General features: G+C 49.1%; 3 protein-coding genes across 4 annotated transcripts in view; all 3 read left to right on the top strand.

Moving 5' to 3' along the window:
- The window catches only part of TIPRL (TOR signaling pathway regulator), a 12,942-nt gene extending 10,026 nt beyond the window's left edge, over positions 1-2,916 (top strand). Inside the window, exon 7 of the mRNA XM_066371444.1 lies at positions 783-2,916. Within this exon, the coding sequence (XP_066227541.1) occupies positions 783-926 (144 nt within the window). The 3' untranslated portion in view covers positions 927-2,916. The remainder of the gene's footprint in view (positions 1-782) is intronic.
- A 6,781-nt stretch (positions 2,917-9,697) lies between these two features.
- Positions 9,698-29,906, top strand: SFT2D2 (SFT2 domain containing 2). 2 transcript variants are annotated; one of them, XM_066371446.1, is made up of 9 exons: positions 9,698-9,852; positions 14,690-14,776; positions 15,002-15,087; positions 18,396-18,477; positions 19,854-19,889; positions 19,975-20,033; positions 22,628-22,732; positions 22,926-22,955; positions 24,660-29,906. In XM_066371446.1, exons 1-9 carry the CDS (start codon positions 9,790-9,792, stop codon positions 24,697-24,699), a joined length of 588 nt encoding a protein of 195 aa, XP_066227543.1. In that variant the 5' UTR covers positions 9,698-9,789; the 3' UTR covers positions 24,700-29,906. The 2 variants fall into 2 exon arrangements, with proteins under 2 accessions (XP_066227543.1, XP_066227542.1); XM_066371445.1 differs by lacking the exon at positions 22,628-22,732 and having other exon boundaries at positions 9,701-9,852.
- A 9,687-nt stretch (positions 29,907-39,593) lies between these two features.
- TBX19 (T-box transcription factor 19) lies at positions 39,594-68,796 on the top strand. The gene is made up of 8 exons (XM_066366022.1): positions 39,594-39,790; positions 49,321-49,585; positions 50,960-51,094; positions 52,817-52,878; positions 54,253-54,314; positions 64,867-65,055; positions 65,614-65,749; positions 68,511-68,796. Exons 1-8 carry the CDS (start codon positions 39,594-39,596, stop codon positions 68,794-68,796), a joined length of 1,332 nt encoding a protein of 443 aa, XP_066222119.1.
- The last annotated feature ends 874 nt before the right edge of the window (positions 68,797-69,670 follow it).

Raw genomic sequence — 69,670 nt, 5'->3', positions numbered from 1 at the left:
TGGACCAGCCCACAGACTGGCAGTTGAAAAACACTGACCTAAAGGGCTCAATAGGATAAGTCTTTCTTGACAAAACTTTGAGCTTACCTCAAATACAGAACAGTTGGAGGGCTGGGTCCTGTAGCCATCAGCCAAACGTATTTCCACACTTTATTCTGGGAAAGCTGAGACCTCAGCTGTGAGCTGCAGAGTCACCACTGGCTGCTGTTCGGCACCAACTGGATGTTCTTTTCACCCTCTGGTTTCTTCCTACCCAGCCTCCCCTTTACCCTCCAGTGTGGTAATTCTGTGCTGTGACATTGATTTTGGCATAATTTCTCTGTTTTTTGCTCCCCCGGGACTTGTATAAGGCTTTTTTTGGATTTACGATTCTATAATCAGTGGCTCAAACAGTGATGGCCTGCTGCGCACCTGGTGCTGTTTCCGTGCCCTCGGCCCCTTCCTGTCTGGCACGGGGCGAGTGGGTGAGCAGTCACCGCACACTGGGCCCAGCAGAGGCGTGTGCTTTCACAGTGCGGAAATAAAAAAGATTTCAGTAAAAAAAGTGGTATTCAGTTCTTAGGCCCTTTCGGGGAGCTTGGTAAGGACCATGTCCCTGTGGTCTCTGAGGAAGTCATTCAGTCGCAAAGCTGGAGTCAGGAACAGAGACCTGCTGCTATAGGAGTCCTTGTGTTGCCCCTGTATACATATGTGGCCCTTCCCTTTAAACTTGATGTCCCTGCATTGCTGGGGTGTCAGTGCAGTCACCGAGCCTGTGCTGACGTGCTCTGTGTATTCCCCAGCACGTTCCACCTTCCCTCTTCACGGAGCCGAATGAGATATCGCAGTATTTGCCGATCAAGGAGGCGGTCTGTGAGAAGCTGCTATTTCCCGAAAGAGTGGATCACAGCCCTGCGGACTCACAAGCAGACGCACCCACGGAATAGAGCGCTACACACCAGGGACTCGCCCTGGAGTCTGATGGAGACCTGGGCTGTGTGGCCGGGGTATTTTATTATGAGAATTAATTGCCTTGTCTGTGTGCAGATTTTCTGTAGCCTTAAAGGAAACAAAAAATAAAAGATGGTTGCAGGCAGGTTCCACTCAACTGCCGTTTGTACTACTGTCTGTCTTCAAAGCATATTTCAGATTTATGTTTCCTGGAGTTAAATTCAGACTTCTAACTTGCCACAACTTGGGACGTCACCAGTAGTGATGTGTCTGTCTCTTGAGCAGTGGGAATCATCTGTGTCCATCGTGAAACAGGCTTCTCCCATGAGGAGGTCAGTTTAAATCCCTGGGTCACAACAACCATGACTCATGGGATTGCTGATCGTGCCTGTCGATGTACTGACCCTTCACCCTGGCCGGTGGTGTTTCTTCTTATTTCTGGAGAGTTGTGTCTTGCCTTCTAGGAAATTGACCTCCTATTTTAATAATCTTCACCCACGATTCAAAGAAATATATATTTCTCTATATTTAAATTGGCTGTTGAAGTTTAAAGAAAATTTCAGACATAAACCCAAATAACCTAGGTTTTTGGAGAACTTAGGCTTTTGTGCCCAAGGGAACACGTGGCCCTTGTGTGGCACCGATGACTGGGACATCAGCGCTGCCCTTTCTCCACCTTCAGGTGCTATTTCCTATGTGCTTCTTCTTGTCCTGACAGTTTTTACTCCATCTTCAGGGCAGCCTCAGAGTGAGTAAATCCACCAAACACAGACACTGGTGTCAGTCCTACAAAGTTTGAAGTGTTAAAAGGGACTGTTTTTAGCACATACTACATCAACCTTAAATAACCAGATTAATTTTCTGCTTAAAATATTTGAGAGGAAACTGTGGATGAGGATGGAGGGCTTATTTTTAAATACAGAAGCCAGTTTTTCTATTTTAAGATTCCTGTTGTTGACATTACAGGAAACCCAGTAAAATGTAATTAGTACAAGACCGGCCAGTACAGAAAGTATACAAAAGTAACTTTAAATATGCATTTTGTCATTTTGATGGTGACCCTTTAAACGTTTTATATTCTTTTCTGCCTTTCTAAATGGTCTTCATAAAGTGGAAAGTGGTTATGAAGCACCAAGTAAGAAATTACTTGAAATTGATTTTTAAAACTGATTTTTTATAGGGCAGGGGAAAAATATCATTCCCTTTTTTCCTGGCTTGAAATAATTATTGTGCATGTTTCCACTTGATGGATAAATCATTGACTAAGAATAGTTAAGTAAAAGTATTGGCAAAGCTCTTCAGATATTTGCCTGATGATGTTTTAGTGGAATGAGACGATGGATACTCTTTGCTTGGACTGGTGCACTGTTGTGTGTATTGTCGTTCAGCTGATTCTGTTAGCTAAATTTGCTTACCATTGGATTTGGTATTTGTTTGCTGTCTGTTGCATCACCTGCAAGCGACAGGAAATCAGGATTTTGTTGACTTTACAAAAACACTTGGCATGTTCACTGTATATAAAGATACCTGTATTTAATTAGTTTTCTCTTAGGACAGGAACGTATATATATTGTACTCAGCTTTCTGTCTTATTTGCAGTGCAGATTTGAACAGAACAGACTCTATTCATACAAATTATAAAAATGAAAGACTTGTAAGAATATTCATTAGTCAAAGTTTCTGGGCAACATTTTATATATATATATTTAAACTTGATTCAGATGTCTTAGTACTTGAGCCAGTCTTAGTTTGCTTATTTTACTCCATTGTTAAAACTCTACGGAATTAAAAGAATTGACCTTTTTTTAATAGAAGGTGGGTGGTGCATAGGAGAATGTACTTCTCAAAATCTCATGAGTTTGTCCCTGCAGAGAATACCAAGAAAACGTGTATTTGCTCATTGCTACATAATATCTGTATTGTTTTATATTTATTTGTCCCAATTGTCTTTTTGTAAGTGGAGAATAAACAATAAGGAATTATTGATCTGTTTTGCTATTTCATTTACTTCAGTTTTTCTTGAAGTTTAATTAAAGACTGGTTTGGTATATCCTTCTTGTTTGCGCTTTATATTTTGAATTGGGTCAACATTTTGGCCAGAATCTCCGGACAGATTGTAATGGAAAATCTAACAGATAGTTCTGAATGTAACCCCACCTGAGCCGTTGGACTCTTCTTCCTTTCCTCCTCCTGTCCCCAGTAGGTCTACAGGTGTTGCCGTTGGCCAGTGTCTTCTGTCCTTGAGAATAGAAATACCTGGTGTGTGTGTTATTCCGTTGCGTTTGGAGTGCTGTGTGCTCTGCTTGGTGCTAGCAGGGACTGCAGTCATGAAGAGAGAGGGTTTATGTCTTCATGGGGTGAAAGTCTAACAGGAGACAGTAAAAGTAATTACACATTTTAATAAGCACAGTGATGAAAATGCCACTGATTTAAGAGAATAGTAAAATCCCCTTTAGTAGGGCGTCTGCTTCCGAAGAGAACGTGGAAAGCCTTGAGAGCACGCCACTCCCAATCTAACAAGGAGGAAAGTCTGGGTCGCCAACAGAATGAAGCTGGTTTGAGTATATCAGAGAGCTGCAGTTGCACAGCAGAGTAAACTGAATCCCAAAGATGAATCCCGAAGAATGACGAGCCCTCTGACAGACGACATATACAAGTGCTTGCTTCATCTCAGAGAGACGGGTAAGAAAACTAAAAATTTAACAGATTTTTTAAAAAGGTAAGCGTGGGCTAGCACATCCATTTGGGAGAGCTGAGAGTCTCAAACAGGACTTGAAACACAAGTTCTTCTCAAGGGTCTACACTAAGTGCTTAAAAGACATGCTGGGGCGGGGTGGGGGCGGAGGCCCTGTCAGTGGCACTGGCAGGCAGGCAGGACGTGTGACGTAGAGGTGTGAAACCTGCCCACTCCCCCAGACCCTTCCCTGGGAGGATGCCAAAGTCTCAGGTTGTTGGGGGAAGAGCAAGCCATCACATCCCCTCCAGCCCAGGCGAAAATTCCTGACTTCCCAGGGAGGAATCAAGGCAAAACCCTTCTGCCTCTGGGGGAGAAGCTGGAAATGCTGTATCTCAGGACCCAGGCAAGCAACCCTGCTAGAGGAGTACAAGCAAATAACTCTGACCCAGGAGGAAGGACAGTGATCCTGGACCCCAGGTCCTACAGGGATAACAAAATAGATGTGCTACCCCTGAGGGACGGGCTCGATACCGGCAAAATATCAAAAAACGATATTCAATCACTTAAATTCAATTATCACAAAATTAAAATACAAAAATATAAATTCAATTTCAAAATCAATAGTGTTATTGCTTATGTTTTCAAGAGTTATTTTTTTAAAAATATTCAAAATCATCTACAAAGGTGAAAGGGATGATATAATTTATAACTAACCAATGTTTATACTTTTTTTTTTTTTTTTTGTATTTTTCTGAAGTCAGACAGACTCCCGCATGCGCCCGACCGGGATCCACCCGGCATGCCCACCAGGGGGCGATGCTCTGCTCATCCAGGGCGTTGCTCTGTTGCAACCAGAGCCATTCTAGCACCTGAGGCAGAGGCCATGGAACCATCCCCAGCGCTGGGGCCAACTTTGCTCCAATGGAGCCCTGGCTGCAGGAGGGGAAGAGAGAGAGAGGAAGGAGAGGGGGAGGGGTGGGGAAGCAGATGGGCACTTCTCTTGTGTGCCCTGGCCGGGAATCAAACCCGGGACTCCTACACGCCAGGCCGACACTCTACCACTGAGCCAACCGGCCAGGGCCTAACTAACCAATGTTTAAAAATTAAATTTAAAGTTGAAATATTTGGTTATTTTTTACTACATGGTTTAAGCTGAAACTTTTTTACTTGATTCTGAAAATGTTACGAACTGTTATTAAATATTTTTATAAAAAGGTATTTGGTGATTCTAGTGTTCAATATCTTAGAATCAGCATCATGTTTTGTGTATGTTATGCCTAGGCCTGCATAGCTACATACTTAAGAGGAATATGAGTTAACACTGCAGAATATTCCTCAGCCTCCATGTGAAGTGTTGCAAATACTAGTAGCATCAAATTGTGAGAAACGAGAAAGTATTGATAGATGCTTGGAACTACTGGGAAATGGTACATGGTCCTATGAGATCCTGCTGCCTCCACAGTGTCTCTGTGGAAGGCTCTGACAAGTGGCCTATCTCTCCTGTGACCTAGGTGCTTTGCACTGTCCTGTTGCACTGGCATTCCGAGCAGTGTCTGTCTCCTCAGCCCATAGCCTTCCCAGCATGCAGATGTCACTGCTGTTTGTTTCAAGGACGTAGAGCAGATGTGAAGGAGCAGGTGCCTGGGGTGTCCCAGAGCTGAGTTTGAGACCCATAATCACAGAGGAGCCACTTGTGCTGTTTGTGATGTGCAGGCCACTTGACCCCACTCTTAAGAGAAAGCTCTTGGGCATGAGGTGGTATGTGGATAGAGTTAACTCCATTTTGAAGCTAATCTGCCAGCTAAACTTCTGAACGAAGAGCCTAACTCTCGGCCCCCCCCCCCCTTTCCCAAAAGAGGTTTGGGGCTAGTCGGTTCCATTACTCCTCTGGGGCAATGAACCCTTTATCTATTGAATACTTCTGAGCTCATCCTGGTGCCAGGGCCTGCTGATAGTTGGCTTCCTTGTTCCCCCTGACCACCCACAAACTCCTTAGGGAGCATATAGGTCCATCTCTGAGGGTGGATTAAAGAGGGTGGTCTAGGAGGGAAAATGTTAGGTTTAAACTGGCTCCTTTAAATCCAGAGCCCCTTTAAAACTCAAATTCCCCTTGCCTAGCTTCCCACTAGGGCAACTTCTTCAGTAAGCATCTCCCTCACTCAAATTCCTCCTCTCCTTAAGCAACTCCCCCCCCCCCCCCCCCCCCCAGCTTGGGAAGGTTCTGAGAAATGTCCTTAGGACAAAGCCATCCAGAGGGACCTGAGGGTTGGGAAATGGAGACAGTGGGTAACCAAGGCCACAGGCAAAGGATATGCTAGCCTGGGCATGTCCAGGTGTAGGCAACCCCAAGCCAGCAAATGCCTGCAGTAATCGCTACAGCTAATGCTCCCTTCCACAGCTCCAGGCTGATACCCTTTGCTGGTTTCAGCCCGCTTGCATCCAGGTGCTAAACCCCAGGCTTGCCTGGTCAAGGCACATATGGGAGTTGATGCTTCCTGCTCCTCCCTCTGTTCTTTCTATCTCTTTCCTCTCTCTGTCTCTTTCTCTCTCTCTGTCTCCTCTCTCTAAAAAAATGAATAAATAAAATAAACTTTCCTTTTGGAATACATGAGCCTTAAGTTTTTAGTTCGTCCCCGGTTTCTGCCTTTCAGGAAATGCTTGTATATCTGATTGTCCTATGGCTGCCAGGCCCCTTTCTATAGTAAGTTCCCTGTTACACTCTAAACTGCCAAACTGGACCCATCTGCCTCATTCTTCAGCTGATGGCTCCTGCAGCATCTGGGGCTGCTTTGCGTATATACGGCCTTTTCATGGAGCAGGTGAGATTACAGGTATGTCCTTTCTAATCAAAACCTCATTCACTGGGGTGAATGTAGCTGGTGGAGGTGGAGGGCAGAACACTTTTCCTCCTTTGCTGACAAAAGTGAGCTTTACCTGCTGACTTGTGTAGCACAGTCATTTTAAGCATTGCCCTATCAGCCCGTCCAGCTGTTACCATTCACATGATGGCAAAGGACGGACACCGAGTTTCTCATTCACTCACTCAATGTGGACTCACTGAGCACCTGTTTCAAGGGTGCATCTCAGGGCAGGGAGAATCAAGAACTGAATGACACTGTGAGGGCCTCACAAGGGAGAGGGGGGAGACCTGAGCATGAATAAAGGCGATACAGTCAAGTGGGTGCTTCGAGGTGTGCCTGATGTGCGGAGGGAGCACAGAGGAAAGAGCACCTGCCATGTCGTGTGAGTGGGCCCAGAGAAGCCGTCAGAGGAGTCAGCAAGGTGATGCCAGCTTCCATGAGATGCTAACCGAATGCCTGCCGCATCCCAAGCTCTCCAGACACTATTGTGATAAGGTGCCAAAGAACTGTAAAACTCAGTCTTGGCAACGCCATTTTAAAGAGGAAAAGTCAGGAGGCTTCTTGCCCCCTCCTTTCTTTCTTTTTTTCTTTTTTTTTTTTTTGTATTTTTCTGAAGCTGGAAACAGGGAGAGACAGTCAGACAGACTCCCGCATGTGCCAGACCGGGATCCACCCGGCACGCCCACCAGGGCAACGCTCTGCCCACCAGGGGGCGATGCTCTGCCCCTCCGACGGGTCGCTCTGCCGCAACCAGAGCCACTCTAGCGCCTGGGGCAAAGGCCAAGGAGCCATCCCCAGCACCGGGGCCATCTTTACTCCCATGGAGCCTTGGCTGCGGGAGGGGAAGAGAGAGACAGAGAGGAAGGAGGGGGTGGGGGTGGAGAAGCAAGTGGGCGCTTCTCCTATGTGCCCTGGCTGGGAATCAAACCTGGGTCCCCCGCACGCCAGGCCGACGCTCTACCACTGAGCCAACCGGCCAGGGCCGCTCCCTCCTTTCTTTAGAGAATGGAGGGAGAAGAATATGGGAGCTTCCTGGCTTACAAGGACAACCGGGTTATCTAGTTTAACTATAGTTCTCTGAAAGAATAAAGATTATCTGAAGAACTTCCTTTCCCCTGCAATGGGATCCTTTGGGAGACAATGTTTGCATATCCTACACTGATTTTAACTCTTCTCCCCCCCCCCCAAAAGATTTATGAGTATCTTTGATATGTAAAACGACATCACTATTGTGTTACCTTGTAAGTTTTAATATGTAGGAATGTTTTTTATAGATCCTATAGACGAATGTTTTAAACTTGCAAATGATTGATTATTGTGTCATGCTCCCTCTCCTTTCCCCCCAACCTATACGTGATCAAGTCTATATAACTAGCCTCGGGGCTATTTTGCACACACGATTTGGGTTAGCTATACTCCGTGTAAGTCAGATGTAGCCGGCTTATTAATAAATCTCCTCCTAAAAATTCTTCTGTATCCTGCCTTGGTGTCTCTACGTAAACCCGTGGAATTAAGTTACGCTACTTTATAACACTATTACATTTACTCCCCACAATAGCTTACAGAGGCGGTCACGTGTCCCTTTTACAGATGAGAAAATTAAGGACCAGAAAGGTTAGGTAACTTGCTCAATGCCACACAGCTAGCAGTTAAGTGATGGGGCCAGAGTTACAACACTCCAATCTTCCTAACTCCCAGTGGGTGGCCTTGCCACTGTGTCCTCACATTGAAAAGACCTGTAGGAATTACCTGAGTGGGACAAAGGGGGGAGGGGCATCTAGGCAAAAGCGATAGCATTTGTTACTCAAGTTCCAAGGTATAAACTAAAATTAGGCAGCAAAGCATGTTTGCATATCCATAAAGATGAAACCACATGAGGGGTATAATTACAACAATTTGACTGACTTGAATAGGATCCTGTGCAAACCCCTTTGCCTGGTTGATTTATATATAATCATTTCCAACAGGCCCAAGTTCTTGGTGTGGACCTGGAGAAGGAATACAGCTGCCAAGAATGTACTCCTGGTGGTTAAGTGGGCACAAATTCATAACCAGGGTCTAGCAGTCATTGCCAACAGGGGCCTCACGCATCCTGCTTCTCAGGGAAAAACCAGACAGGGCTGCCAACCTCTGGCACTGTGATCCTGCCAGCCGAACTCACCTTTATAAGGAGTTCGTGGAATCCCCTCTCAACCTGCCCTAATAGGAACTGTGCAGCAACATCCTCATTTGCATCTTTACTGACCAATCAGAGCAGCTCGACAACCAAACAAATCAATGTTATCTGGACCAATCAGATCGCAAATTTCGGTCCCTTGTTTGCATAAAAATAGACTCATGAAGGATGAGGGAACTTGATAAAAGCTGGCCTCCTTTTTGTCTCAGAGGTTTCCCCCAAAGCCGGTGTCTTCTGGGGTGGCAACCTTTACTTGAACAACGCATCTCGGGTTGGAGACTTCTGTTGTCATTGGATTGGTGGCAGCGACCTTTTGTTGTCATTGGTAACATATAAATTCTGTCCATTCAGACAGGGTCCGTGTGACTGAGGCTGCAGGTGACTCTAGCGGACGCTCCAGGGAACCTGTCTGTGGGTTTGTTTTTCTGAAAAGCGATTCACCCTTGAAGCTTTACATACATTACCCAGCCAGCGGTTTGTGAGCGCCTGTTCTGGGGCTTAGGGGTGTTCCCAGACGGGCTTATTAGCGCTGCGATCCAGCTTGAGGTCAGTGAAAGGAACCAACAATCTGTCATTCCGTACCCAGGTCCTACCTGGTCCTCAATATTTTGCCCAATTCCCACGCCCGGTGCATTTATTTCCACTTGGAATTAGGGTCTTTCGTTTCAACGTTTCCACAAATCTCGCTATAGACTGAACTTATTCCAGGTGATCTCACGTGGTCGAGGACAGACTGTGGTAGAATCGGAAGGCGGACCGAGCTCAGTGTGGTCACCAGTCGGTACCCACCCCGCCCGGCGCAGGGGCCGGACTCCATGGTGGGTTCCCGCAGCCGCGCACGTCTGTGCGCTGCACCCGTGCGGCCGGGTGGGCGGCGGGAAGGCCAAGGACGCTGGGGACGCCGACTGACTTGCAGCAGGTTCGGTGGCCCTCGATTCCCGCTCTTCCAGCCGGTCCGGACGTCCTCGACCAAAACACTCTCGTAAAAGCGGGCGGGGCGAGGGTGGGCGGCGGGGCTCGCGGGGCGCCTGCGCCAGCCTCGGCCAGGTGGGCGGGCACCTGGGCGGGGCGCACCCGGAAGGGCCGCGGACCGAGCGGCGCAACAGGCGGCGGCCGGGGGCTGCGGCGGCGCGGACCGGCCCGGGATGGACAAGCTGAAGAAGGTGCTGAGCGGGCAGGACACCGAGGACCGGGGCGGCCTGGCCGAGGTGAGTGCGCCCCCGCCCGGCCCAGGCGCGGGCTCGCGGGACGCGGGGCGCCGGCTGCTGGCTGTGGAAAGGAGCAGGACTTCCAGGATTTCCTGGACAGCGGCTCTGCTCCCCCTTCCCCGTATCCCATCCCCGGCCGGGCTCCGCGCGGACCCCGACCTCCCCTCCGCGCCTCCAGGGCGGGCCCGGACTTCTGGCTCCGGCCGTCGGCGTCTGTTTACCTGTGTCCGGCGCCCCATCCCCCCGCGCGGAGAGGGAGGCACTGGAGCGATGCCCAGAACCAACTGCGAGGAAAGGCGGCACCTTGCGGACCCGGGTGGGGGGCTCGAGGGCCCGGCTCGGCCGGCGCCTCCTGAGTCAGGGGTTCTTCTGGCTCCGCGGGGCGGGTCCCGTGGCCGCGCCCGGGGGCTCCTTGACGCGTGCGTTCCCAAGGTGAGGCTGTGGATGTGACACTCCCACCCGGCACTGTGCACATCTCCGTGTTGTGGAAACTGTCTCCATCGCGATACCTCGGACTCCTGAGGGCGGGGAGCAGCCCCCTCTCGTGTCCCTGCCCACGCCGCCTGCGCGTGAACTCTGCTGACCTCCGCCCCCCACCTGTCCCCAAGACTACTCGTTTCTTTGTTAGAAAGGTTTCGGTCGAGCTGAAACCTAGGCACTCATGCCCTGTGTTCTAGCAACCCCGTGGAATGTGTATTTCCTCTATTACTTGCTTTTTGCTTTTGTTTTCCTTTCTGGATAACAGAATAACACCTCTCTACTCTTTATCGTGTGTTTCATGGGCCTCAGTTTTCCCATCTTTCCACTCAGAACCTATTTTTCCTCTCACTTGAATCAGTGTCTCCCCGTGGTTATCTCCCACGCTTCTTGCGTCAGCTTTTAGGGTGGCTGATGTTACTAAGTTTCGTGTGATGCTGGTACCTCCCCTCCAACGTGAAATCTCAGAACTGCGAACTTCACCTTGAAGGAACACAATAGGAATCCAGTGTTGGAGGAATTGAGATTTAACTTTTTTTTTTTTTTTTCATTTCAAAACAGCTCAGTGGGTTCTTTTCAGTTTATTGCGTTTATTAACTGGCCAAGGCTCAGGAATAATTTCATTGGTTCTTCTAGATTATTTTTGGCTTCTGTGGTGAACCCTCAACTGAAACCTCAGAGGGAGTTGAAGACAGCTTAGGGGGCTGACAGTCCCTGCTTATCCAGAGCTTTACGCCTGTAGACAGTCAGCCAGCTTTCATTAACAGCCCGGCTTCTAGAGGGACATGTTTCTCTTCCTGAAGTCTTGAGGGGTGCTGGGGAGGACTGTTGACAGTGGGATGATGCTGATGTTATTTATATATTTAGAAAATAATCATGAATCAGTAGACAGACCCTCCAGAGTGAATGATGTGGTACAGATTGAAGACTAAATGCTCAGTTTGGTTTTTACGTAAAGTGGCGACTGCTTGTGTTGGACACAGTGAAGGGCTTTGAAATGTTGGAAGCCCAGGCACATGTTAAATCTAGTTTAAAAAGAGTAGGTGCTCCTCTCTTGTTCTAAAACACGGTTGTCACTTGTCACTTTTCTCTTTCTGAGTGTACATTCCTGTGGATGTCATCATTGAATGGCCCTTCCCGGTCCGAACTCCTGGGAAACAGTTCAGAACCCACTGAATTCATTTTGCAGGGTTATTTTTGGCTTCGTTCTTACTTGTTAGGTCAGGCCTTTTTTAAAATGCCGGTCCTGACTTGATTGTCACATGTTTCCTGTGGATTTGAGGCTGGCGAAGCTGCCTGGTTCTGGGGTGGATTGTGTCTTATTCGGTTAAGTTGGACAGGTTACCTTGCAGCTTCTGCAAATTCACTATATAAGCTGTCAAGTCACCAGATGCTAATGCTTTTAAAAACTTTTCTTCTTTTAATGCAAACAATAAAAGGAGGGCTGGTTCTGTTTCTCTTAGGTGGGAAACTAGGTGATTATAAAAATTACATACTTGGCCATGTCTAATCACAGATTGTCTTACGATGAGTTTCCTGATATTTCTTCATAACTGCACCCTACATCTTGAGTGTCAGTGGACTTCTTTCTAAAAGTATACGTTTTGTGTTCTGACAAAGGACTCCAGGGACACGGCAGGTGTGAACGGCACCTGGTTGGGCAGCGCAGAAATGAGTCCTATCTTACCTGCTTCTCATTACCAGCCCTGTTTCCCGAACAGGTCTTAGCTTTAATTTTTTTGGCAAGAGCCCATCTTCTGTCCACATCCCAGAGTCAAAGGGATCTTTGTGTCTACCAGTCAGACAGTGTGTGAGCAGATCGCCTCCACATTCTATCCCAGGTCCTGCGTTAGCGTCTCTAATTTCCAAAAAGTGTGTTAGCACAGTTTTCCAGCTGCCCTGCACTGAGAGAGACATTTTACACCAGCTGTGTTTATTTTCACCAGTTGGCAGAAAGAAATGTGTAGTTTTCCCAGAGTCCAGTTAGGAGAAGTGGAACAACGGCTTCCTCCTGCCTCTGACCAAGAACGTGCCACCACATAGAGTGGAAAAACTGGTGAGAAATTATCTCCCCCCATCTTGGTAAACAAGGTGACATTTGGATGGAATTCAGCTTGAGAGACTGTAGGACCTATGTGTCACTTTCCCTCTGAAGGTAGAAAGCAGATTGATTCCTGGTCCTGGGGATTTGGAGTTTTACAGGGGCTAGAATCTCGCCGTCCTGTTGAGACTATTGGGTATTCCCAATGCCAGGATTAGTTCACCTTTGATACTTAACCGTATGGTTTATCCTCTTTTAAAAAAAAAATAAAATGGGAACAAACAAACAAAAGGTTGAATTGTTTAATTTTATTTATTTTTTACAGAGACAGAGTAAGTCAGAGAGAGGGATAGATAGGGACAGACAGACAGGAACGGAGAGAGATGAGAAGCATCAGTCATTAGTTTTTCATTGCGCGTTGCAACACCCTAGTTGTTCATTGATTGCTTTCTCATATGTGCCTTGACCGCGGGCCTTCAGCAGACCAAGTAACACCTTGCTGGAGCCAGCGACCTTGGGTTCAAGTTGGTGGGCTTTTTTGCTCAAACCAGATGAGCCCACGCTCAAGCTGGCGACCTCGGGGTCTCGAACCTGGGTCCTCTGCATCCCAGTCTGACGCTCTTATCCACTGTGCCATCGCCTGGTCAGGCGGTTGAATTGTTTAAAATATCCCTGTTGGTGCCAAGTAGCACTCAGGCAGCAGAGCCAGCCCAACCCTGTACCACACTTCTCTCCCTCCATGCAGCCCGGCGTTCTTTTCCACCTTGGCAAGGTAAGTTCTTCGGTTCTTGCATGAGAAGGAAGAGTCGTGGCTTTTGATTTTATTCTGTTCTAGGTGGGAGCTTGAACAGGTTAGTCCGAGGGGGTCTAACCTGGTTGGTGCTGCCAGATAACAGAGCATCACCTGGTTCATTTTGGAGGAGAGGTTTTCCTCTCATGGCACCAGGTGGCCCACATCTCTGGTCCTGACACCAAGCTCCCACTGCATGTTACCAGCCCCGAGCGTGCCTTTCCATGCAGGGTCATATGTTGTCACGTGTTCTTGCAGGTGCTGTGTGTGTGTGTGTGTGTGTGTGTGGGGTGTTGCAGTGTCATGAACCTACCTTTAGTACGTGTGAATATATGGGGAAGGAGGAGAACCCCCTTTGATAACCTATCCTAAATACCTTTCTCCTGGGTGGAGAAGAAGCCCTTCTGTGGAAATGCCTGCCACACCTGGGAGAGCCGCTGGTAGTCTTCGAACTTCTGGTTTGACAGGAAGTTTGGAGACAGGGTTGAGAATAGGTCCTGAGCTGGGAACCCTCAAGGCTGAGGGAGTTGCCAGTCTAGCGCCCCCTGCAGCCTCTACACATGCCTTCCTCCCTCAGCCGGTGGGACTGTAGTCAGCAGCTGCGGACGGTGCTGGCCACACAAGTAACCCTGTGTGATGGACCCTGGCCTGGCTGTCTGCCTTGGCTGTGCAGGGAAGCCTTCGGTCTCAGTGACAGCTGCCCGTGCTCAGTGTGGAGCAGCTGTGGCCACTTGCCTCAGGTGGACAGACCTGGAAGGTCTGGTGCAGACACTTGGTTGACGCCTATGACATGGGGAGAAAACACTGGGGAGCTACTGACAGGCTCCCCTGTTTTAGCAGTTTTTCTGGAAATCTTGGCCTCTTCTGAACTTTGCTCTTGGGAGGCATTAATACTGGAGGCAGAGAGGCAGGATGGGTAAGGTGGTGATTAATTAACTAGGATCTGTCTCACGCTGGCCTGGCTTGGCCGACGCCCGCCCTGAAGAACAGCATTTATGACAGTGGCTGCCTCGCTGGGCATCCGAGGAGGGGCAGCCCCAGCCCCAGCCACCCCAGCTCTCAGAGGTGCTGGCAGGAGCAGTAGTGGTCAAAGGGTGGCTGGGGGATGTAGGAGACGATGCCCCGTGGACACACCAGCCTGGGTGCTGTCCCCGGATTTTCCCCGTCTCCAGGGACCCTGCCTGGTGGAGCTCATACCTTTCCCATTATGGGCCTGGTCCTGCCTGGGCCACTTGAGGCTTGGGTGCTTGGGGGTCTGCTGTCTTGCCTTCTGGTTTGTAAAGGGGCTTGTGCCTTGGGCAGCGTCTCCACTTAGGGTGGGGTCCAGCCTCCTACTGGCTCAGGACAGCACTCCTGGGCGGAGGAGGAGCTGGGTGTCACCACTCGGGAGGGCTCTGTGGCTGTGAGCGTGTGGGAGGCTGTGTCCCTGCCTTCCTCAGTACAGATTCACCCGCCACTTCTATACTTAATCCTGTGCTTCCTTTGTCCTGGATGATGTCTGTAATCTGTGTTTTTTATTAAAACTTCAGGTGGTTGAGACATCTTCCTTAAGCTGGAATACCAGGATAAAAGGCTTCGCAGCGTGCTTTGTTACAGGAATTCTCTGTTCACTGCTGGTAAGGCCTCCCCGCTGTCCTGTGCCCTCCCCTGCCCCTGCCCTCTGTCTTTCCCCTGTCACCCCCCCCATTCCCTGCGGCTCTTCATCGAGTGCATGGGTGGGAGGAGCGGGGTGGAGAGGGCGGTCGGAGGGCGGGGAGGGGAACAGGCTTCTCTGTTGCTCCCAGTCCTGGGACTGTGGGAGGGGGCGCCTCACCAGCCCACACCTCTCCTTTACCTTCCAGGGCACGCTTCTGCTCTGGGTGCCCAGGAAGGGGCTGTACCTCTTCGCAGTGTTCTACACCTTTGGTAACATCGCATCGATCGGAAGGTAACAGTCTCTTTTTTTTTTTTTTTTTTTTAATTTTTTAATTTTTATTTTTATTTATTGATTTGAGAGAGGAGAGGGAGAGAGAGAGGGAGAGAGAGAGAGAGAGAGAGAGAGAAAGAGAAGGGAGAGGAGCAGGAAGCATCAACTCCCATATGTGCCTTGACCAGGCAAGTCAGGGTTTTGAACCGGCAACCTCAGTGTTTCCAGGTTGACGCTTTATCCACTGCGCCACCACAGGTCGGTAACAGTCTCTTAGTCTAACCGTAGCCAGTTATTAGATGGGAAAATGGCTGTGGATTGTGCTTGGAGTGGGAGGGGGGTAAAGGAGAGAGCCTCCGTAGTTTCAAGGATTTGGAGAGAAAAGAGGTAGTCGGAATATATCCCATCCATGTCCCGTGACTTCAAAAATATTTTTATATCTTAGTTGCCCTTTGAATATTTCATATCTTAGTTGTCTCCCTGGGAGAAAGCAGGAGATACATTAGTGTTGTGGTTTTACACACGAGGGAGCTGTGGCGCGGAGCAGCTGAGTGGCGTCTCTCGCGTCCCCAGCGCCCCCCTCTGCGTTGTTCTGGGGTTTACTGCAGCCGGAGGCCGAGTCTGTGATTTCAGAAAGGTGCCCTCGGCCGGCAGCTGTGGGTGAAACGTGTCATTATTCAGTGCAAGACCTGCTCGCAGGGCACAGGTCCTTTGCATGTGCTGTGGGCACACAGATAGTGTGGGTCAAGTGCATTCACTCTCATGCTTCAGCCACACTGTGTGCTGACACCTCCAATCCTGCCTCCAGCTGGGGGGGAGGTGTGGGTGGGGGTACTGGCCCGATCAGCCTGCTGGCCCTGAACTCAAGTCATCTTTCCTCCCTTCCCCTCCTATCCCAGTGAGTGGCCTCGGACTCCCAGGTGTCCACCCCCTTCCCTGTCATTCCTCATTGAGGCCTGGTGCCGACCTCTTCCTGGCTCCTTCCTCTTTGTCCTCATGGCTGTTGTCCCTCCCATGTGGAGCCTTGATCACACCCTGCTGGGCTCTGAGGATTGATTCAGAGGTCAGTGTGGTTCGGTTCCGGGAGCTCGCTGGTCAGCCGGTCAGACAGGCATAAACTAATAATAGAATAGAAGGTGGAAAGACGGAGGCTCAGGATAGGGCAGCTGACCTGGTGTGGCCCGACTTGGGGACCAGGGCGGGCTTGCTTAGAGCACAGGGTGTATGAGCTACTCTCGTCTAAGGCTGTGTCACTCATCTGAACATCTGAACGGCTGCAGGAGTCCACAGCCCCGTCCTCTACCTCATTCACCGCCCCCAACCGGCTGTTCATTTACTGCCCACTGAGATCCTTCGTGGCTCTGGGTTCCTCCCTGCAGGTGGAGTCCCAGCCCATCAGCATGCGTGCTGGTGAGGCCCTCGAGGTCCCCCGCACCCTCTCCCGCTGGCCCCCGGGGTACCCCAGCCAGGCCGAACCTCCTGCCTTTCCCAAACGTCTTTGTGCCTCTGCTCAGGCTGCGGCCTCTGCATGGAATGCCACCCCGTGTACATCTCCTCTCTGTGACACCCCTGCCCCCCCATTTGATGGATACTTGCCCATTTGTTGAGACCTGGCTCAAAAGTCGCCTCTTGTATGGACCGCCTCCTAATCGCCTCCTGCCCTGCAGAGTCGATGACTTTTTGCAGATGGAGCTCTGCATGGCCCGTGTATGTTTATGTGATAGCACATGCGGTGTTTTATGAACTGCCTTGTTACAAGTCTGTAAGCCACTTGGTTGTTCTTGTCTGAATTGTCTCTAGTTGTCCCCAGACCAGCTCTGTTTCTGGCTGTGAATATTAAATGATTGAGTGCCTGGCTTGGGCCACCGTTTTCAGGCGTTGTTTATTAAAGGTAATGACAGTATATCATCCTGGCCCTCACATGTCTGCTGTGCCGCTGAAGCTCTTACATACTGACTTTTGGGGTCCAGGGGTTTGCTTTGGGCAGACAGGACAGATTATAATGTCGAGTCTAGACTGAGCAAAATAAATCTATGGGCTTGTTGTTTAGTTCGGAAGAACTACTAGTGAATCCTCATAGGACTCACTTGGCAGCATTGCCCAGGGAAGTACCAGACGGAGCTCATTGTCATTTCCAGCGTGTGTCTGGGAGTTTGTGGCTTTCCCTTGAATCTTGTGCTTGTGCCTTTCTGCTGCATCTCACTTTTAAGACTGGCCTTGGCTATTGCTTTCTGTCCTGTTTTGGCTTTTAAATAGTGTGCACTCAGGGTCAAATATTTGACCCGAGAGCACAGCCTTGAATTCTATTTGAAACTAAATAGCATGTCAAAGAGAGGTTGACTTATTTTTTAAAATTTTTGTTTCTGTGGAACACTCAGTAGCTCACGGGATCTGCTGGTAGGTTGGCTCACAGAAAAGCCTGGTTATAACAGGCTCCCACCCAGGTGACGCCACACGGGCACCTCTGTGAGGAGTCAGGAACTGACGTAAGACTGGCCCTGGCCCTGGCATGGCAGGTGTGAGGCTCTGCCCGCTGTCCCCTGCCACCTCTCAGTTTCCATTCACACAGAACATGTGCAGGGGATGTCTTCCTGAGCTTCAGAACCTAACGGATGCGGGCTGGAATGCTGGCTCTGGAGGCTCCTTGCTGTGTGATCTCGGACCAGTCGGTTAACCTCTCTGAGCGTCACCTTCTCATCTCTGAAGAAGACGACTGGCAGAGTTGTTGAGGGGGTGACACATGAGAGGGGGGTGACGTGGGCAGGTAGCAAACATTCGGCAGTTTGGAGATGATGCCACTGTCATTGGAAGTAGTCTCCGCAGATTATGAAGAAAGATAAAAGAAATGCTTCCTTCTGAACATCAACAACCTAAGCCTGTAAGAGGTGGTTTTTCTTTCCTAAACTAGCTGAGTCTTTCTAGCTGGTTGGTTGGTTTCTGTGGGCAGACAGTGGAGGAGGCAAGGCGGCACCTCTCAGCAAGGGGCCCCTCACCCAGTGGTGATGAACGTGGCCCCAGAGTCAGAGACTGACATGCCCCTACAGCCTAGATCCGCCATTTGCTAGTTGGGTGGTCTTGGACGGTAACTAACACCGCTTCTGGGCTGCTGCAGTTCCTTCCTCTGTAAAATACATATAAATGTTCCTGTGGTCAACCCCGGAAGTGTTGACAGATTAAATGAGAATAACGCACACCAGGCCCTGCAGTGGGGTGCCTGGCACAGGGAGAGCTTCTCAGACATCAGCCGCATCACTGCCGTGACTGCCGCAGGTCACCCCGTGCCTAGCATCTCTGTTCTGGTCTGATGGGTCGTGTGTGTTTGCCCACAGCACCGTCTTCCTCATGGGACCGATGAAACAGCTAAAGAGGATGTTCGAGCCCACGCGTTTGATCGCCACCATCATGGTGCTGGTAAGATCTGCCTTTCAGCTAGGCTTTGGGATGGGGGTTTTATTTCTGCTCTGTGGCATTTTTTCCTCTTACACCTTTTTGCTTTCGTCTTGGCCTGTAACCACTATTGCAGAAGGGAGCATTCTCCATCCAATAATTATCCCCCACGTTGTGTTTTCATTGGTGTTAAGGTACTGCCAGTTTTATAAGGCACCTCCAGAGGGCACTGCTTGTCAAATGAACCAAGGTAATAGGGTAGGAAGTGAGAGCCCTAATGCCTTCCTACTGATGGGTGAAACCAATCACCAGCATAAGGGAATAACTCGGAAACACTAGGTTCATTCTCTCGAGGGGAATCCAATCTCGTGGGGGGGGGGGGGCTCTTTTTCCTCTTGTCCTGTGACTTTGGGATCCATCGGTCTTCCTCGTGGCCCATTGCCCTCGTTCTCTGCTCTGATGATAGTGCCTTCAGTCTTGTCCTCTCTCTCTATCCCATTAACCAAGAATGCCTGACCTTTCTTTGGGCTGTTCTCTTCCATGTGACCAATCAGAATCATTCTGGACCACGCGCTTTTACCCTTTTATTATAATCATCAGTATTGCAACATTGGGAGCGTGGTCAGCGTACTTTTCTGCTTAGTTTCATTGGTGTACCTCTTATTTGTTCAAATAGGTAAGTTTTTTGAGGCCGTGCCCATGTTTATTTTGTGTCCACTCAGAGCATTGGGCACAGTGCTGGACACAAAGAAAATACTTAGGACGTATTTCTTGTGAACTTACTGTAGCACGATGGGAGTTGGGGAATCTGTCATTCTTGGCCTGTGGCAGAGGCAGACGGTCTCATAGAAAGAACTTTCTAAGGAAGGACCTAGGGCAAATATCAGGTGACAAGGAAACAAGTAATCAACTCGCTGACTGTGAGCGTGGCATCTCAGATTAACCTTTGTCCTCGAGTGGCTCTTTCTACCCTCAAGACTGGTGTTTGGCAGGCGTTACAAGGCAGGGGGTGCGTGTGAAACCTACATTAGTACGTTTGAATGGAAAGGCGAATGGACACATGGGCGGACCAGAAAAATGTGATTTTTGTTTGCTCGGCAGAGATTCTGGGAGAACTGGGAAGTAGAAGAGTATCCTTCTCTGTTTAATCTACTTGACTTCTTATTGGCCAGTTTTAATTTCATCGCGGTTTTAACTCTTCCGTCAAATGTGGGCGCCCGGGCAGGTGGTGCGCTTTGATGCAGAGGGCGCGTCTGGTGGCCGCCGCCACCCCAGAGCCCGATGGCTGCGGCCTGATAAGTGTCAGTGTGAGTTTGCCAGGAACGATAGGTCTTGACCGGGTGTCCCCTGCATGTCCTGGTGTTAACGCAGCACTGTTTCCTTTCTCTCTCTCTCCCTAGCTGTGTTTTGCGCTCACCCTGTGTTCGGCCTTTTGGGTAAGTTGGTGTGTGCGTTCTCATCATTGTTCTGGGTCCTGCGCTCTGCACCCGTGCTCACGGCACCCTCTCGCTTTCCTTGCAGTGGCACAACAAGGGGCTCGCCCTCATCTTCTGCATTCTGCAGTCGTTGGCCCTGACGTGGTAAGTGGCCTTTTTACCAGTTCCTGCCCACAGTGGTCTCTGACAAAGCCCCCCCCCCCCCAAGGTGATGGAATCCAACAAGCTGCTGGCGGGGGCGGGGGTGGGGTGGGAGAGGGGGAGGGGTTAGGAAAGCACTGAAGCTGTTCCTTGGAAGAATCCTCAGGGATGCAGGTGACATCAGGCCCCAGACCAAAAGCCTGTCGCCCCGGCCCCCTGCCTGTAGATGGCACACGTGGGTTCCTGGGAGGCCGTTGGCTGGTGGCAGCAGCATTTGTGCAGGGCTCTGGGCTGATTTTGTGATGTTAGTCATGTTCCGGGGCCACTGGCGTCCAAGGAGAGTGAGGATAATAGTAAAGTCTTACAGGGGCCGGTTAAAAAGAGGCGGTGCGTCCAGACAGCGTTAAAGAGAAAGGGAAGTGGTAAGAACAATAAGGGAGCATGACATTTGGGATGGGATGACTCACTGAACAGAGGGACAAAGAGCGAATTGTCGGCAGGACGCGGAGGGCAGCGAGGGACCGGAAGCCACGTGGTGGGCTGCAGGGGCAGCGTATGTGCTGGAGGCCCGTTGGCAAGACCGGGAGCTGTGGCTCCAGGGCTCCTGGAGACGTGGTGGTTTGAAACCGCAGATGGGGCTGTGGGTTCACAGCCCTTTCACACTGGTCCAACATCAAAGACGGGGTGGGGTGGCACACGTGGAATCTGTAGACATTTCTGTAATACTTGCACAGTTGATCGAGGGGTGATGTTTGCCGGACACTTTCAGTGCAGATGTGACTGATCTACTTTGGCGGAAAAAAAAAAGTTTGCTCTGTTGCAATGAAAAGAGGACTGTGCAAGTTTTTAAGTGTCCAAGGATCAGTTCTTACTCCTGTGGGGCAGACTGGACCCTGAGTCTGCATGCGGAGTGGCCCAGCCCTCCCCTTCGCAGTTTGGGACTTTTCAATGTACTGTCACTGTGCCTTGGGGACTTGACTGTGTTCACAAGTGGAGGAGCCTGGTAGAGTGTAAGATAGGAGAAGAATGACATCCTGATTTTAATACGATGCACATTTTTTTAAACTTTTTTTTTTTTTTAAAGATGGTTCTAATTTCTTTTTTTATTTATTCATTTTAGAGAGGAGAGGGAGAGACAGAGAGAGAGAGGAGAGACAGAGAGAGAGAAGGGGGGGAGGAGCTGGAAGCATCAACTCCCATATGTGCCTTGACCAGGCAAGCCCAGGGTTTTGAACCGGCGACCTCAGCATTTCCAGGTCGACGCTTTATCCACTGCGCCACCACAGGCCAGGCACAATGCACATTTTTGCAGCAGGTGCTGAAAGGGCCTAGTGTGACTGCTTATGTTTACATTTTTGTTTTTTTTGGGCAGACCTTTGTACCCACATACACTTGGCTTCCTTTGCTTACATATTTGCCCCCCCCCCATCTGTGGGGGATATTTTCCAAGACCCCTGTGGATGCTTGAAACTATAGATGGTACTGAAGCCTGTATACACTATGCTTTTTCCTACACCTACACACCTATGATTGAGTGTAACTTATACATTAGGCACAGTAAGAGTAAGCAGTTAACAACAATAACTAATAGAGCTGGGAGTCCGGTCTCCATCTGGATGTTCCCTGCATGTATCTCACGGTGGCTCCAAACTCAGAACTGAACAGTTGAAGCAGTTTACTATAGAGTTATGTCGCTGTGGTCTGTAGCGCTCTCTCTGTCAAAGTATCTCACTGTCAGAGACTGAGATGATAAAATGCCCTCTTAATTTGAGAACTTTGCCCTCTTCACCTACTGGCAGCACTTTCTGGCTTCTCTTTGGCGTATAGGAATTGTAGCATCGTAACTCGTGCCCTTGGGGGCTGTTGTTAAGTGAAATAAGGGTGACTTGAATGCCAGCCCTGCGATGCCCTGGCAGTCGATCTGGTCACTAAGTGACCATCGGGCAGCAGCGTCTACAGCAGTGTTTCAGGTCCTGGGAGGGACAGGGCAGGATAGCATGAGATTTCATCGTGCAACTCAGAATGACACACCATTTAAAACTCAGTTTCTTCTGGAGTTTTCCATTTCGTATTTTCGAACCACAGTTGACCATGGGTAACTGCAACTGTGGAAAACGAAACTTTAGATAAGGAAGGGACTACTGTAGACCAATTTTAAAGCCAGTTTCCCAGGATTCAGAGTTCCTACAGGCTCAGGCAAATGGCTATATCCCCTCAGACACTGATGTATTCTGACCGTGTTTGATTTTTCTCAGGGTTGACCAGTTGACACCTCTCCTGACCCCCCAGGCCTAGTCCTCAGGGTCGTGGACGGCCTCCTCCCCGCTTGGTTCCTTGTGGGCAGAGGGTTGAGCTGGCTGGGGCCGCCAGGCTGTCTTTGGAACTTGGCTCCTTGAAGAATCACAGCTTGCTTATGTTTTCATCCATTGGAGTAGTTGGTACTAGGGTTTTATTATTTTTTTTCTGTTCTTCCTTTTTTTAAAAATTAATTGGAGCAGAGCAGAAAATGTATCCGAGCGGGTAGACGTGCTAGGCGGTTGAGGATTTGTAAGCTATTAGAGGACAGCCAGTCTCGGTTGTGTTTGGAATTCTTTCAGGATAGGCCTCTGTGCCATCGGGATTTCTGGAATCTGCCTGTGTCAGGGGATCCTGGTGGCTCAGCGGGTGAAGCCTCCTCCCCTCCCCCGCCTCGTGTGCCTGAGGTGACGCCCCTCTCTAGTATACTTGTGGCACAGTGTGTGTGTGTGTGTGTGTGTGTGTGTGTGTGTGTGTGTACCCTCCACCCCGAGGGACGGGGCCCCATAAGTCACTGCAGATACTCTTACAGCTCAGAAGCCCATCCTGCTGTGCTCATCCACACTCTTTATTTAATCTCATCTTTGTTTCTTGTTTTAGGTACAGCCTTTCCTTCATACCCTTTGCAAGGTAAGCCTGACTGTCCCAGACCGTAGTGTCCGTCATGTGGGGGCGTGGCTGGGCTAGCTAGGGGCTTGTTAGCTGCTGCGTGCTTTCCGCGGTTGCGTGCTCTTTTAACTTTGTGAAGATCCTTTGAGACAGATGGGCAGATGTTGTCTACCTGTTTTGTAGATTAGTAAGCTAAGGTGCCCCCACCCCCATTTACAACCGGGCATGGGCACAGACCCAGAGGCTCCTGCCACCCTGCCCATCCTGCTGTGGCCTGTAGTAGGCACTTGTGCACTACCGCTCCCGTCACCTGCGGCTTTGGGGAGGTTTTCTTGAAGGTGGACAGTAGCACTTTGGTATCGCTGAGCAGGAGGTGGCAGGATTGAAGTTGGTGCTTGTTTCCTTACAGCCCCTCACAGATGGGAACCGTTCAGGGAAGGGTTTATAAAGGGGAGGTAAGCCGGGCCCGCGTTTCGTAATGAGCACTGTGACCTGAGCAGCGCCCTGACCCCTCTGGCCTCAGAGACCCCTCGATGACTAGAGTGGGAAATCTTAAACCAGCACTTTCAGTGGTCTTTGCCTCTGACTCTGTTCTGATGTCACCATTTCATTTCCATTCCTCTCTTGTTAACTGCAAAAAAAAAAAAAAAAAGGGAAGAAGCTTTCTCCCAACCTGAGCCGAGAAAATGAGAGACGGGCGTGAGCTGAGGGGCAAGCTCACGTCTGACGCATCCAGGCCTGTTGCCAATGGAGACTTGGGGAATGTTGCCGAGTGAGCAGTTGGGTGACGATTTAAAAGCCCGTCACGTGGAAGGCAGCTCAGGGGGCTTTCCGAACAGGCTCTGGCTGTCCTGATCCCCTAATAAGGCCACATGTAGTGTGAGCTTCCAGGAGGGATCTCATCTGGCCATAAAACCCTTCCTTGCACAGAGCACCTCCTGGGAGGAACCGCAAGGCAGAGCATAGCTTAAGAAGCATTGTTCTAGAATGATCCTGATATTCAAGCACAGTGCCTGCTCACGTGGGTGCGTTCACTCACTGCTTGCTCCCTCGGGTGGGCACCAGAGCTGAGAATGGGGGTTGGGGTGAGCTGGTGTGACAGCCCGGGTCTGAATGCCTCTTGAGCGGCACAGCAGTTTATCGGGCGCCCAGCCTTGCCGTGCACGCTCCCCCCACTGCCTTCCAGGGCGGACACCTGGATTGGGCGGCCCAGCATGTCAGCACGCCCCGTGCTGCAGAGAGGTCCCCCATGCCAGGGAGCTGCTGGAAGAGGTCCTGCGCACACTTCTGCTGCTTGCCTAGAACAGAGAAATCCCTGCACGCCTGTTTCTCTTAAACGCATTGGCGTAGTGTGTTCTGCGGTTCTGGTTGCCAGAGAGTGTCCTGTCGGGATGCATCGCATGGTTTCTGACAGCCTCTGCTTCCTTCCGTCTTTTTCTTTGACTGTCGTGGTGGCTGTCATTTAGTGAGTACCGACCCCGTTCAGTGTGCTCATTTCCTCCACTGGTCTGTGGGGTGAGTGGGGAACTTCCCCTTTTACGGCTCAGACATTTACGACGCAGACAAGACAGGTGACCTGCCCAGGATGTTGGACCCCACGGCCTGAGTGCTTTCTGCTCTGCACAGTGCTCCTCTGGGTGCCAGGACATCTGCAAGAGGGTCTTTGCCCCTTCTGGACCTGGGGGGTGACGCTCTCCCATTGACCTGTTGTGTCTTTTCTCCTAGGGATGCCGTGAAGAAGTGCTTCTCTGCTTGTCTGGCATAACGCGCGGCCCGTTGCGCCAAGCTTTGGGAGGCTCTGTGGACGGAAGCTGGCGGACAGTTTTTGTAAATACCTTCTCACCCTCTCGCTCACAGATACGTGCCTTTCTATCTTGCCGTGGTGGGTTTGTGTGACCCAGACGTTTGCGGATGGCTTTTGGTGTCCCCGATCCCAAATGATTAGCAGCACTGTAGGAGGGATGGGTCCTGTATCTCCTGGAGAGGAATGGTCCTCGTCACCCCTTTCCTCTTTGGGTGTCATTTCCCTGAGCGCTCACGAATAAAAACCGCGTTAAGCAGCAGACACGCCTCGGGAGCCAGGAGGGCGCGGCGGCGACGGGCAGCCACATCAGAGACAGCAGGGGTGCGGCAGGAAGGGACAGCGTTTGGGGCCCCACACGGACTTTGTAGACTTGTCCCTCAGCTGGGAGACCATCACTCATGGGCCGTGCAGCGTGGACATGCTTGTTCTCTGGGTCTGGGGACCAGTGACTGCCCTCCTTCCTGACCACTGTGCGAGCTGTGCAGAGCCTGGCCGTGGGGCGGGGGGAGCACGTTTTGGTGACAGGTGTATTTGAACCTACACCTTGGCTCTTGCAGATTCCACCCTGGCTGTGGAGCGGCCTTGTGATGTCAGCACACCCTCTGATTCTCTTGGGTTGGTTTGTTTTCTGTCTCACTTTGCTCACGACCTCCCGGAACTTGATGGAGAGAGAACAAAGCAGGGAAAAGGCTGCTTTTCCTTCTGGATAAGAGCTGACAGGAGGCGGAACTGTGTGCTGCTCTCTGCTGCATTGTGTGTGTGTGGCGGGTCTTCATGGTTCAGACGTGGAGTGGGGCCAGGGAAGAGTGGGTAGGAAGGCAGAACCTCACCGTGAGGCCAGCAGGATGTAAGCACACCTGCCCCGTGACCCTCAGCAGTCCAGGCCTAGGCACCTGGGCCCGTGCTGGGAACGCTGGAAGAAGACAAGACACCACGGGCTGCAGGGCGGTCATGGCCCCGCCTGGTACCTGACCGCAGAGAGGGTTTGTGTCCTGGGTCTTGTCTGCCCCAGCCTCAGTCTCTTTCACGATCCCGTGTTTCCTCTGCGGCTCTGGGTGCGCCTCCTGTAACCGGGTTCCCTGTCGGCATCAGCCTGCGACTCCATTGGTCCCGGTCCCTTCATGCTACTGCAGAGCCTCCTGCCCCACCTCCCTTTGGGAAGCGCCCTGGATCTGCGGACTCTGCAGTGTTTCTTGAGTGTCCTCTCAGCTCCCGGCTGCCTGACCGCTGGAATGGCCTTCCTCGCCAGAGCTCTTGGCGTGGCAGGACCGCCACAGTTGCCCCATAGAGGAGGGAGTCTCTGCTTGCCCTGCTGCCCTGCAAGCTCCAGCTGCCCTCTTGGGCTCTTGCTCTGGGAGCCTCCACACCAGAGGCGGCGGCTGTCTCCTTGCGGGGGGCTCTCGTGGACACTTGCTCCCTCTGTGCTGAGCCCTCAGGCCGGCCAACCTTTCCCTGTGAGCTAGGAGGTCTGGACATGCCCCGTGGGGCCCGAGTGAGCAGCTAGTCTCTCCAGGTCTTTCCGAGGCATCCTGTCTGAGGCTGCGGTCCCCAACCTGCTTTTGGCCAGGAAGGAGATTAAACCCTACCCTCTGGCTTTTGTGGGTATTTTCACATCCCAGGTACCTCTCGGAGACGGTTCAGACCTCTGAAGGGCTCTGAGTTGCCTTTTAACACGGCAGCAGGCTGTGTAGTGTAGTGGTTGGTAGTGAACCTGGGCTTTGATGTCAGACATGATCTGGATGTGAGTTGTGTCACATTGAACAAGTTGTTTCCCCTGCCGGGTTGTTGCAAGACATCAGTGAGAGGCATGTCCAGTCTCAGCACAGGGCCCAGCATGGGTGAATGGTATCTCAGCGAATGGTAGGTCATACTATTTAATCCCAGAAATAACCGGTGACCGTTGAAGGTGACAAGGTGAATGTCTCTGGCTGTTAATTTATCAAAAAAAATTATCTAGTATATACTTCACACCTGGCACTGTAGGTATTGCCACACATGATCTCATTTAAATTCACAATAGCATCCCGTGCTAGTGGTCCTGTCTCTGTTATTAACGAGGAGGAACAGCTTCAGGGTAAGCGGTCTGTGCCCAGTCTCACCAGTAGGGGGCGTCGGCTGTTGTAGAAAAGCTTCTGCTTTGGTGAAACCTTCATGACCTGTGGCCAGGTGGCTCAGACTGCTCCAGTCAGGACGCTTGGGCAGCTTTTGGCTGATCCTGCCTTCCAGGATCTTCCAGAAACATGCATTTCTCCTGCTGCTTCCCATTCTGTGCTTGCTTCTGACTTGTTTTCATCTGCCAGACTGTGGGAGGAAGACATCCGTGTCAACTCTACCGAACGCGGTTCCCAAGCAACAGTGCTGGATCAAAGCAACCTGGGGGAGGAGACCATGGTGGAGAATTGGGGTTTCAGACCCTGGTGCTGGTGGTGGTCTCTTTTCTGACCCCCTGCCTGCCACACTCCCCCATTCCCTGCTGGGTGAAGGAGAGACCATTGCATTTTTGGAGTGAAGGGAGCCAGCCATTGAGGTGACTTGTAGACGGGAAATGTGCTCACCTGAGGTTACAGTGCCCGCTGTGTGGACACCAGCCCAGCCGGTCCTCCCTGGGCGTGCTGGCTCTGTGATCTCGGGGCTGGGAGGTTGGGAGCCACAGGGCTGTTCCCACGTGGAGCGCTCTTCCCCCCACGCCCCTCAGAGACTGCCTCTCATCTCTTGTCTCACTCTGCCTCTGGTTCTCCACGCCCTCACCTGGCGCTGGCTCCTGTCCTCCTCCCCTGGCGTAAGCTGCCTCCTCTCTGGGAGGGGCGACACTGCCTCTAGCTGAGCACTTTCACTGGGTGCTGATCTCGCCCGTGGGGCCTCTAGCCGCCACTGTGTCAGGTGACTTGGTGGAGTGTTGAGCGGACTGCTACCTTTCTGCCACCCCAATCACTGCACCCCAATCACTGCATGCTTGGGAGCAAGAAGCAAAATCCCGAAATGCATCTCAATAGAATGACTTTTGCCTAAGTCCATTGGAAAACAAGAAGTGGGTCTTTTGTTAAAAGGGGGGGTTCTAGTCTGGCCGCGGCTGGGTTCGGCAGCGCCACACACTGCTATGTGAGTGAGGAGACCTAGTGGATTGACCTGAGGTGCGGAGCCACAGCCCGGTGTCAGCTCCCTTTCTCTGCAGGCAGCCCGGGCCAGCCCGCCTGCGTCCCCTCGGAGAACTGCCTGGGGTTGGCTGCAGGATGACAGACACTTAAAAATTCACAACCAGCTTCCTTTTCAGCACATAAACCACAACAAAGAATCAGTGTTGGAGGTGTCTAAAGCCACTTTGATAATTTTGGTAGAGGTTTTTCATTTTAAAATCCAAGACTTTTTTTTTTTTTTTCATTTTTCTGAAGCTGGAAACAGGGAGAGACAGACAGACTCCCGCATGCGCCCGACCGGGATCCACCCGGCACACCCACCATGGGGCGATGCTCTGCCCACCAGGGGGCGATGCTCTGCCCATCCTGGGCGTCGCCATGTTGCAACCAGAGCCACTCTAGCGCCTGAGGCAGAGGCCACAGAGCCATCCCCAGCGCCCGGGCCATCTTTGCTCCAATGGAGCCTTGGCTGCGGGAGGGGAAGAGAGAGACAGAGAGGAAAGCGCGGTGGAGGGGTGGAGAAGCAAATGGGCGCTTCTCCTTTGTGCCCTGGCCGGGAATCAAACCCGGGTCCTCCGCATGCTAGGCCGACGCTCTACCGCTGAGCCAACTGGCCAGGGCTGACTTTTTTTTGTTGTTGATGGTTTATGCCGTAGTTTCTTTGCAGGTAGCATTTTTTAGAAAGCTAAGAGGACTTCAGCTGAAGTTAAATACAGATTTATATCTGTATATCTCTTTATAAAATAATTTAGAAGTCCAAATTTTTTGGGAAATTCTTATTTAAAAAGAATTGGTTGGGGAGGTTGAGTTCTGTGACTTTAAAGCACCATCTCACTTGTAGCTCGATGAAATTCTGAGGTCTTGAGAGTTTTAGGTCGAGTAAAAAGGGAAGGGGAGGGCTGTGTCATTTATTTGATCCTCAGTCGCTCGAGACATAGGGTGGTTAGTTCCCCTTTGAGACTCGTTCCAGTTCTGCCCTTGAATGCACAGTGACCCTCCCAGCATGCTGCCGCCCTGCCATTGAGCGCTCAGGTTGCCCCTGCACCCAGAGCACGGGCAGAGGTCTCATCCAGGGCTTATGAGACGGGCCTAGGGAAGCTGACAGGAGCCGCGGAGCCTTTGCTAACGTAAATTGACAGAATAAAATCACCTCCTTCCTAGCAGGAGCTCGTGAAACGATAATGGGCTCAGAAATGTACTGGGGGAAAAAAATCTGCAGTAGGCATGAGCTGAGCGTGGGAAGGAATGAGTTCACTGGACGGGAGAAGCATGGCCCTTGGAAGCGAACGGGCAGTCTGTGGCATTGTGGTAAGTAATGCCGTTGGATGCACTCACAGCAAAGCATGTCTTTGCTTCAAACTCACAGTACCAAAAAAACCCATCACGGACAAAAGTTCCCTGATATAGATAAACAGGCCGCCTAAACCAAACATACCTCCAGGCATCCTGTAAGACCAGGCTGAGATGGTGTCTGGATAGATGGTGCTTGCTGCTTGTCAAACTTCCATGCTAGAAGGAAGTCATGAGCCTTCCCCTGAGTGTGGACCTTGTACAGGACTTGGGTAACGTCCTAAAGGGGAACCATAGCTCACGTTCAATCTTGGTAGTTTTTCTGTGGTGAAAAAGTGTTTATTTTTGCCTTTGGTATATTTGCTTGACTTAGCCATTTTGAGCAAGGAAAAGAAACACAAAACCCCTCTGAACTCCCTCTTTGTCAACGCTGACTGTGAAGTTGGGGGTGAAAATGTTCAGAAGTCCAGAAGTCCAGGGGGGATTTCTATGCCTTCATAACATCCGTGCCTGTTCTAATGAGGAGCTTTTAAAACACTTTGTTAAAACATGAATCACTTTTTGAGCTTTTAAAACACTTTGTTAAAACATGAATCACTTTTTGTAATTGTATTGTAGATAGTAATTTTGAATGCTGCTGGCTGAATAACTGAATTTTTTGTATCCAAAAACATTCGTGTCTGCTACTTTTCCTACCTGGAGACAATTTCATACAATAAAGATTGTGCCCTTTTTACTAGCTCATGTCAAAGAGAAAGAATTTTGCTGATATTAAGCCCCACCCCTCCAAAATATCACAAAACAATTCTTTTTATGCTTTTCTTTTTCTCTTCTTTAATAAACAATAGCATTGTGATCTTTAATAAAGCTAGTGTTGTCTTTTATTTGTGTTTGTTTTTCCAGGAGTCAGTGCATACAAGTGAACTTATATGACTATAAGGAAGGACTGTGTCTTTAATATGAATCCTTAATGGGTAGGATGCACTGTAGGCACTTACAGGTAATTTTTTAGCTGAATTGTATGTAGTTCTCTCTTTCAGATGACTTAGGCATTAACATGGTTCTAAGGGCAGTTTTGAAGGTTTTTGAAAGGTAAGAAATTTTTCAAGTGTTTATTTTGGGATATTCCTGCCCACCTTAGCTTGTTTAGTCCCATTATGTAAACTAGGCTTATCAAATCAGTTAGCATAAAGTTGTTTGTGTATATATATATTTTTTTATGTCTGTCAGATTTTTAGTTGTGTCTTTTCTTTCATTGCAGATGATGGTACTTTGTGTCTCCTCTATTTACTTTGATTAGTCTAGCTTGAGGTGTACGATGTTTCTTGATTATTTCAAAGAAAACTCGGTTAAAAAGATCAGGACACTTAACAAAAGAAGATTTGTGAATGGTCAACAAACACATCAAATACTGGGTTATTGTATGATGCTTAGCAGCCAGGTAACACTCAATTCTAGACTTTCAAGGTGTATTCTTAGGTGGTAAAATTATAATGACAAGGAAGTTATTTGTATGAATGGTAGGATAGTGATGACTTTGAGAGGGATAGTGATTGGGAAGGGACACCATGCAGGGGGACACTGTATGCTGGTCATGTCCTGCTTCTTGATCAAGTGGGATTTACAAGGTGTTTACTTTTGTGACATGTTATATTTTGCAATAAAAACCCCTGCACTTTGCTCTCATTTATTTTCATTATTGGTTGTCTGTTTATTTTTTTATTTAATTGATTTATTTATCTTTATTATTTCTTATACTTCCTTTGGGTTTAACATATTCTTCTTTTTAAGATGGGAGCTTAAACAATTGATTTTAGATTTCCTGTATTTTCTAATGTAATACTATAATGTTCCCTCTAAGAACTGCTTTAGCTGCACCTCACATTCAGTTTAAAATATTTTCTTATTCCCCTGTGATTTCTTCTTTGACCCATTGATTACTTGGCAGTATATTTTATTTTATTTTTTATTTTTTTTAAATTTTATCTTTTTAAAAAATTTTAATGGGGTGACATTGATAAATCAGGGTACATATGTTCAGAGAAAACCTCTCCAGATTATTTGATTATGTTGCATACCCCTCACCCAAAGTCAAATTGTCTTTCAAACCTATGGGGATTTTCCAGGTATCTTATTGATTTGTAGTTTAATTCTATTGTAGTCAGAGAACATACTCTAAAGGATTTTAATCCTTTAAAACTTATTGGGCCTTGTCTTATGGCCCAGCATATAGTCCATCTTGGTGGGTATTCCATGTGTATTTGAAAAGAAGGTGAATTTGTTAGGTGGGGTGTTCTATAAATACCAGGTCAAATGATCTGATACATGTTGTTCAAGTTCTAACCTCACTGATTTCGTCTACTTGTATAACTCATAGAGATGTGTTCATTATAATTTGGATTTAACTATCATTTCCATTCACTCAGTTATTTACAATTTGTTTATGTTGAACATTTTGAAAAATAAAATGCATGCAGAAACAAAATGAATTACAAAACAATAGAGACTACACAGCTCAATGAATTAATGCAGAGTGATGGTGTAACCACCACCCTGGTCTGGAAAGAACGTTGTTAGCATCTCAGAGTTCCCTGGTGTTCCCGTGCGGTGACCACTTCCTGGGTGTCTCCTTCACAGAGATCCCCGCTACCCTGATTGCTCAGTGTCACTTCCTTGATTTTCTCCAGAATTCTCTCTGTTTTGTTGAGATTTAACTGACATAAAGCTCTGTGTAAGTTTAAGGTGTACAGTATAATGACATATGTATGTTGCAAATAACTGCCACAATACGTCTAGTTAACATTTCCCATTTCATATAGATTTAAAAAATGTTTTTGTGTCCCCTCTCCACCCCGTGATGAAGCTGGGGTTGGGCTGGAAATGGTTCACAAAATTGCGGGGTCGTCTGAGGAGGATGGGGATGAAAAGGTTTGAGGTCTTGAGGGTGGACAGGTGAAGCCAGCTAACGGGCTAAGAGCAAATACTGGGGTGACAGTGGGCGCGGGAGCCATGGAAACGCGCACTCCTGTCGGTGCCACCACATTGGTGAGTCCAAACATTGGGGCAACCCCTTGAAGAGGAAAGGAGGCCCCTTCAGCCTCAGATGATCGTTACAGAGCGGGGCAGTCAACTTGACGGTTCCAATTCTGAGATATCACACGGGCAGCCTGGGTGAGAACCATCACTTGCTGGGGAGATGACCGGCTCTACTAATTTCTCCCCATGTCTATTCTAGCACCTTCCAAGACAGTCTCTTCTGTGTAACCAGAGGGAACTTTTACATTACCTTGTAGGATGAGGCCGTGGTCCATAGCTGGACCTGTGTGCAAGACTCTGAGGTCTTGGATGGTCTGGCTTCTGCCTGCCATATTCTCATTCTGCCTCAGTTCTTCATTCTTCTTGTCACCTTCAGGTTTCAGAGTAAGCTTCACTTCCTCGGGGAACCCTTCCCTTCCCTCCTGGACTCTGGGGATCTGTGTTGTCCTCAGCAGACCGGAAATTCCTTGAGGGCTGTGTCTGTTTTTGCTAATAACCATGCCCCCCACCTCCCCTCGTATACCACCTAAAGGAGAATCAGTGGTATCTCAACAACATTTGCTGAATGAATGAAAGTATAAACAGGACAGGTCACAAACAGGCCAGCTGACTTTGGCCGGCAGGTGTATTTGTTTATCCCCGTACAATATTTCCAGTTCTTTGTTTTTTGATGCCTTTGGGTGGGCATGTGCCTTCTCATTTCTCCAGTCTCTGAGCGCCCTTGGTCAGCCTGTTTGTGTCTCCTGGCTTAGCGGCCTGAGGGTTGGTCAGTGGGGAGTGGGTCAAGCATCTTTTAGCTTGGTCAGCCTGGAGGACAGACCAGCTTCTCCTCCAGTACTGTCCCTTGTTACCGCTCTCAGAGACGTCATTGGAGATTTGGAATGGCATTCTCCCAGACACCTGGAAGCTTCGGGCAGAAGTCATCATTTGGGGTGACGTTTCTGGTGAAAAATTTCAGCTCTTTGGGGGTCGGACAAGTGGTGGGTTGCCTGTGGCTTTGTGCACTCTAACCTTTTGGACATGGGGCGGGCTGGGCTGTTGGCATGGGAGGGTGGCTGACAAGCCTCTTCTGACGGGGTGTTGACACTGACCCCCACCCGGACACTAATGAAAGTGTAATCCTCCCTGAATCACCCCAAAGCTAGTAATCCCCTGGCTGCAGGTTGGTGATTATAAACAGAAAGGCAGAGCAGCTGTCTTTTTGTTCAGTTTAATTATGACCAGGTACCTGGGCGAGTTAATTTCCTGGTGGCCCTGGAGGTGGGGGAGAAGGTGTCAGGTTTCTGCAGGGACTGTATGTGCAGACATGGGTGCTGCCCTATGTGTGTGTGTGTGCCCCCCGGGAGCCAGCCCTGGTCAGGGTTAGCCCGAGCTCCTGAGCTCAGGTTGCGTGGCTTTCCGTTTCTGCCCTTTGAGTCAAAAAGGCCGGCCGCTGTGTGCCAGGGGACAGGGCAGTGCTATCAGGTGTCCGCTAACCGCACACCTTAATTAATATACCCCCCCCCCCATCAAAAGCCGCAAGGCAGCTGCTGGACCTGTAAGATAAAACTTCACTGGGTCATCAGGCAGAGGAACATCGAGTCCCTTAATCCCCTCAGCAGTGTTCAGGGTCACAGGGGTCACAGCTAGGGGCATCAAGTCCTGGGCATTCACAGGTAGCCTGTGAGCTACAGACTCTTCCTGGGGATCAGTGCACCTGCTCGTGATGAACATGGAGGTTGTTCCTCCCAGTTCTTCTCTCATGTTCCCTGTCCTGGAAGAATGGTCCTGTCACCGCCTGGTCTTCCAGTCGGACTCTTGAGCATCACCTCATGAGCCTTCTCCCTTCCCAGCTAGATCCAGGGGTGACCGATTCCTGGGGACCCCACCTTCTGAATTGCTTTCAGGGCCACTGAGTCCCCTGCTGCACCCGCCCTCACCTGCCTTCCCCCCTCCTGAAATGCCAGTCTCCTCAGGCTGTCTGCTTGCTGAAGGTGATGTGGTTGTGACAGTCACCGTTGGCTGAATGTTGGTCATCTCTCTACTACCTTTGTGGTGTTCACACATCTCACGTTCACTATTGCTCTGTTAGTGTTTCTACTTAAATATTTCTTTTCTTTTTTTTTTGTATTTTTCTGAAGTTGAAAATGGGGAGGCAGTCAGACAGACTCCCGCATGTGCCTGACCGGGATCCACCCGGCACGCCCACCAGGGGGCGATGCTCTGCCTATCTGGGGCATTGCTCTGTTGCAACCAGAGCCATTCTAGCGCCTGAGGCAGAGGCCACAGAGCCGTCCTCAGCGCCCGGGCTATCTTTGCTCCAATGGAGCCTCAGTTATGAGAAGGAAAGAGAGAGACAGAGAGGAAGGAGAGGGGGAAGGATGGAGAAGCAGATGGGCGCTTCTCCTGTGTGCCCTGGCCGGGAATTGAACCCGGGACCCCTGCATGCCAGGCCGACGCTCTACCACTGAGCCAACTGGCCAGAACCTTAAATGTTTCTTTTATTTGGTTTTGCTTTTTTCCTTGTCCTAAGAAATTCTGTTCAGGAAGACAGAGGTGTCACGAGGGCCAGTTTCATTTCTCCTGTGTAACTGCTGTGTTGGTGCCATGTCCCCCTCACCCCCCCCCAGTGTTTGCTCATGGGGAATCCTGAGCCTCCAACCCCATTGCCATTCCCTCTCTGGTCTAACGCTCTGTGTGAGCTGAACTCCATGTTGGAACACTCAGCGATTTTATGCCTTTTGGCCTTTTCATGGGGTGCAGTTCATCCTGTGCCCAATGCAAATGTCGACCCCTTCAAAACTCAGGTGTCCCCTACTCTGCAGAGGTGCCTTGGCTCTCCTGTTTCTGGGCCTCCTTAGGTGACTTCCGAACTTCCACGGCAGCTGACGGTCCGTGTTCTCCCTCTGCAGGTCAGACAGGCCAGCCCGGAGCCGGCACACCATCATGTGGGTTAAATGAATGCTCAAATTGTTGCCAGGGAAGCACATGCATCTTTGCAATCATGAGTCCTGTTCCTAAAATCGGAGGATGTTCAGGAGAGCACAAAAGATTTCAGCTCCTCCTGGCGTGTGAAGCGAGAGGGACAAGGATATCAGTTGCCTGGGACACAGGGACATTCTTGGCCTTCCTGCTCCATGGCTCGATGCCCACGGACTAGTTACTGTAGCAACTTCCTGAGCCTCAGCTTTTTCACCTGAAAAATGGGTACAATCCTAGCACTTACCCTGTAGCATTGTCCTAAGGATGGAGTCAGAGAATGCATTAAAGTGCTCAGCCTAATTTGTTGTTGCCAATCAAGCACTCCTAAAAATACAGTGCAAGAAAACAATCATGGCTGTTCCCAGGGAGTTATGGTACAAAATTTTGGTTTAATTGTTAGAATGATAAAACACAGGGAAATCGTAAATAGGTAAGGATAGAAGACGGGGTAAATGAAACATGACCCGTTCCTAAGATGGAGTAATTTACAAACATGAACATAATAATGTAAAACATTATTTGATAACATGGGAAAATTGTATGTTGTTAAATTAAAAGGTGATACATTTAAAAATCTTTTATTAGGGCTTCATTTACTTATATAGTTAAACACGTATAGGAAAAAATACCCCCAGTATTCCTCTCTCCAGGGTAATGTCCCCAAGCCTTTCCCTTCAGGGGTAACGGATGGTCGGGTCCCTGAGATCCCAGTTCCCTGCACCTGCTGGCTTGCCCCTTGCTGGCTCCTCCTTCACTTGCTGGCCCCTCCCCCACTTGCTGGCTCCTCCCCCACTTGCTGGCTCCTCCCCTGAAGCTTAGGTTGCAGAGTTCCCTGATCTGCTCCGTCATCCATTTGCATTGTCAGTTTCCAAAAATCTTGTCAACATCTTTCACCTGCTGTTTCCTTTTCAGCTTTGGGGGTTCACAACTTTTCTTACAGGACCTTGGTGCCGCATGAGAGGGATGTGGTGGGGAGCAGCCCTAAAAGCATGTGTTCCACCTGACATGCCTACTCAGAACCATTGTCAAACCCCATCTTTTTAAAGGAAACAGTGTGCATTTGGTATTTGTCAAAAAATATCTAAGCTGCACTTGTTAGCAGAGGTCACCTCTGGGTGTTGAGGTGATGGGTATGTTTTTCTTTCCTTGCTTGCATTTTTCCAACATATAGTTACATGCTTAGTAACTAGGAAACAGTTATGCAGGTAAAACAATGCTATTATATCGATGTTTATCAGTCAAAGCATTTTTTATATTCATTTCAAATCCAACATTTAGGGTGAACCATATGAAATTACTTTTTCTTTTTTTTTTTTCAGGAAAAACAGAGGTTGAATACCATCAATTGCATATGGTGCAATCTAAAATACCTAGGTCCTAGGATAACACAGACCTCAGAGGTGAGACAGCCTGGTGAATAGAGGCGTCTAGACAGAGCAGACTCAAGGTCACGAGGGTGCAAACCACTTTTATTGCTAGGGGTTTGCCCGTTGCCATTGTGTGAGCTGGTGTCTAAGAGCCCCCTTTTCCTGGGCCCACTGGTTGAAGAGACTTAAGTGCTAACTGAGTCTTCAGAAGTGTACTGTTTTGGATTTAACTAAGAAAAAACAGTATTTCCTTCTTTTCTTTGAAACATTTGATATGTGTCTGTCTTGGGACTCTCTGGGAAGATGCCTTTTTCACTCTCCTAGATTGTTAAACTCTTTGAAGGCAGGGGCCCCCCTCCTGGTGTTTCTGGACTGTTTGCAGAAACACTGTTCCCTGGATCACATGGCGTTTTTGTTGTGGGGATTCAAGGGAGAAAGTTCTCAACAAGCACATGGCTTGTTTTTGTATTAGGAACACAGAGTAATGCATGCCTGAGTGTATTTACTCTTTTTGCACTGGCTGCTAGGAAGCTCAGAGCCAGCCACACTTGTGTTATGGTTCTATGCCACACCTTTTTGAAATCTCCACTGAGGAGTCTTTTGGTCTTTGCATTAGTTTGTTCTTGCTGCTGTAACAAGGACTACATGGCCTTCCCCATCTCAGGAAATGACCTTCTTGCTGTCTGCTAACTCCCCATCACCTCCACACCAGGTCCCTCATGTCACTCTGTCACACCTACTTCTAAGGTGTATCTGGAGTCCTGGCCCATGTCCTTGTGGCCATGGCCATGACGCAAGGCTAAGCCACCCCCAGTTTTTGCCTGAACCACTTTTTTTGTTGCTGTTGTCACAGCCTCCTCATTTGTCTCTTGACTTCATCTCTTGCCTTTTACTGGTCTGTTCTCTACAAACCAGGCAGCTTTTAAAGAAAACAAAAAGCAGCCCTGGCCGGTTGGCTCAGTGGTAGAGTGTCAGCCCAGTGTATGGAAGTCCCGGGTTCGATTCCTAGTCGGGGCACACAGGAGAAATGCCCATCTGCTTTTCCACCCTTCCCCCTCTCCTTTCTCTCTCTCTCTCTCTCTCTCTTCCCTCCCACAGCCAACGCTCCATTGGAGCAAAGTTGGCCTGGGTGCTGAGGATGGCTCCATGGCCTCTGCCTCAGGCGCTAGAATGGCTCCGGCTGCAACTGAGCAACACCCCAGATGAGCAGAGCATCGCCCCCTGGTGGGTATGCAGAGTGGATCCCCGTTGGGCACATGTGGGAGACTGACTGCCTCCCTGCTTCTAACTTCGGAAAAATCCAAAAAACAAAACAAAACAAAAAACAAACAAAATAAACCACAAAGCAGGTCATGCCATTTCCCTGCTTGGGACTCTCCTATAGTTTCCTACCTCCCATTGAAGAACACTGGGTTCCTTCGCAGGCCTCTGGCCCCGCTCAGAGCAGCCTCACCTGATGGTCTCTACACCATCTGCTCTAACTGGCCCAGGCCTGGCTTCTCACTGTGACTCCTCTACCTGCACTCCCCCCCTTCCCACTTCCCTGTGTTTTCGTCACCTCTTTGGTCTCAGCTGAGCTGTCTCCTCCTCAGAGAAGTCTTTCCTCTAATTCGGTCCCCCCACCCCGCCTGGCACCCACATTCCTCCCCTGCCTCGCCCTGCTCCATAGCCTCAGAGACGTGTCACTCTCGGGGATGACTTCCTTGTCTGTACCGTTCACCTCCTCTCTCGGGTTACTGCCAGAGGGGCAGCCATCTCTGCTCCACCCGTCAGGGGCATGATGCTCCGTTGCCCCGGCCCCCAGCAGGCCCTGAATGCATTTCAAGTATCGTCCCCACCCTGACTTGATCTTCCCTTTTTGCTCTTATTTTTCTTCTGTGTTGACCTTCTGACTTTTGTAGCGAGAGGTACCCGCGACCCCCAGGGTCCCACCCGGGTTGGAGAAGGAAGCGCCCTCTTGGCTTTCCCGTCTCATCTGTACCAGGTGTCAGGGGAGAGCAATGGACATGTCTACTTGTGTCTCCCCAGAAAATTCAGGGGTTCACTCAGAGGGCCATGGCCGTCTAAAGAAGACATAGGAGTGCCTTTCTGGATCCATGACCCAAACTGCTCTGTATCATGACGTGAAAAGCTTCTTTCCACTCACAGAGGGAGGTGGAGCACTTCCTTAGAGAGAGGAAAAGGATGCTACGTGATTTTTTCCCTCCCTCTAGCTAGGGCTCTGGCTTCTAGGGAGGAATGATCAGGTGTGTGGGAGCTCTTCTGTGTGTGGGAGGTAAGCAGGATGTGGGCGTGTGGGGGGTCCCTCAGAAGAGAGGTGACCTGTCGGGGACACCCTGGGAGATAGAATCCTCTGCTCTTTTGTCCTAATCTCTGACCTTGAGCGGTGGCACACGGCCCACCCTTCTCTGGTACGGTGGTCATGTTCCTTGGCACGGTGCCTGGCCTCTAGACGTGCTCCGCTCTCCTGGGCTAGCAGATAGCCGAGGGCTTGGGTTCTCGGCCTGTGTCGGGCCAGCCTGCGTCGGCCTCAAGTTTGCCCGGTCCCCTGGGACCTCTTTCCTATAGGTGCCACATGCCACGATTTATACACAAACATGATTTGCCTGATTGTGGCAGTCTGGGCCCGGAACAATTTTAATTAACGGGAAAATGGTCCTCAATACACTGATTAGACCTCTTCAGGTACAACAAGATAAAAGCCTGATAATTTGGATGGAGTACTCTTCTTAAACGGTTCCTGTATGTAGAACAACCAATGGCGAAGCCTGGCTCTCTTCCCCCACCTGATCCAATGAGTAATTAAGAGAGGGCTTTTGCTTCCCCCCCTGCCTCTCCCTCCCCCTGCCTTCCCCCCCCCCCACTAAAGCTTAACAGGTTGGTGTATAATTTGGAGACTTTCAGGGGTGTCATGCTAGGAGCTTAGGCAAGGGCCAGTGGGCACCTTCTCTGCAGCCTCAGGCGCTGTCCCTCTCACAGGCGACGGAGAGGAGGAGGAGGTGGGAGCAAGCAAGGTGGGGACTGGTTCCCAGCTGGACGTGCCTCCTTCGGCAAGCGGCCTGTGACCATGAGTGACCTGGGCGCGCAGAAGTCCGGCGACGGCACCGTCTCACGCCTGCTCCACGTGGTGGAGAGCGAGCTCCAGGCTGGGCGGGAGAAGGGTGACCCCACCGAGAAGCAGCTCCAGATCATCTTGGAGGATGCCCCTCTCTGGCAGAGGTTCAAGGAAGTCACAAATGAGATGATCGTGACCAAGAATGGCAGGTGACTTTCTGTGTGGCCCTGCTGGAGGGGGGGAGGCTGGCTGGGCTTGACGAGGGAGGTGAGACCCTCTCCCCCCCACACACACCCTGGATATGGAGAAAGTGGCCATGGGGTCCGGCTAAACACATGAGAAGAACGGTGTCACTTGCTTCTCAGGCCAACTTAATTACTTTCTCTGAGTTTGTCAGAGAAGTGGAGGCGGAAGCCACCTGTCTTGCATGCGTTGTCAGAGGAGAGATTCTGGGGACTTACTCTAAAGGAGGGGGCATGCCCCTTGGGTTTGGGAAACGTGTCCCCATGTCGGGAATAACGGAGCGTTTAACTGACGGCATGTCTGGGAGCAGACCTGAGCTCTAACTTTGCCCTGAAAAGGGGAACAGGAACTTGATTCGGAAGCTGGGCGGTTTTTCCTTTTGTGTAACTAACTTGCTGGAGTTTTCTGACTCGTTGAAATTGGGGGACAAAAGGGCAAATGTAACCCTTGCCTATCACTCTGTCTGCTTCCTGGTGTGTGTGTTGTGGTGCGTGTTCGGTTGAGGTGCGTGTGAGTGTATGAGTGTGGGAACTGTTGTCATAGGTAATGACCCTGGAAAGGGCTGCCTGAGAGAGGGGAAGATGCCTTTTTTGTCATTGCAACAAATCAGGGATTTAAACGAACCCGATCTCCGTAGGCATTTCTTGGATTCTGTTGAATCCCGTCCTTGAAGGGGCTGCTTGGGTAATTTGAGAAGCTTTCGCTTTAGTAGAAGAGGCACGGGTCTTTTCAGAGATGATTTTCCTGGCCCCCCTGCCTGGCCAGACCGGCTCCCAACATTAAGCCAATGAATGCTCACTCATCCTGCGTTTCCCACGATCACAAAACATGGTCGGAAGGCATTCTCAGGAGGGGAAGAAAGGACGCCCCCTCCGGCCCCCCCCCTCCCGTGACCCTGGTGAGAATGTCTGCTTTCTCTTAAAGAGAAGTCAGGGCCTGCTGAACTTCTGGAAGGCTTTTGTCCTTGTGCAAAGTGCCTCGATTCCTGAGGTCTTGCACCCCCATTTGTTCATAAAATGTAGAGTGGAAAGGGGACCGTTCCTTGTCCATGGGGGGGGGGGGACTTTGAAGCCAAGTGCTGTGACATGAACGGAAGTCCTTTGACAGTGACAGGCATGCCAGACACGGCCCAGCCATGCACCAGGATTGCTGCTAGGGCCAGGTACGACATACCCACTGGATATTTATATTTTCTCTCTCTACACGGGCCTCCTGCTTATGTCGTGTAGATAGGATGTATTTCTTTTAACACCTCTGATCACTCCTGTTCTCGGTCGGTCACTACACATTGTTTTTGGGAGGAAGAGGTAGAAGAACACATTTTTGATGTTGAGGGATCACCCCAGACTCCTAACTAGGTTTGCTCTCTGTTCGAAGAAGAGTGGTGGCCCAACTGTAAAAGGTTTTTTATGATGCCGGATGGTAGGTAGGACTTTCTGTTTTTTACTTTTTGTCCTTAACCGGGCAGTCGTTCCATGAATACTCTGCCTCCTGCTCTCTCCTTGGTTGTTGGAGTGGCCATTTATAAACACAATGTAAGTGTTTATAACTCTCACTGAAATATATTCTCACTGTCACCAAGTGAGAATATATTTCATCTCTTCCAGTGCAGAAATGAATCAGCATTTCTGATGTCATCAGACAATTCAGTTTAAGAATACGTTGTACCAACATGCACATTTCTCTCGCTGTTTTTACCAATAAAATCCCCCCTCCCCCACCGCCCCCTTATTTAAAATGGAAAATTTCTCCCACGGTTCAAGACATCGTGTAGGAACTAGTCCTTGTAGAAAAGTCCAATTGTGGTCCACATGGTGTCCTTCCTCTCCATGAAGGGAGGGCTCCCGCTGCTGTGTTCCCTCTTCCCTCACCCCTGTTCCCCCTCTTCTTCTGACCACCTCTTTGAATGTCTTCTCTCTTACCCGTTTCCTTGGACTAGAGCCCCGCAGTGTCCCCTGCAAATACCCCCTCCCTGTCCTCCACAAGAGCTCCTGAGCCCCAGGTGGGGTTGGGGGGTATTGGTGGCCCTTCTCTGTGCAGAAGACAATTCCTGGCATTTAGTACCCATCCCGAGCTCTTGTACTCCCACGCTGTGCGACCCCTGCTGGCTGTGGACTTATGAGGGCTTTTCTGAAAGCCTTGGATGGGGGTCCTCAGCTTTGTGCACTTGGAGTCCCATTGTTCTGAACAAGTTTTTTTTTTTTTTTTGTATTTTTCTGAAGCTGGAAACGGGGAGAGACAGTCAGACAGACTCCCGCATGTGCCCGACCGGGATCCACCCGGCATGCCCACCAGGGGGCGATGCTCTGCCCACCAGGGGGCGATGCTCTGACCCTTCAGGGCATCGCTCTGTTGCGACCAGAGCCACTCTAGCGCCTGGGGCAGAGACCAAGGAGCCATCCCCAGCGCCCGGGCCATCTTTGCTCCAATGGAGCCTCGGCTGCGGGAGGGGAAGAGAGAGACAGAGAGGAAGGAGAGGGGGAGGGGTGGAGAAGCAGATGGGCGCCTCTCCTGTGTGCCCTGGCCGGGAATCGAACCTGGGACTTCTGCACGCCAGGCCGACGCTCTACCACTGAGCCAACCGGCCAGGGCTGAACAAGTTTTTTAAAGTAGCAGAGGACGGATGGATGGACGGGAGAATGGGAGGACTGGTTTTCAGATGAAGCACCGTCTGTGTGCGTGAAGCAGAGACTCGCCTCTGACATTGATCTGAAGTAGTAAAGAGAGAGGATTTCCCCCCCAAGGCACTGAATTATCCCCCGAACCCAGGGTTCAGATGCCCTCATGGCCTGCCTCCCTCCCTCCGCCTGTCTGACTGCTCCCCCGCCCTTCCCTCCGTGCTTCCTGCCTTCTTCTGTTTTGTTTTGTTTTTTAATTTAAAACTTCTTATGATTCAGAGTGGGTCTTTCAGAGATGGCAGTTAAATCTCCCAGAGCGCATCTGAGTCACCGCACGCGTCGGGCTCAGAGTTCCCTCTGTTCCCTGGAGCTCGGAGTTCTACTTGAGGTTGCAGAAGAGCCTGCGTGCCTCAAGCTTCAGAGGCAAATGAATGACACCCTTCGTACCCCCTGCCCCTCCCCCCATTTTCATTGCTGCAACGTCCTCCCGTCAGGGGAAGAGGCTGCATTTCCAGCATCATTTCCATCCAGCTAAATGATTTTGACCACATTCCAACTAAATTTGCCTTGGGCCGGCACGTCCATTTGCCATCATAGAGTACACATCGGGGATCCTCAGGTAAATCTGGCAGCGATGATGGGCTGTTGGTGCAGTGCGCTGATGGTCACAGTCTCCGGTGGGCCCAGTGCAAGAGTACAGGAAATCCAGGTTGCAACCAGGCGAACTAGCCTCTGCGCGCCCCCACACCCCACTCACAGATGTTCTTCTCCGATATCTGCAATTGCCAATTATGAAAGGCATGTGCACTTGTGTCATCTTCCCCCCTCTCCTTCCCTCTCTTTCTCTCCCTCCACCTCTCCCTTTTTCCTTCCATCCTTCGCTCTCTCCCTCCATCTCTCTTTCTCTTCCTCTATCTCTCCCTCCCTCCCTCTCAGACCTCTGATGACTGTTTCATGAACATCATAGCTTTGTGGGGAGATGGAGGAAGGTGTTTACGAGTGACTCCTGCTGGATTTTGCCTTGACCCACCTCTGCTGTCCCCCCCGCCACAGCCTCTGCCTGATCTCAGCCCCTTTCTTCCTGCAAACTTCACTCCTCACAGCCTCCTTTGGCCCTGCTGCCTCCGAGGTCCACGGACAGGGAAATACAATGAAAACCAGCCTCACAGCAGGGGGAGGGGCTGCCGGACTCTCGTCCAAAGTGGTTGGATCCTTCGCATACCCACCAGCCGTGTGAGGGCTCCGATTCCTCCCTGTCCATCCCGGTGACTGTGAAATGGGACCTCCCTGCAGTTCTGGTCCATGGTTCCCTGCTGGCCGGTGATGTTGATAATTTTTCATGAGGCCATAGTGTCCTGAGAATGCCCAGTAGAGCTCCCGAATGGGGTGTACATGTGGCAAAACCGGCACATTTATTTCTACAGGTAAAGGCCATGCTACATTCTTGGTGAGACCTGGCATGACATAGTCGGGGTGGGGGGGAGAGAAGGGCACTCTATCCTAGAAGCAGCGAAAGTGAAAACTGGAACTTTTTCTTCCTTGTGCCTGAGTCACAGTGGCCTTCCCCCTCCCTCCACAGTCCAGGCTTGTTTGGGCCTCCTGACTGTTGCACTTGTGATTTCTTTCCTCTGTGGGTAGGTGCGTTTCCGTCTCCCGTTCCGGGCATTTTTGCTCTTAGCTGCAGTGTTACTGCTGAGCCACTGAGGTCCATCATGAGTAGCCCCTCACTCTTGAATCTCCCTGCTGACATCACCCATTGTAGTTCTCTCACAGCACTCTTTTTTTTTTTTTTTTTACAGAGACAGAGAGTCAGAAAGAGGGATAGACAGGGACAGACAGACAGGAACGGAGAGAGATGAGAAGCATCAATCATCATTTTTTTGTTGTGACACCTAAGTTGTTCATTGATTGTTTTTCTCATATGTGCCTTGACCGGGGGTGGGGGGGGGCTTCAGCAGACTGAGTAACCTATTGCTCGAGCCAGCAACCTTGGGTCCAAGCTGGTGAGCTTTGCTCAAACCAGATGAGCCCGTGCTCAATCTGGTGACCTTGGGGTCTCAAACCTGGGTTCTCCTCATCCCAGTCCAACGCTCTATCCACTGCGCCACCGCCTGGTCAGGCCCTCACAGCACTCTTGCAACCTCAAATTATTTGATATGTTAAACACACACACACACACACACACACACACACACACCACCACCACCACCACCACCAACAACAACAACCCTGTGTGTATGTTCATTGCCTGTCTTCTCCCCTTGAGGGTAGACTTCCCGAACCAGGACCTGGGGCCTGCAATGTTTTGCCACTGACTCTGCACCTACAGCAGCTTCTGGCTTAGAACCGGCACTTCAAGTCATTTGTTAAATGAGTAAATAAATCTCTAAAAAGGCAATCTGGTTGAGGAGGACACTAAGGGGACTTCCTCTCTCAGTGAGGCCCTCCCCTGTCTACTTTCTAGAAGAATCAGAAAGGAGAGAGAGAAAAGGGGTGGTGAATGTGGTTAAGAGAAAGTGGTGGGACAGAGTAAAGAGACATCGGCCCGTGCTTCCTAAGCCTCAGTTTTCTCATCTGTCAAATGGGCATGAGAGCAGTCACCTCTTAGGGGCGAACTGAGACTTCAGCGAGATGGATGCCTGTGAAATCCTAGGTGCAGAGTCGTTCTGTGTTAATGGTTGTCATTTGGAAAATGTTGCATTACATCACCTCTCGAGTCTTGAGTTGGAATGACAAGGTGCTCCCTCACACGTGCCCTGCGAAGAGCAGAGCCCTGGCCGTTCTGCACATGGAGAAGGTAGGTGACATCAGCCGTCTTTACTTTCCTGATGTTCGCTTGTCCTCCGTGTTTGTTCTGAGGAAACGTTTAGTACTTCGGAACTTTCACGTGTGTAGTGACGAAGGTGCATGTTTCATTCCTCTCTTTTTTTCTCTAAATGTGAGCATTTCAGAAAAGGCCCAGGACCAGCAATCAGACCATCTCCCTTTGTTCCTCATGGAGGCAAGCCAGTCTTCCTAGCCACTGACAACCCCAACTGACCCCTCGATATTATTTCTGAACCCCTGCATTTGTGAGTCTTTATAAGTGGGATTTGGCCCTGGCCAGTTGGCTCAGTGGATAGAGTGTTGGCCTGGCGTGCAGACATTCCAGGTTCGATACCTGGTCAGGGCACACAGGAGAAGTGACCATCTGCTTCTCTTCCCCTCCCTCTTCCCCTCCTCTTTCTCTCTTCTCCTCTTACAGCCAGTGGTTCGGTTGGTCCGAGCTTTGGCCTCAGGTGCTGAGGATAGCTTGGTTGATTCTAGCATCAGCCCCAGACAGGGGTTGTCAGGTAGATTCCAGTCAGGGCAAATGTGGTAGTCTGTCTCTCTGTTTCCCCTCCTCTCACTTAAAAGAACAACAACAAACAAGTGATATTTCTGCTGTCAGGGCTCTGTGTCCACACTTGGCCAATGTTAATAAAATAAGGGAAAATATTAAAATATCTTGTAAAAGGGGATTGTTTAGCTGGAGGTGACTAGGAAAGACTAGATAAAAAAAAACCCTTCCAGGAAGCAGGAACCAGAGAGTGTGCCACTGGATGGATTGAGACGACAGGCAGTCTCCCGATGGGAGAAGTATCATTTCTGTTAATGTGGAATAACAAGTCGTGTCCTTATGGGAGGGGAGCAGCGATGGGGTGATGCAGTGCCTGGGTAGGAGCCAGGCTGGGGATGTATCCTCAGATGCATTGCTTTCCCTGGGGATTGCATTACTTCCTACACGTGTCCTAACCTATCTGCATTAGTTTTCTCCCTGTGAGCCACCCACGCAGGGAAGGGAGGGTTCTGCAGGGAGTCAGAGGAAGAAAGGGGGCCGTAGGACGAGCACTACCCACAGGTCATCCCGAAGAACTCAGCTCCCCATGCCAATGACCGTGACTCAATGGGGGAATAAACATGTGGGTGGCATAAAAGGTATTAACGCAGACTTTTTTTTGAGAGATCATTCACGTCACAATCTGATTCAGCCCTTTGTAAGTACTCAGTTCAGTGGTTTTAGAATAGTCACAGAGTGGTACGTTAATCATGAGTATCTAATTTTAGAACATTTTTGTCACCCCCCCAAAAAAGAAACCCCATAGCCATTAGCAGTCACTCCCCATCCTACGGGTGTTCTTGTCTTCAGAGAGGAAAGTAGAGGGCGGGTGGGAGACAGTGTGGATGTCCCTTGTGATTCTTCCAAACTCACTGTCCAAGATGAGATTCTAGAGCAGATGCAGAGCCGGGCCAGCTGAAGCCTTGGACATAATGACAATACTGCCAACATGTCCAGAGCGCTTAGCAGGTGCCAGGCGTTATACAGTGGTCGGCAAACTCATTAGTCAGCAGAGCCAAATATCAACAGTACAACGATTGAAATTTCTTTTGAGAGCCAAATTTTTTAAACTTAAACTGTATAGGTAGGTACATTCCTTATCGAGGTAGCGCCCGCACGTGGTACTTTGTGGAAGAGCCACACTCAAGGGGCCAAAGAGCCACATGTGGCTCACGAGCTGCAGTTTGCCGACGAGGGAGAAGCACTTTGCATACATTAGCTCATTGAGTTTGGTTAATTACCCCCCAAAAATTCATTTATATTTTGCTCATTTTGAGGTTTTTTTTTTCCTGAAGCTGGAAACGGGGAGAGACAGTCAGACAGACTCCCGCATGCACCCGACCGGGATCCACCTAGCACGCCCACCAGGGGCGACGCTCTGCCCACCAGGGGGCAGGGGGCAATGCTCTGCCCCTCCAGTGCGTCGCTCTGCCGTGACCAGAGCCACTCTAGCGCCTGGGGCAGAGGCCAAGGAGCCATCCCCAGAGCCCGGGCCATCTTTTGCTCCAATGGAGCCTTGGCTGTGGGAGAGGAAGAGAGAGACAGAGAGGAAAGTGCGGCGGAGGGGTGGAGAAACAAATGGGCACTTCTCCTATGTGCCCTGGCCGGGAATCGAACCCGGGTCCCCCGCACGCCAGGCCGACGCTCTACCGCTGAGCCAACCGACCAGGGCCTCATTTTGAGTTTTTGCAGCAGCAACTTGGAGGCTGGGTGAGTGAGATGCTGAAATGGACTGTTGGCGAGTTTCAGCAGGGCAGCTCACAGCCATATATATTCAGGAAGGGTGGGAGCTGCCACCAAGCATACTGAGCCGGAACCCACACTCCATCGTTCTTCAGGTGGCCTGTCGGAGGTTCTAGCTACTGGACACTTTACTCAGTGCCAGACAGAGAGAGGGACCTTGGTTGGAGTGAGGGTCACAGTCCCCGGGCTCTTTGCATTTTGCCAAGAGGAGCTTTGGCGTGGTCCCCACGGCAGAGCACTCAGGAAACAGAGCCTGGGATGCAGCCACAGGCACAGGAGCCAGCAGGGGAGTTGGGAAGGAAATATCTGAGCTGGTTGAGCTAAAGGGGAGAAGATCCTATCCATGTCCAACAGCTCAGGGAGTCCATGTAAATGACACTCAGGAGACTGGAGCCCAGCTGGCTTGAGTCCGTCTCTACATCCATCTCTGCCTCCTGTGGGTCAGTCCCTTCCTTCTCCACAGGTAACAATTCCTATAGCACCTCATTGCAAAGCTGGGCACCGCGGCACAGGGCGGGATGTGCTTGGTGACCCTCCGGATGCTCACCTGTGCCCTTTGCAGACCTTCTTGCACCCCTTCTCTTAGGATGAACCCGTCCCGTTTCCCTTCCGGTTCTCCCCCAGCTCATCAGAAGCACCACTGCTTAGACTACCCTCCCCACTCCGTTGCATGGCTCCTTAGTTATTGTCTTAAAAGCTGAGGGTCCCCTAGACCCATATGCCTGGAGCTTTCATGTTCCTAGGGCTCACCTGAGGATTTTGAAGAAGCAGGTTCTGACTGAGTAGATCTGGAGTGAGGGCCGAGGGTCTGCATTTCCCTCAGCTTCCGGCTACACTGACATGGTGGTTCACGACCACTTTGAGCGGCAGGTGTCTAGACTCTGGAGGGTTACTTTCTCAATTTGGAAAGGTAGATTTTAAAAGCAGTATTAACAAATCAGACAAGCGCTGGGGCAGGCAGCTGGGGGTGGGCGTGTGCCTGGAAGCCAGGTCTTGAATGGACGGATTAGAACAACTGCGAACGTTTGGTGAAGGAAGAAGAAACCAAAGGGGGTCAGAAGCCAGGCGGCCAGGTAGTCGCTGCAGATATCCACGAGAGCCGACTTGCTGTGTGTTCTAAAGCACGAGGAAGGACATGTGATTATAGACCAGCGTGTCTCACAGTAAATCCCCGGAGCACAAAGGCCCTCAAAGTGCTCAGGAAAAGATGGTTTCACCGTCATTTAAGTTCACGGCATGCACCTTCTGTGCCTCCTCCTCACAGGTGTATGGTGCACACCGGCGTGGTAAAGGCTCTAAGTCTCACGGGAAAGGCTAGGCAAGCATTCCCTTGCTCACGTCATCACGAGACCATGCTGTCACCGTCAGTGCCGTTACTGTTATTTGGGGCTCAGGTTCTCGTGAGACGGAGTGGGACCACTCTGTGGCCATGGGTGCTGGGAGGGAGGCGTGGAGAGGCTCTCTGTATGAATGGACATCTAATTATACCCCCTGGGCTGCAGGTTCCTCTGCCAGATGACTAGATCAGTGGTTTTCAGGCTTGAACTTGGGACACACCACTTAAAAGTAGAACGCCAGTATCAAATGCATTTACAAAAGAGGCTCTGTTGGCATTGGGGCTGCTGGGTGGGCTCCTCTTTAGCTGGCCTCTCCCCAGGATTCTCTGCACCATCAGAGAGGCACTCTGTAGAAGATCTCAGGGTGGACAAGGGGCGGGGCAGTGTCCCTAACACTCTAACATCCCTCCTGTGGCTCCGTTTCTGCCTTTTTCTTTCAGACGGATGTTCCCCGTCCTGAAGATTAGTGTCACGGGGCTGGATCCCAATGCCATGTACTCCCTCCTGCTGGACTTTGTCCCCACGGACAGTCACCGCTGGAAGTATGTCAATGGGGAGTGGGTGCCCGCAGGCAAGCCCGAGGTCTCCAGCCACAGCTGCGTCTACATCCACCCGGACTCCCCCAACTTCGGGGCCCACTGGATGAAGGCGCCGGTCTCCTTCAGCAAAGTCAAACTCACCAACAAGCTGAACGGAGGTGGGCAGGTACGGTCCTGGGAGCGCTGGCTGCCCGCTGCCCCTGCGCCACACTAATCAAGAAAAACAAGGGTGCATTTAGGCAATTAGAGGGGTCCTCACCGGCCTCTTCTCCCACAGAAGCCAATTATTCCCTGGAGCCCAAATGTAAACAGGAATAAACAGCTCTTAATTGGTGCTTTCAGTTTTTAATGGACTTCCTGATGTGAAGAGAGAGCTTCCTTAATCATGGGGCCCTTTCAGTGTACTGTCTTTACCAGGGGAAGGAGAGGAGGAGGGTGGCACGTTATTGTTATTTCCTCTTCTTCTTTATTTATTTATTTTTGGTGAGAGTGGCCTGTTGGCAGTGGACACATGCCTCACTCAGGAGCCACTCCTAATGAAATAATTGCTACCTCCACTTGGGCATTAGTATAATTATCAATACAATATGGAACCAGCTTGGGGTTTGCAGGAAAGAAAGAAAAAAAAACCACACAAAACAACAAAAACCTCAGACAGACCTCAAATAGGGAAGGTTTTACTTAAGGTCTTTCAGTGAGAAGGAACAAAATTTGGGGACATTTTTCCTCTTTTGTTGTCTCTAGTAGGACTAGGAATAGTGGGGTCCCGTGGAGGGTTGTTACTTTATCAGATGTGGAGTTGTGGGGGGGTTAGTGGAAGTCTGTTCCCCCCACCCCCACCCCCATCCCCGTATTTCACTTGGCCAGTCCCTTCTCTGTGCCCTGCCCTGTTTTCTCTGTGCCCAGCCCGCTGGGACGGAGGGGGCTTTGCAATTTTCAGAAGGTCCCAGTTCTTTTTTAAACAGGAACCCGAAAAGTAGACTGTTATTGCCTCCCAGTGTCACAACACGAGGCCTTGAGCAAACCACTCGTTGGTGACATGGAGTGGGTTTTATGTAACCAGCCAATGTGGCCTAGAGATTCCTCTTCAGGCAGCCCCCTGGTGGGGTGCAGCCATGGTTCGTGAAGTACTGGCTCCCCCCCACCCCCAGTGAAGGACACCAGTATGTTTTCATGGACCAAATCTCCATTCTTGTGCTGAAAATGGGGAGAGGAAAAGAAGGCAGTTAATTAGGATTTGGGCAGAACACTGAATATTCTTTAGAGCAACTCCGCTGGGATCTCAGCCCCCACCCTCCTATAAGCTCCCACGTGAGGGTCCCAGGGAGCCCCTGGGAAAATCCTCCCTTCACGTGTCAGAGCGGTGCGATGCCACCTTAGGTGACCAAGCATTCGCAGTATGTGTGGCACCCAGGGTGGTGCTGAGCTTGGGACAGACCGTGGAGGCCAGTGCGTCCGCCTGTTCCTGCCCCACTCCCGTGGGAGCCCAGGCCGTGTGCACTGCACGTCTTGCCTTACTCTTTTCCTTGCACCTCAACAGATAATGCTGAATTCCTTGCACAAATACGAACCCCAGGTCCACATCGTGCGCGTGGGGGAAGCCCACCGCATGGTCATGAACTGCTCCTTCCCTGAAACCCAGTTCATTGCGGTGACTGCCTATCAGAACGAGGAGGTAAGGGGGCGTGTGTATGTGTGTGTGTGTGTGTGTGTGTGTGTGTGTGTGTGTGTGTCACCTGGGGGAGCGTGGTTGGCGGGTGGGGATGGGGAGTGCTTTTATTGCCACATCCAATCTGGGGTGGCAGGTTTGGGATTCGGACACCCTCGGCAGAGATGAAGTTAGGTGGTGGGGTGGTTGCTCGCCACAGCTTCTTGCCTGTTTGCCGGAGGCCTGCCAGCACTTCCTGTCCTGGTGTCAGTGGGCCAGTCGTGCATGGTAATAACCCCAGTGCAAACCCGAGGAGGGGGTGGGGGCCCTGTCTCCAGGTCCGTGTGCCCCCTGCTCCATCAGCCGGCCTCTGGTCACTGGGCACAATCTGCCCCTCCTTCAGGGTGCCTCATGCTGTCTGTCCTACTGGTTGGTTTTTCTGAGTGCACCGAGGTCTTTTCCCTCTTGGCCTGAGCCACTCTGACCGTCACAGCCGACTTGCCGGAAATCGGACTCTGCATGGGTCGTGGCAAGATGTATGGGTCCGTTCTTGTCCTCTGCAGGGTCCCAGGCTGGCTGGTCATCAGTAGCACCTGCAGAAGCTTGGATTCTTTCTGATTAAACTTAAAAACATCTTTCTGAATAGAGATGCGACTGTAGATCTGCCTGTGTACAGAACACATGTAGAGAAAACACACTCAGGTCGTATGTGCCGTGTCCCTGGAGGATGGGATCAAAGGGCAGGAAGGAGAGAATACATTTTATTTTATTTTAACCTCTTAGCTTTCATCTTCATGGTGTACGTCCGTCCCGTCTGTATGCTACATGAGCTTTTAAAAAGTTCCATGGAGCCAGGAGAAAGAAGTGGCCAGCGGGCCAGCACTGGCCCTGCCAGCCTCCTTGCTCGCTCCCGGGCCGGAACAAGGGCCGCACGTCCCAGGTCTCTGCTGACGAAAGCATGCTTTTCAGAATTCATTTATTCAGCGGGTGCTTGTTGAGTCTTCCTACCTGCTGCAGGCTCTTCCTGCAGTGAATAGAACTGGTATGCGCTGTCACCTCAGACGCTCATGTCCCCATGGGGAGGGATATAGACTAAATATACCGTACATCATCCATCTGTTCATCCTATGTCTAATGCATGAGGTTGATATGTCAGATGGCCCTTATGAAGAATGGAACAGGCTAAGGCCCGTGGGCATAGAGTGACAGGGCGTGTGGGTGAGGGTTTGTGTCTTGTGCTAATGTGGCCCAGTGGGTAGGCGACTGATTACTCAAGAACTAGGAGGTAATGTCCAACCACTCTCACGGGGAGGCGGGATCTCACTGCCGTCCTTTTCTCCATGTTCGCAGTGACTAGAAGTGTGACTGATGCGTGCTAGGTGGTCAGTAACTGTCGGGGGGAAAAAGGAATGGATGAAGAAAAGAGGGTGCCAGGTTTCACTCCTGAGGTGCTGCTCATTTCCAGCACCGTGTCCTGGCTTGGCTCATGCTTCCCTGCTGGTGGTTGTCGTTTCCACCCCGGGCCGCCATAAAACGGCCCTTTGCCGGAGACGGTGCAATCAATCTATCAATGATCGATGATTGGTAGTGGTTTCCTGAGGGAGTGAGCACGGAAACATGGCAGATGGTGGGGGTGGGGGAGAGAGGAGGACGGTTCTGATTTTACAAGACAGTCGCGGGGGAGGGGGGGTGCTGTTTGTCCCTGCGTGCTCTGCCTTCACTAACACTTCTCGTCTTTGTGAACACAAGATAACAGCTCTCAAAATCAAGTACAACCCCTTTGCCAAAGCCTTCCTGGACGCCAAGGAAAGGTGAGTTGGGACATCCCCGTCAAGCCTCTCGCCCTGACTTCAGCTGGGTGAGCCTCCCACCAGGAGCTAGACCGGCAGCACTTACTTTACTGTTGATAGAATACCCGATTTCATATTTGACAAAATCCACCCAATCCAACCAGCCCCACAGTTCTCTGTTCCTTACTGTAAAGGTTCCGGAGGACCTCTAATGGGTCATGTTGTGTTGGCTGCTTGACAATAGATTCTTGAAAGTAGCATAACCACATTAAAAAAAAAAATTCAGTGGTTTAGATTTTAAATAGGTCACTCTGCCATCCCCAGTCGTGTCTCCTGAGTACAGCAGTTTCAATAAGTTGGATTAAAAAAAAAAAACAACAACATTGAGCCTGGGAAAGATGAGTAATTCGTCAAGGTGAGAGGTTCATGGCTTTCAGGTCTGAGAGGAGCTAGAGACTTCTGGGATGCAAATGATAATTCTCCCACTTTGGGCCGATGACTTCCATGTCTTTCCATTCTAAGATAAAAAATTAAAAAAATAGCAGTACTTATCCACACTGATGGTGCTTGTTGACCTCCATGAACAAGGCCTGGAGTAGAGATACGATTACCATTGAAGGGCTCAGATTTTGTCAGCCAAGTTTCAAGTCTTTTTTGACACTTCCGATAACGGTCTGATTTTTCCTTTTCATCTTAAAGCCTCTGGGTTAATGGACAAGTGATTGTAACGATGCCACAGTCATCTGTCCTGTCACTATTTGACTTAATTTCAGTTTTGTACAAGACATCCTTATATACTTTTTCAGATCAGTAAAGGTTGAAAGAAAACCTGATACGACAGATGACAGAATCTGGCTTCAAAATGGTAGCCGTTTGGTATAAATCAGAAGACTTGATGTTGAGTCCGAGCTTTACCATTTCCTGACTGCTTAATCTGGCCGGGGTCAGTTTAACTCCCCGAGATCCACTATTTTTTTAATCTGCAAAGTGGGCGTAGTAGCATTTTTCTTGCAGGATGGGTGAGAGGGCGGGGTCTAGCATATCACAGGGGTGGCTGTGCCTTGACATCCTTCACAAATCTTGGCTCTTGTCACTAGTGCTTGAATTTTTCCGGGCAGGAGCAATGGCTAGAAATCAGGAAGGTCTAAACTAAGGCAGGGGATAGTTACAAATATGGTAATTTGGAGGAACTGTAAAATTGCGATTCAAAGAGCCATGGTGTACAGGTTGATCCAGTGCTCTGAAGGAAGAGGGATGTGGGAGAGATAGTAGCTTCGCAGGAAAAAAGGTATTTGATTTTTAAGAACTGGACGGCTCCCCAGAGAGACTCCGGGGCAGACTCCGTGCTGACTGTGTAGCACACAGGACAGCGCGGCACGTTTCCTTCTCTTCCAGGAACCACCTAAAGGACATTCCGGAAGCTGTCTCCGAGAGCCAGCACGTGGCCTATTCCCACTGTGAGTTGGGTGACCGCGGGTGTGGGGGAGGTACCGGGGGTGACATGATGAGCCATCTCCCACCACATCAGACTCTTCACCTGCTGTGACAACCCAGGCCCGTTCCCAGTCTTCCATTAAGACCCAGCAGGTTATTTCTTCCACTTGAGACAAGTCTGTTCCGGAGGGAACCAGTGTTCTGAGGGGGCATCAGCAGAGCTTAGGCAGGAGATAAGAAGGGACAATGAGTCTCTTAAACTCTAGTTTCATGTCAAGTGAGGCAAAGAGCTCTCAGAAGTCCCTGGGGTGTATCTCCTACCCAGGACCCTCTGTGTTCTGGATTTCCCCATTCTTGATACTTGGTCATTTTCACGCTGGTCACCACGGCCTGTCCCCTAAAGCTGCCACGGGGAACCCAAGGTCAGGGACATCAGAGTGGAAGGTGAACCCTGGTGTCTGAGAAGCTCTCTAATTCAGGTTCGGTGGTTTGTTTCCCAGCCATAGAATCCCTGCACAAAGCCTGAAGCATTTCCTCTGATGCAGACATTTTGGAATAGCCCCTCTAAGAGGGGCTCTCAGTAAAGCACTTTTTAAAGTGACCCGAAATAAAAAGTCTTTGCATAGAACCGCATGTTTTCAAAGTTCACGCATTGCAGCCTTCTCAGCAGACTTCTGGAGCTGTGTGCCGTGGGTGGTATGGCCCAGAAACCTAGTTCTGGGAACAGATTGCCTGGCTTTGGACCAAATGGACACCTGAATCTTGATCCTATTGGTCAGAAAGGGACCCCATGCACCCCATGTCTATATACAATAGTTGGAAAATGGGGACAATGGGATTTGTTGAGAATGACTCACCCACACTTTGTAATAGGCACTCTGTACAGTCTGTTTACTTGTCCTTAACGAGTATTAAGGTTTCTAATAAAAGACTCATGTCCTTATTACTGAGCTTGGTGACAACCCTTAGTGAACGACATACTTTTTTTTTAAAATAAATAAATTTTTATTAATGTTAATGGGGTGACATATAATAAATCAGGGTATATATATTCAAAGAATACATGTCCAGGTTATCTTGTCATTCAATTATGTTGCATACCCATCACCCAAAGTCAGATTGTCCTCCGTCACCATCTATCTAGTTCTCTTTGTGCCCCTCCCCCTTCCCCTCTCCCTCCTCTCCTCCCGTGCCCTCCCTCCCTCCCACCCCCGGTAACCACCACACTTTTGTCCATGTCTCTTAGCCTCGTTTTTATGTCCCACCATTGTATGGAATCATGCAGTTCTTGGTTTTTTCTTATTTACTTATTTCACTCCGTATATTATCAAGATCCTACCATTTTGTTGTAAATGATCCGATGTCATCATTTCTTATGACTGAGTAGTATTCCATAGTGTATATGTGCCACATCTTCTTTATCCAGTTATCTATTGAAGGGCTTTTTGGTTGTTTCCATGTCTTGGCCACTGTGAACAATGCTGCAATGAACATGGGGCTACATGTGTCTTTACGTATCAATGTTTCTGAGTTTTTAGGGTATATACCCAGTAGAGGGATTGCTGGGTCATAAGGTAGTTCTATTTGCAGTTTTTTGAGGAACCACCATACGTTCTTCCATAATGGTTGTACTATACATTCCCACCAACAGTGAATGAGGTTTCCTTTTTCTCCACAGCCTCTCCAACATTTGCTATTACCTGTCTTGTTGATAATAGCTAATCTAACAGGTGTGAGGTGGTATCTCATTGTAGTTTTGATTTGCATTTCTCTAATAACTAATGAAGATGAGCATCTTTTCATATATCTGTTGGCCATTTGTATTTCTTCCTGGGAGAAGTGTCTGTTCATGTCCTCTTCCCATTTTTTTTATTGGATTGTTTGTTTGTTGTTGAGTTTTATGAGTTCTTTGTATATTTTGGATATTAGGCCCTTATCTGAGCAGTTGTTTGAAAATATCATTTCCCATTTAGTTGGCTGTCTGTTTATTTTGTTGTCAGTTTCTCTTGCTGAGCAAAAACTTTTTAGTCTGATGTAGTCCCATTCATTTATCTTTGCCTTCACTTCTCTTGCCTTTGGAGTCAAATTCATGAAATGCTCTTTAAAACCCAGGTCCATGAGTTTAGTACCTATGTCTTCTTCTATGTACTTTATTGTTTCAGGTCTTATATTTAGGTCTTTGATCCATTTTGAATTAATTTTCATACAAGGGGACAAGCTGTAGTCGAGTTTCATTCTTTTGCATGTGGCTTTCCAGTTTTCCCAGCACCATTTGTTGAAGAGGCTTTCTTTTCTCCATTGTGTGTTGTTGGCCCCTTTATCGAAAATTATTTGACCATGTATATGTGGTTTTATTTCTGGACTTTCTATTCTGTTCCATTGGTCTGAGTGTCTATTTTTCTGCCAATACCATGCTGTTTTGATTGTCGTGGCCCTATAATATAGTTTGAAGTCAGGTATTGTAATGCCCCCAGCTTCATTCTTTTTCCTTAGGAATGCTTTGGCTATTTGGGGTTTTTTATAGTTCCATATAAATCTGATGATTTTTTTCCCCATTTCTTTAAAAAATGTCAAAGGAATTTTGATGGGAATTGCATTAAATTTGTAAATTGCTTTGGGTAATATGGCCATTTTGATTATATTTATTCTTCCTATCCAAGAACAAAGAATATTTTTCCATCTCATTGTATCTTTTTCGATTTCCTTTAACAATGCTTTGTAGTTTTCGTTATATAGGTCCTTTACATTCTTTGTTATGTTTATTCCTAAGTATTTTATTTTTTTTGTTGCAATTGTGAAGGGGATTTTTTTTTAGTTCGTTTTCTAATATTTCGCTGTTGGCATATAGAAAGGCTATGGACTTATGTATGTTAATTTTGTATCCTGTGACCTTACTGTTTTGGTTTATTGTTTCTAGTAATCTTTTTGTGGAGTCTTTGGGGTTTTCGATGTATAGGATCATATCATCTGCAAAAAAGTGCTACCTTTACTTCTTCTTTTCTGATATGGATGCCTTTTATTTCTTTCTCTTGTCTGATTGTTCTGGCCAGAACTTCTAGCACCACGTTAAATAAGAGTGGAGAGAGAGGACAACCCTGTCTTGTTCCTGATTTAAGGTGGAGAGTCCTCAGTTTTATGCCATTTAATATGATGTTGGTTGATGGTTTATCATATATGGTCTTTATCATGTTGAGATATTTTCCTTCTATACCCATTTTGATGAGTGTCTTAAACATAAAGTTGTGTTGTATTTTATCGAATGCCTTTTCTGAATCTATTGATAGATATGTGGTTTTCGTTCTTTGTTTTGTTGATATGGTGTATTACATTAACCGTTTTACGTATGTTGAACTATCCTTGAGATTCTGGGATGAATCCCACTTGATCATGATGTATTTTTTTTTAATATGTTGTTGTATTTGATTTGCCAGTATTTTGTTTAGTATTTTAGCATCTGTATTCATTAGAGATATTGGTCTGTAATTTTCTTTTTTTGTGCCGTCTTTGCCAGGTTTCGGTATGAGGGTTATGTTGGCCTCATAAAATGTGTTTGGAAGTATTGCTTCTTCTTCAATTTTTTGGAAGACTTTGAGTAGAATAGGATCCAAGTCTTCTTTGAATGTTTGATAGAATTCACTAGTATAACCGTCTGGGCCTGGACTTTTGTTTTTGGGGAGGTTTTTAATAGTTTTTTTCTATTTCCTCCCTGCTAATTGGTCTGTTTAGGCTTTCTGCTTCTTCATGACTCGGTCTAGGAAGGTTGTATTGTTCTAGGAATTTATCCATTTCTTCTACATTGTTGAATTTGGTGGCATATAGTTTTTCATAGTATTCTACAATAATTCTTTGTATATCTATGATGTCTGTGGTGATTTCTCCTCTTTCATTTTGGATTTTGTTTATATGAGTCCTTTCTCTTTTTTTTCCTTGGTGAGTCTTGCCAAGGGTTTGTCAATTTTGTTGATCTTTTCAAAGAACCAGCTCCTTGTTCTATTAATTTTTTCTATAGTTTTTCTGTTCTTTATTTCATTTATTTCTGCTCTGATTTTTATTGTTTCCTTTCTTTGGCTGGTTTTGGATTGTCTTTGTTCTTCTTTTTCTAGTTCCTTAAGGTGTGAAGTTAAGTGGTTCACTTGGGCTCTCTCTCTCTTATTTGTTCATATAGGCCTGAAGTGGTATGAACTTCCCTCTTATTACTGCTTTTGCTGCATCCCAGAGATTCTGCTATGTCATATTGTCATTGTCATTTGTCTGTATATATGTTTTGATCTCTACGCTTATTTCTTCTTTGACCCATTCATTTTTTAAAAGTATGTTGTTTAGTTTTCACATTTTTGTGGGTTTTTTCCCCTCTTTTTTCAGTTGAATTCTAGTTTCAAGGCTTTATGATCAGAAAATATACTTGGTACAATTTCAGTTTTTCTGAATTTGCTGATGTTATTTTTGTGGTCCAACATATGGTCAATTCTTGAGAATGTTCCATGTACACTAGAGAAAAATGTATACTCTGTTGCTTTGAGATGAAGTGTCCTGTAGATGTCTATCATATCCAGGTGCTCTAGTGTTTCGTTTAAGGCCAATATATCTTTATTTTCTGTTTGGATGAACGATTTAGAGCCATCAGTGGTGTATTGAGGTATCCAAGTATGATTGTAGTTTTTGTTTTTAGGTCAATAAGTAGCTGTCTTATATATTTTGGTGCTCCTTGGTTTGGTGCATATATATTAAGGATTGTTATGTCTTCTTGATTCAGTATCCCCTTAATCATTATGAAATGACCATTTTTGTCACTGACTACTTTTTCTGTCTTGTAGTCAGCATTATTAGATATAAGTATTGCTACACCTGCTTTTTTTTGGATGTTATTTGCTTGGAGTATTGTTTTCCAGCCTTTCACTTTGAATTTGTTTTTATCCTTGTTGCTTAGTTGTGTTTCTTGTAGGCAGCATACAGTTGGATTTTCTTTTTTAATCCATTCTGCTACTCTGTGTCTTTTTATTGGTGAGTTTAATCCATTTACATTTAGTATAATTATTGACACTTGTGGGTTCCCTATTGCCATTTTATAAATTGCTTTCTGTTAGTTTTGCATCTTGTTTGATTCTTTTTTTTTGTTTTTCTATCATTTGTTTTTGTTTGTTTGTATTCCATACTTCTTTCCTCTGTTGCTATCTTTTTTATGTCATGTGCTCCTGTGGTGGTTTTTTCAAGGGTGGTTACCATTAAGTAATGAAAAGGGTACTTACCATATTCATTGTAGTACCCTATCTTATGAGTGTTTCTGCACTTCATAATCCTTTGCTACTGTTAATCTCCATCCTCTCCCCTTTTTTTTGCTTTTGTTGTCACAGTTTAAGTTTGGTTTTATTGTGTTCTTGGTGGAGCTTTTACTTGTGGTTTTGTTTTGTTTTGTTCTTTGAATCTGGTTGGAAAACCCCCTTTAGTATTTCTGGAGTGGGGGTTTTCTGATGATAAATTCCTCATCTTTTCTGTATTTGTGAATGTTTTTATTTCTCCTTCGTACTTGAGGGATAGCTTTGATGGGTATAGTATTCTTGGCTGAAAGTTCCTCTCTTTCAGGGCTTTAAATATTGGGGTCCACTCTCTTCTAGCTTGTAGAGTTTCTGCTGAGAAGTCTGATAATCTAATAGGCTTTCCTTTATAAGTTGTATTCTTCTTTTCCCTGGCTGCCTTGAGAATTTTTTCTTTGTCGTTGGTTTGTGCCATTTTCATTATGATGTGCCTTGGAGTAGGTTTGTTGTGGTTAAGAAAACTTGGTGTTCTGTTGCTTCTTGAATTTGAGGCTTTAGTTCTTTTCACAGGCTTGGGAAGTTCTTGTCTATTATTTGTTTGAATATATTCTCCATTCCATTTTCTCTCCCTTCTCCCTCTGATATACCTATTATTCTTATGTTATTCTTTTTGATAGAGTCAGACAATTCCTGTAGGGCTTTCTCATTTTTTTTTTAATTTTTGAGTCTCTCTCTTCTGTCTGTTGTGCCTGAAGTTGCTTGTCTTCTATGTCACTAATCCTATCTTCTATCTGTCCTGTTCTATTAGCTAAGCTTGTTACCTCGTTTTTCAGTTCATGAATTGAATTTTTCATCTCTGTTTGATTTGTTTTTATAGTTTCAATTTCCTTGGTAATATATCCTTTGTGTTTGTTGAGTTGTTTTCTGAGCTCTCTAAATTGCCTTTCTGTGTTTTCTTGTATATCTCTGAGTATTTTTAAGATTTCCTATTTTAAATTCTCTGTCATTTAGCTCCAAGGTTTCCAATATATTAAAATTTTTCTCCATAGATTTTTCCACATCTGTCTGTGCTACTTCTCTATCTTTTGTATCCATTATATTCGATTTCCTTTTTCTTAATGGCATCTGAGGGTGGTCTTGTTAATAGCACTAATGAAAATTAATAAAGAATAAAAAGTAAAAAAAAAAGTTAAAAAAATGGAAAAAAATTTGGAGAAAAAAACACACACAAAAAACCAATAATAATTTATTATTCCCTCCCCTTTTTTCCTTCTCTTCCCCTCCTCTCCCCTCCTTCTTAGGAAAATATTGTGATGAACTGTGAATTATATTATGCTAAGTGGAACAAAAACTACCTATAACGGAGGGTCTGAGTTGGGGGGAAGTGTTCAAGGGGCAAAAAAGGAAGTAGGGACCCACAAAATGCAAAAAAGGAAAAATTTTGGGACAAGTATAAAATGATTTGCTTGTAAGTGATGGTCGACTAGGAGATATAATGAGAGGGATAAGAGGGAAACAGGAAAAAGGAAAAAAAAACTATTGTATTAAGTGGAGCAAAAACTAAATAGAATGGAGATCCTGGGTTGGGAGAAATGCTAATGAGTTAAAAAGCGAGGTAAAAAGCACCTAAAATGTCACACAAAAAAAACCCCTTGAGTCCCAAATTAAATAATTTGTTCATGATTGAGGATTGAATGAGAGGAAAAGTAAAAGGAGAAAAGAAGAAACTAATAGAGAGGGAGAAATAAGAAAAAGGGGAAAAGGAAAAAAGAAAAAAAAACAAAAAGAGGGAGAGAGAGAGAGAGTTAAGGGTTTTGGAGTATAACCCTCATGGGAGTAAGGAAGAAGAAAAGAAATAAAATGTAACACTTATGAGTAGTGTAGTTCAAGAGGACAGAATAAGACAGGCAGCAAATAAAAGGACCAAGGTGGAGGAAATAGAAATAATAATGATAAAGGCAAGAAGATGAAAGAAACAAAAAAATAGTGGAACAAGTTATAAAGTCTGTTGATTTTTCTTGAATTTGAAAGGTTAACTTCTTCCTTTTTCTTTCCTCTCCCTCTTCCTGGTCGGTGACTCTGTACCCCAGGCTCTGCCCCTGTGGAATGCTTAGGTAGAGATTTGCAGTTGATGAGACTCTACAGCGATGTCATATATTAGGCTTCAGTCTCGTTGCTAGTCAAGGCTTGTTAGCGTTTGCAGGCTCCGACAATGAGAGAGTCCGTTTTTCTGGAGCCTCTCTCCTAGTCTCTCCTTCCTGAGTTAGCAGTCTGATGATCCAGCTATGAGGCTGCCGCTGCCTCTGCTGGGGGAGTAAGAGGCTCAAAGAGCTGGCAAATCCCCACTCTATCCCCACTCAATGCAGGGCTCTGGGTAAGGCTCTGGCAGTCAGAGCCGCCAGCGTAATCAGGCGGAGTTGGGAGCCAATTGCTCTCAAGGTGACTTTCTATGAGCCTCCAGGCCTGTTCAGCAGCCTAGCACTCTGTGGTAGCACTCTCCCCAGGCTTTCCACACTTTGTAACCTGTTTTGGCTGGGAAGAAGATGCACTAGTCACTGCCTGCAGTACAGGAGGTCTTAACATCTGCCAAGTCCCTCTTTTTAGCGTATATCCCTGAGTATGAAAGCTCTGCCAATCAGAAGTTTCCCCCACCCCTTTAGCAAGAGGCTCTAAAAAATATCACACCTCTTGTCTTAGATCGCTGAACTGAGAGAGATATTGTCAATTAGAGCCACATAGGTCAGTTGGGAGGTGAGCAGACTGTGGGTTAAGCTAATTTCAGCGATTGGATCCGCTGATCTGATACAGAAAGGATTGCAAGCTGCCCATGCGCCCCTCCCCCGATGCTTGATTGTTAGCTTGAATGGCTAACTTCTTCCTTTTTCTTTCCTCTCCCTCTTCCTGGTCGGTGACTCTGTACCCCAGGCTCTGCCCCTGTGGCATGCTTAGGGGTGGCGCCCCACCCACCCAGAGAAGCTCAGGCATTAGGAAGTTCACTTTGGCGTACTCCTCGTGCACTGCTGGCAGCTGCTGCCTGTGGTGCAGGCGGTTGGGTTGCTCGGGGCACCCGGGCGGTTGCTCCTGGTGCGGGTGTTTGCTTCCGTGGGCTGATTCACCACAGGCATGCTCTTTCCTTGGCTTGAATGAACGTCCGTGCTTCAGCCTAGCTCCCTCCACACCCTTAGCTCCCCTCGACTCTCAGTTCCAAGTGAGAGCAGCCTTTGCTCAGGTTAGTGAGGAAGGCAGAGTGTTCCTTTGTCCGACTTACTTCCTTCAGGGTTGATTATATATTTAGTCATTTTTTCGCTTGACCCTACCTTCGCCTTCAGTGTGTGGAACTCCCGGACACTCCAAGGATAGATTTTTCTGTCTCTGGCTGATGAACTTGTTGAAATTTTGGGGAGATTTGCTGGTCGCACTCCTCACGGCACCATTTCTCTGACGTCCCGAACAACATTCTTGAGGAGCAGCTCTGGTCCTGTCTGAATCCTCGTGTGGGGGGTCTCAGTTGAGAGGTGGCCGGAGAGAGGACATGCTTCCTGTCTCAGGGGCAGCCTTACGAGGTCTCAGCCTTTGACTATGAACTCAGGGTGGGTAGAGCCTTCTGTTGAGAATCTTCACTCATTTTTGTTTTTATTGTAGCAAAAAAGACACATCACATAAAATGTGCCCTTCCAACAATTTCCAGGTGTGCAGTAGACATTGTCAACCACATTCTAGGGCAGAAGGTACCCAGAACCAGTATCCCTCCTGCGTGATCCAAGTGACACCCCACCATCAAGAGCCCGCCTTCTCTCCTGTCCCCCAGCCCCTGGCAACCCCCAGTCTACTCTTTGTCTCTGTCCCCTTTAGTTACTTCATTTAAGGGGAATCACGCAGTCCTTGTCTTGTTATAATTGCCTTTGTTCTTCTTTTTCAGGCTTCTCTGGGCTCTTTGGGGTCTTTTGAGATCTTGTAGGAATCAGTAGATTGCTTCGGGTCATAGGAACGTTTCAATAATATTAACTCTTCCAGTTCATGAACACGGACTTTTTTTTTCTTTTTTCTTTTTGTCACTTATTTGTCTCTTATTTAATTTCTCTTAGCAAATTGTTTTGTAGTTTTCACTCTGAGTGCTGCCAGCTTGGTGGTGTATTCCTAAAATTTTTCTTCTTTTGTCTTAAGTGGAATTGTTTTCTCACTGGCCCCTTGCGCGGGTTGTTCATGGTGAGTGTGTAGAAACGCAACTGCTTCTGTGCTTGCCACTTTGCCGAGTTTGTCTATTAGTTCTAATGTGTGTGTGTGTGTGTGTGTGTGTGTGTGTGTGTGTATGTGTGTGTGTGTGTGTGAGAGAGAGAGAGAGAGAGAGAGAGAGATTTTTTTGGAGTTTTCTTCACACTAGATCATGTCATCTGCAAACAGAGATAATTTTATTTCTTCCTTTCCAATTTGTATGCCTTTGCTTCCTTTTTATGTATGTATGTATGTATGTATGTATATGTATGTATATATTTTTGCCTGATTGTTCTGGCAAGGACTTCCAGAACCATGTGGAACAGAGGTGGCAAGCGTGGGCATCCTTGTCTCATTCCTGGTCTCAAAGGAAAAGCTTTTGGCTTTTGACCATTGGGTTTGTTCGTAGCCGTGGGCCTGTTGTCCGTGGACTCAGTTAGATTAGGGCCATTTCTTTTTAGTCCTGATTTGTCGAGTGTTTCTTTTCCTTTTCAATCACAAAAGCATGTTACATTTCATCAGATATGCTTTCTGGGCATCCCTTGAGGTGATCTTTCACCAACAAAAATCTGTGAAATAGTCCGCAGCCTTCCAGAAGGTTCTGTACAATTCTTGCTATCATGGCACTCTAGCCGGCTTCTCTGTCCTTTTGTTTGTAGGATCCTCTTGCTTTTTGGGAGGGTGATGGGTGGCAGTGAGGACCTCCCCACCGAGCAGAAGGAGGGAGACCTTACCCCTTCTGTGTAACCACATTAAACCGTTCTAGTAGCTGTGGGTTAGTGAGCAGCTCACGTCTACTTCTTAGACTGGTTTCTCATCCATTCAGTGGAGTCGGAAGTAGCTTACTCCTTGAATTGCTATTAATGCCTGCATTCAAAGTAGTCTTTCCTATGGCTGTGATTGCAGGGTCACTAACTCAGATAGGACCTGTTATACCACCTAGACCACTAACATGGCCACTGACATGGAAAGGGCGTGGGCAGGGCTGGCAGTATCCGTGTCTGCGCAGGAGATGATGTTCTTGTCGTTGGCACAGAAGTGCAGCTATGCAGAGTGGCCGGTGACCTGATTTCTGGAGTCAGCCCCTGTGTCTCTCTCTTGCACATTCTAGTGGGAGGCTGGATCTTCTCCAACCCAGACGGAGTGTGTGCAGCAGGAAATGCTAACTACCAGTACGCGACGCCTTTGCCTCTGTCGGCCCCCCACACCCACCATGGCTGCGAACGCTACCCGGGCCTGCGGGGACACCGGCAGGCTCCCTACCCTTCTGCGTACATGCACCGAAACCATGCTCCCTCAGGTGTGACTCAGTGCGCTGAACCGTCAGGCGCCCGGGTAGGGGTGGAGAGCGGGGGATAAACAGCCAGCAAATAGAGGGTCTGCAGGTGGGACCCCTCTCCTCTCATGCATGGAAGAGTATTGTGAGAGGTTTTAGTCTCCTTGGGACGCTGAGAAGGAAGGAGGTCCCGGACCTCAGACGTCTCGTTGGGGGCACGGGTGGCCCTTAGGCTTATCGTGAGGGGAGGATGACATGGTCCATTCTTAGAGGGGAGTGAGTGCGGTGGCATGTTAGGGCTGTGTCTCACAGCGCAGAGCATCCCAGCGCGCTGAGCCTCACCTTCAATGTGATGAGTTGTTGGGAAGACTAAAATATGGATGACATGTGGCATATGGCTGACGTTCTAAAGACCCAAGCTCCTTCCCTTTTCTGATTCCTTCAGAGAGTACTCATGGCTCCTGGCACCCGGAGCCCCAGCCATGGCTATCTTTTGCCCCAGGAGAGTGTCACTGGTCACCCACCCCCTTTATTATATGGTCTGCAGGCTCCACCCGCTGAGCTGCTGTCATTTCTCCACAGTGAATTTGATAGAAAGCTCTGGCAATAATCTGCAAGTTTTCTCTGGAGCTGACAGCTGGACTTCCATCTCCTCCACACCCCATGCCAGCATCCTATCTGTGCCCCACACCAGCGGACCCATCAACCCAGGGCCCAGGTAGGACCAGCGCCTCAGTGGACCCAGGGGGCGGGAGGGATCTGTTTTCTAGGGTGGCTTGGTCTAAGCGGTTACCCTGACTTCCAGCCACTTGGTGGTGAAGGTTAACAACAGGATCGACTTCCAGTCCTGCAGGAAGGGTGCTGGGAAAGTCCCTGCTCAGTCATGTACTCTTTTTCTGGGTACCTTTGGTGTTTTGCTTTGCAGAGGTTAAAGACATGACGGCCTGGGATCATTGGCCTCACGCCAGTAGAAATACTCCAGGCAGAGAGTGAACACAGGTGGTTGGAGGGGAAAAGTGGACACGAGCACTGAGAATTCAAGGTCTTTGACTGTCCTCGGGCTTATAAGCTGCCCAGCTGAACAGGGGGACAGAGTGTGGGTGCCTGGCTCCCCATGCAGGTCACAGGGCCAAGGGGGACACAGAGGACTCATCATCACACACCTGTCACACCAGAGACCCACGATTGGTCTTTACCTCTGAAAATCGGGGTAGGGGAGCGGAGGAAACGAAGCCTGTAATCCAATGGATGTGGGCTTGAATGCCCGTTCTCTCTCTGTTGACTGCGTGACCTTGGGCAATGTCCTGAGCGTCCCTGAGCTGCTCCAACGGTCCTGTCTGTAACAATCGGGGCAGTGCCACAGGGTCCCAGCAAGGTCCAAGTGAGCAAAGGCGTTGACGTGCTCTGTGAGTAGCAAATTCCATATCCGTGTCAACGGCTACACTCAGCAGAGGTCTGAAGACATTTGAGAAGGTCCAAGAAGAGATTCAGAATCAAAAGATGGGGTTGGGAAGGTGTCAGAGGACCTGCGATTTGGGGGGTCTGGGAGCAGTGAGAAGAACCCAGGGCTTTGGTCTACAGCAGCGCCTCTCACATTCCTCCTGCACGTTAGCATCCCTGGGGACGCTGTTAAAATGCATTGTTGGGGCCCAAGATCCTACATTCGCCCTAAGCTTCCAGTTGTTGCTGGTGTCGCAGTGAATTGTGATCTTGATGTCGCCATGGCCACAAGAACCCTCGGCATGCCGCTGGTCCAAATTGAGACGTGTGGTCAGTGTAGTGTATGCACAGAATTTGTAAGACTTAGTACGAAGCAAAGAATGAAGTACTCAATGAATTTTTTTTTTATACCAAATGCATAATATGAAATAATATTTTACCTGGTCTCAGTTACATTAAAATTTATTAAGGTTTTTTATTTCTTTTTAAAAATGTGGCCATGGGGAACGTTAGCTGGGCAGCTGTGGCTCACATACATTTTATTTCAATTAGACAGTGCTTGCTTGATCGGAAGACCTCAGGGGAATGCCTTGACTTGGGCTGTGTGGCAGGAAGTGAGAAGGAATGCCCTTGAGGATATTAAACAATCACATGCCCAGTGTGGTCCTAGGTACTTTGTGGAAGTCCTTTGCAGTATTCAAAGGCATCCACCAGGCTGGTACTCGAAAGTCCTATTTTACTGATCAAGGAACTGAAGCCAAGAAGCATTAAAAAGTTCATGAAGGTCCCACGGGAAGTGCTATAACTCAGAGTCATCCCTGGATTCCTACTGGCCCAGGAGCCCCCAGCAAGGGGCCTCTGAGCCATCTTGCAGAAGAAATGGGGGCCGGAACCTGGCAAGCTGAGCTGGTGGGGAAAAAACAAATGTCCCAGGCACAAGCTTCTGCAGGTTTTAGGTGGTCTAGGGATGTCTGAAACAGGGTGTTGTACTTCTGGTTTCCTCAGGGGTATGTTTAACCCCTGCCTGCCTCTGTAGAGATTTTGCACGAGAAAAACGCATGTGTCAAAGCCGTCACTGGGTGATGAGTCTGTTGGCTCAAAGCCTTGAAGGTCATTCTGCTGGTTCTGGTTGCCATCCTTGCCATCTCGGTTCTATGTGAACATGTAAAACGGGCCCCACATGATGGCTGGAAAGCTCTGAAAAACCCCGCATACCCAGGCTGCAGACCAGTCCAGGTGAATCAGAGTCTTAGCGGGTGGGACCCAGGCAGCAGGATTTGATGAAACTGGCTAGATGACTCCGTGTGTGCCCAGATGGAGAGCCAGGGTAGTGTGGTAGACTAAGAGAAGTCCAGAAAACGGTCCGGCTCCCCCGGCCTTTCTGCCAGGGGCCAGAACAGACCTCGCTGGGGACCAGGAATGGAAGGATTCCTTTAAACAGCCATTGACCGAGTGTCATGTGCTAGGCGTCCCTTTGCCATCTTGCTGAATCCTCGTAGTGGTATCTGAAGGTGTGTATCATCTGAAGATGGGGGAAATGGAGGTTCAGAGAGACTCACTTGTCCAAGGTCACGGAGCTAATAGTGACAGAGGTCGGATTTGGTCCCAGGCTTCCTGACCCCAGTGCGTCCTGGTTACTAGGTCCCATCACCTCTCCTACCTAGTAAGACATCTTGCTCACAGATCAGAGCATCCCAACACCCCCTTGCCTGGCCCCTTGCCCCTGACATGGGCTGCGAGGGTGGGGGGAGGCCCAGAGACGTATAATGCTGTGTTCAGAAGGGAACAGCTTGCTCGTGGCAGGGCCAGCCTCAAAATGCAGGTCTCTGGACCCCTGATCAGAGGCTTAGCCCTCTGTCTCTCACGGCAATCCGGCAGAAACAGGGTCGGTCTTTGTCAGAGCTGGGAACATAGCTGTGGCCGGGTGCCCCTTCCTGGGTCCCTGTAACACCCTCAACACTGTGTGCTCCTTGGGGGGCCTGTCCTGCCTGGAAACGCCCTTGAGCCTCACCCCCCTCTCTCTTTCTCTGTCTCTGCAGCCCCTACCCGTGCCTGTGGACCATCAGCAACAGTGGCGGGGGCCCGGCCGGGTCGGGCCCAGAGGTGCATGCCGGGTCCCCGGGAGCATTTCTCCTGGGTAACCCAGCTGTGACTTCGCCCCTGTCCACCCAGGCACCCGCTCAGGCAGGAGTAGAGGTTCTGGCGGAGCCCTCGCTGACCAGCATTGCTGTGTCCACCTGGACGGCAGTGGCCTCGCATCCATTCTCGGGCTGGGGGGGCCCAGCCGGGGGCGGCCGTCATTCTCCCTCCTCGCTGGACAGCTAGGTGGGACCCACGGGCTGGCGGGCGGGCGTCCATCCACAGAGAACCTTCTATGTGTGGAACACTTAGAAACCCCGCCTGCTGATTCCGGGGAGGGAGGCTGGGGGCAGGGGTGGCGGTGGTTCTTCCAGAAGCCGACTGGCCGATTGTTCAGTGTGGATGATGCTACTTATGCTGCACACGGCTCTTTCTACCGTCTCCTGTTTGCATTCTCCTCTTCTCTGCTGCATAGCCCCACTGTGCGTAGGTGGCCACAGTCCACTGAGTACCTTGCTTGTGCCTTGTCCCTACTCCCCAGGGGTCCTAGCAGGCTGTCCTTCCTGTCCTGGGAGGGGTGCAAAGATGTTCCATGAGCTCCACATTTACCTCCCTGAGGCCGCTGCCTGGTGCTCCGTGCAGCCCTGGAAGGGATGTTGTGGCCACAAGGCTGCTCGGAGGGCAAGAGAGGCCATCGTTCAGAGCAGAGCCAGCAGAGAAAGAGCTAGCTCCATGGTGCAGCAGGTACCTGGCATGGAGGAAGTGAGGGCACAGTACTCCCTTGCTCAGAAACCCTCCGTGGCTCCCCACTGCCTGCAGAACAGTCCTGGCTCCTTGCTTCCCACAAGGTGGTCCTTGGCTGGCCAGCCTCGCCTCTCCTCCCGCCTGTGCTCCCTGTCACACGTCAGCACCCGATATTTCAGTCGAGAGAGATGTTCTGCCTTGGTTCTCCGAGTGTTCAGCACCCATTCACACTGCAGCACCTTCTCCTGACCTGTCCTCTGTGCAGCCCTGCTGTGCAACCCTACCCTCCCCGGGACGGGACGGCGGCAGCACCACACCCTGCATTGGACCTCTCCCTGCCCACCTGGGTCATTGTCGTGGTCAGCACCCCGGCCCA

The sequence above is a fragment of the Saccopteryx leptura genome, chromosome 2 (assembly GCF_036850995.1).
Source record: "Saccopteryx leptura isolate mSacLep1 chromosome 2, mSacLep1_pri_phased_curated, whole genome shotgun sequence".
NCBI classification, from domain to species: domain Eukaryota; kingdom Metazoa; phylum Chordata; class Mammalia; order Chiroptera; family Emballonuridae; genus Saccopteryx; species Saccopteryx leptura.
The sequence above is the reverse complement of the archived record's forward strand: the minus strand, read 5'-3'. Positions and strand labels throughout refer to the sequence as shown.

Bases quoted from the DNA above. Each gene is read 5' to 3' on its own strand.
- SFT2D2 (XM_066371446.1), top strand. From the start codon at position 9,790: ATGGACAAGCTGAAGAAGGTGCTGAGCGGGCAGGACACCGAGGACCGG. The intron at 14,777-15,001 runs GTAAGGCCTCCC...TTTACCTTCCAG, and splicing joins GAATTCTCTGTTCACTGCTG to GGCACGCTTCTGCTCTGGGT. The intron at 22,956-24,659 runs GTAAGCCTGACT...CTTTTCTCCTAG, and splicing joins TCCTTCATACCCTTTGCAAG to GGATGCCGTGAAGAAGTGCT.
- TBX19 (XM_066366022.1), top strand. From the start codon at position 39,594: ATGAGTGACCTGGGCGCGCAGAAGTCCGGCGACGGCACCGTCTCACGC. The intron at 39,791-49,320 runs GTGACTTTCTGT...TTTTTCTTTCAG, and splicing joins ATCGTGACCAAGAATGGCAG to ACGGATGTTCCCCGTCCTGA. The intron at 51,095-52,816 runs GTAAGGGGGCGT...TGTGAACACAAG, and splicing joins CTGCCTATCAGAACGAGGAG to ATAACAGCTCTCAAAATCAA.